The sequence below is a fragment of the Mytilus galloprovincialis genome, chromosome 14, assembly GCF_965363235.1.
Source record: "Mytilus galloprovincialis chromosome 14, xbMytGall1.hap1.1, whole genome shotgun sequence".
Classification (NCBI taxonomy): domain Eukaryota; kingdom Metazoa; phylum Mollusca; class Bivalvia; order Mytilida; family Mytilidae; genus Mytilus; species Mytilus galloprovincialis.
The window spans coordinates 34,632,931-34,703,380 of record NC_134851.1 but is presented as its reverse complement, the minus strand read 5'-3'; the positions used below and the strand labels follow the sequence as shown (position 1 = coordinate 34,703,380).

Genomic DNA, 70,450 nt, shown 5'->3' with positions numbered 1-70,450 from the left:
TATAAAAATTATAATCAATTTTCAACAAAGAGTAATCATTCATATTTTACCTATTCTTAGCCTCTCAACTATCAAAACATGAAATCTACATTAAATTTCTTGTAAAATCACTATGACATGTTTCTTTGGATTCATTACTATTTGTGGGATACTACATATAAATATTTGTGGATTTTGTGGGTAAAGGTGAACCATGATTTGAAATGTTTTTTTTTACTGTGCTTATCCAGGACCTTTGTGGGATCAAAATAGCAATGGATAAAACAGTTTACCAAATTGAATCTTCTCCAATAAACTGATCAACTGGTAAAACCTTTTAACAAATTGCTCAGGTGAAAGGTTGTCAGTATGAAGTGAGTGCTGTGAAATAAAAAAAATATGCTTACCATCCAGCTCTAGTTAGTTGATGTCCTTATCATAATTTTAAAACAAAATAATGACTTACTGTAATATGAGTCACTAATTTAGTAGGTCTAACTTTCACATGAAAACTTCTATCATAAAAATATTAAGTAAATAGTTCAAAACATTGTTTTAGAAGTCTATAATTTATAGCTCTGTTTTCCAACAGCAAATTAGTGTGTAGTTGTAATGTGGTATTTTTCATAAATCAATAGTTAATCTGCTACTGTTAAAGGAGAAGCACAGTAAAGTACAAATTTTCTATAGTTTGGTACCACAACTTAAGCAAAACCAACAAATCAAATTTACACCAATCTTATCTACAAAAACTGGTACCCACAAAAATAACTATGATTAATGAATCCACAGTATCAGAAATAAAAAGTCTAACTAAATTTTATGCCATTATTAGTCCTGTAAACTACCCTATATACATGAATGTGATAAAAATTATAAAATGAGTAAATAATTATGACAAACTTGCAAGTGTGAACAAAAAATTCAAAAGTATTATTTCACATAGATTCGTATAAAATGTTGAGATCAAATCTTTTACAAACATATCACATGAATCATTTTCCCAATATATACATTTTATATGTATTAAATATGTACATGTACATGTTCATGTTCATAGTCGTCATTCATCAAAAAGTATATTTTATGCAAACAAAAATAGATAAGAAAAAAAAGAAAACACAAGCACTTTCTGAACTAAATTTCATGTGAAATTGTTCTGAAATGAAAAGTTGAACTAAACATTCTATTTGCACCTGTAAAAGTTTTAACCAACATTGAGTATCTCATAGTACAATAAATAAACTCATCATATACACCAGGACCAAATCCTGCACATACGTCAGACATAATCAAGTAATAATTTGTACAAAATAACAACATGTACACAACATATATATATGTCGTGTACAAGTTCCGATTTTGTACAGGTTATAACATGTACACAAATATTGTACATGTTATAACTTGTATAATGCAAAAATATAAATTAAAATGGAGTCATTTTCTACAATTTTCCAATGCTTTCGAACAATGGGAGACACATTTTAAAAGTCTGGATGGTAAGTGAGAACACTATGTGTTCAGTTGACTCATTTATTTGTATCCTTGTACTCCAGACGTTCATGGCGACTTCAGTTGTAGCTCTTTCGAAATCTGTATTGACGATGTTGTTATTATATCCTCGAACAACTAGATGATTACGTGGTTGTCCAGGTCTAGCATTTTGCTTATTTTCGTTTGAGCATATTCTCTTGATTCGCAATGTTTGGCTGAACGGGATACTGCGGGAGAAGGAGTTAGTATGTCAACTTTTAGGAGAAAGAAATTGCTGTTTGTCCGTTTTTTTCGTATGAAAGTCCGTTATAATTGTGCCGTTCTGGATGTTACTCGTAGTATCAAGGAAGTTTATTTTCTCCATAGATTTGTCCATTTTAAATCAATATTGCAATGAAACGAAACCGTGATAATGGCTGGTAAGGAGCACTGGCCAAGAGGCGTTTTTTTGTTGGCCCATAAATATGCTTATAGTTTCAGAAGTGTATTAACATGTTACACTTTAATGTGACATTCAGTATTTGGGAGAAACAAGGGATGAATTTAATATTCGGCTTGATAACCATCGTTCATGGTACAAAACCAACAAAAACTGTCCTCTCACAAGACATCCTCACTACAATAAACATGCTTTTGATACTGTCACTTTCCAAATCAAAGAAGTCAACACCAAATGTGACATCACGGCGAGAAGGAGAACATAATCATGGTTTCGTTGACAAGACGACAACACCATCTGAATGATTTTTTTTAGCACTGTAACTCTGTCCATCATTCAATTAAATTTACACACGAATTATTTAATGAGAAAATAAACTTCATTGATATTACGAGTTACATCTAGGAAGGAATCATTATAACGGACCTTCATCCGAAAAAAAACCGGACAAACATCAAATTCTTTCTCCTAAAAGTCACCACCCTAAACACTGCTCCCATTGTATCCCATTTAGCCAGGCATTGCGTATCAAGAGAATATGGTCAACCGAAAAAAAAGCAAAATACTAGACTTTTGATAATGTTTATTTCCAAATCATAGAAGTAAACACCGAGTGGGACACCTCTGCGAGAAGGAGAAGAGAAAACTTTTGGATCCACCAGCTTCACACTTTTGAACCTAAATGTCTTAATGAAAAAGAAGTGAAAAGATACAGGAAAGATAAAGAATACTTAAGAACACAGCATCGTCCTTTTTATCATGTAATATTGGCCAACGGACATTGCAAAATTCAAACACCAACTTTGTAAATAATTTTGAAAGTTATCAAAATTTTGAATTCTTTACAAGGCAGCTAAATTCATGTACAATGAGCTGCAAAAGTTTCTTTTCTACATCTAACTTTACCTGGATCAATGCACGCTTGGTGAAGCTATATATATCGTATAGTATTTCTGTAAATAATAAGAATATTGCCCTTGACGTAAACGACTGCAAAGACCAGTGCAGGTTCATACATGTATTTGTCCTTTCTACATGTTGGTCAAACTGTAGTAAAATTGCTTTTATCTGTATATCACATGTTTCAACGGTTACATTACCTAATTACGTCGTACAAATTATTAATAATTTAAAAGAACTTTTGGTTTTGTTGCTGAATTATCCGAGATTCTTGGTTAGTATTATTACCATATGATTAATGTCACGAATATTACATTTCAGCAAACAATGTTTCATTATTATTATTGGAATCATATTATACCAGATGAGAATATGGGAATGCCAAAATCAGATAATATAGTTCAATGGTTCAATGTTTAGTCAGATAGCGCACGTGGTAACTTGTGTGTAATAAACGCTTACCCGTACAACTGTCATTAATATACTTAACCGTAAAAGAAATGTCACAGTAATTTGAGACAAAAATGATTCAAGAATGAATGCCATATCCTTATTGAATAGGCGTATTAAATCATTTTTATTTTACACATTTACATTTTAATTTTTTTTTACGGATTTTCTTCAGTTGTTTAAACTAAGTTCGCAAAATTCGATGAATCAAAAAGTCAGGTATTATGTCAGTAGTGAACTTAATACTTGATACTTAATATTAGGAGCTTGTAAATGCATGTCTCAATAGAGGACGTAATTTTGATCCAAACCAAAGGTATTTATGTTTTCTTCCTAAACAAATAGTTATGGGTCAATATCTATACTGATCCTAAATATAGGAATTCCTGTGGGAAACTGAAGTTTTAATCTTACGTTTTCCTAATTCAGTGATTACAAAAAAGCAAACTGACAACGTATATGCAATATTGTTTTTTTGAATTAATTTAGAATAAAAGGGTTTTCGAATATATTTAATTGTATTACATATATCGAAATATAGTGACGTAGCAATAAAGCAATGTAACCTAATACATTTCTAAGTTTTTATTATTAAGTCTGTCCTCCATCCTTTGTTCTGTAGACATACGGTACATGTGTCAGATATAAGTTGAAAATATAAGAGACATCAATTTCGAATTTTCCACGCAAAATTTTATCTAAGTAAAAATCCTTCTTAACTTATATTTGTGTCCAACCTATTATACATCCATATACTAAACTGGAATGAACAAAACTAAACCTCATTATAGCATAGACAAGACGACACACATCAATACATTGTTGTGATCACAGGTAGCCATGTTTGAATAAAAGAAAAAAAAAAGATAAGTTTAGTGTTTTTAGATGTTGATGCTTAGTTGTTAATGGAATAATAAAAAGTAAAGACGACACGGGTAAATATACAAAGTAGAAAAATAAATCACTATAACTCTTTTGAACAAACTGCATATTCTATAGAACTATAAAATGCTGTGTATGATTGCACTTTATTGTTTTTCATCAATCTATACACTAAACTGTATAGAATTATCAGTTTAACTCATTTATACATGATTAATATACTAAAGTGACAAGCAAGACCTGTGCAAATCTTGAGAGTAAAAAAAGTCCAAACAATTATGATAGAAAAATTCACTAACGTTTCAAATGTCACGCTTACAAATAACAGCTGCCTTATTAAAAGTACAATTTCTTTTTTTATAAAGTAATATGACCTTTTTTGGTATACCTTGATAATTATAGGATATTTAACTACATTTAATGATAGCATAATGTAAGTAAGTCAATACTCTGCTGATTGTATTTCATTTGTCAAAGTAATAAATAGTTCACCTGTAACCATCATTCAAATTCAATACCCCGTCATGAACGTTTATGATACATATAATCTTTTTATTTAAATTCTAATCATTGCCAACATGAGGTACTATAAAAGGGGCTCGAGGGTAAAAACAAAATCAGCAAAAATTTGATTTTTTTTTCATTACAAATTTTATTTATTACACGTCTATTAGTTGTTAATTTATGATTTGGTACAAAAATCAACCAAAAACATCAATTCGTTTTGGCCCCAGATGACTTTTATAATGTTTATATCATTGAAAAAACTTCAATTTAACTCCCTTTGGTGATAAAATGCCATTTTTTGCATTAAAATTGAAATATCTTTTTTAACTCACCGGTGACCTATATCTTTTTTATTATTATTTTCAAATAAGCTGTACTTAAACTTAACCATTGTAAAATTTCAGCGATTTCTGTAATTAAGTACTTTTTTATTTCGATATTACCGTTTTTTCCTATAAGTTCAACGGAAAAAAGTAAATTAACAAAAATGCATGCTTTTTTTCGAAGGCAGATTGTGAGCTGAAATGAACGGTGACCCCATATTTTTATTTTATTTTTCTATTAAGTATAGGAATAAGTTTATTTATACAAAACAATAGCGAAATCCTTATTTGAAAAAAAAAATTTATACCCGCGACTACCTTAAAAAAAATATTTGGATATCAATAACATTAATTCATCCCAGAAAATTAATCCTGCAGTTCATTTCTAAAGAACAATATACTATGTTGTTTATGAATGGACATACTCATATTCTTTAGAATTCATAACCCAAATTGTACAGTTTCTTCCATCTCCCTTTCCACAGCCCTTTTTTGCTTCGGCTTTGTACATTGAGTATGAAGATATTGATTTGGACGGTAAATTATATAAAAATAGAAGACAAATTCGAACGCATGATATTGGGATATCGAGACAGCATCGTCTGCACTGTGTCAATTCCTGTAGACCACTCGGTCACCTAGACTGAAAAAATAATTCACCTGTCGGTGGCCTAGTCAGAATCAAAGAATATATTCCAATAGTTTTGTGCTTAGAGATATAGTGTTAACTTTTTGTATTAAACTGCACATTAACCCTTATCACTGTCATTTATATACTGAATTGCAAAAGAAACGTCGCAGTAATTTGAGACAAAAAATGCTACAAAAATAATGCCATATTCTTTTTGAATCGGCGTATACAAATCATTGTTATTACACATAGTCACATCATTGTAGTTCATTCACTGATCCATTGGTAGAGTTCAAAACCACTATCTTACAGGATCAAGTAATACAGGTCACCAGTCCAGAGCGTGTATGTCCTATCCTCCATTAGCAATGATTTTGGTCCGGCATCTCCTGTACATGAAATGAATCAGACGGTTGATAAAGTTCATGGGAATCCTAGCCCACACATGCAGAAAAGATGAACAAAATACCACAGCAGTTGTCGGTCTTGGTCTGAACTTCTTCAATTCATTTTCCATGGGGATTAAGGCCGGACTAAGGATCATCATCGTAATGTTGTTCAGCTGTAGAAAGTCCGAGATAAACACATTTAATCGAGATACCTAGTCTTGTTGAAGAAAATATATTTGCTTTACCTGAAAACCACACCTGTACTGATGGTATAAACACTTTGTTAAGATGCACGTGCTTGTTGTTTGGCTTGTGTACTATTATTTCAAACAAATTAAACTTGGACTACCTTGATTCTTAAATAAAAATAACATACTATGTTTCATGATTGTACATACTATAGTTATAATTATCGCTATTTTGTGCATTTTTTCTTTGATCTGTTTTTATGATAATTTTTCATATCATACTACTCGCTTGAGATGGAAAATTATCGCTAGAAACTAAGGAGGTATGTGACGTTGCTTAGGAAATTGACATGAAATTGACATCGTCGTCATAGGTAAAATAGCGATAAACAGATTGTCATTCGTCATCTCAACTCGATTGCTTTTCTCGTTAAAAAGTGTTACACGGATAAAAATACATAGTAGAAAAACAAATTTATATAACTATTCGGAGCACAAACTGCATATTCTCTTAATCTGAACAATTTTAACACATTGTGCATGATTGCACATCACTGGTTTTCCATCAATTTATCAGCTAAACTGTTCAGTTTTATATATGAGTTTTTACTAATGTAACCAGCAAGACTTTGACAGTAAAAAAGGTCCAAACAATTATAATAGGAATATTTTTTCAAGTGTGACGCTGTAACATTTTAATTTCTTACAAAAATGCCAAATTTAAACACCAATCCTTTTTCGTTCAGCAATCTGGCCTTATTTGTGGCATAACATGCTAAAGAATACTTTTAATGACAGCATGATTTAAGTAGGTCAATACTTTGTTGATTTTAATTCATGTGTCAAAACAAAAAAAAAATAATTGACCAATCGCCACCATTCAAATTATCTTCTTATGATACATATAATTCATTGTTAATATCAACAAATAATACAATCAGAGACATGTATGCTATTTAATATATATGTGTTTTCTCGTTTAAAAACGCAACTGGAAATATATGAATAATGATTTCATCCTTAATATACATAAAAATGATTGATGTGTAACGAAAAGGTATGAGGTTGACAATGTAGACTTTTAACGAAGGTTCTTTGTAAACATATTTATTAGTAATTTAAACCGGTACAAATTTAATCTAGTGCATGACAAAAACAGGTATCTGACACATTTCTTTGTTAATTCAAAATTTAGATCTAACTAGCATAAAGTTTGACTTTTTAAATTTTGATATTGTGTCTTCATTCATTCAGGATTGTGGCTTTCATCAACATGCAATATTTACAAATAAAAAAACTTAATATTCGATTTTTCAAGTGTCACCTTTTGGTTTTTGAATAGTAAAAATTCTATAATAAAAATCGAAATTGATTTTTGGATGTTCGGCGGGTGGGCTTTGGGGATGGTGGGCGGGAAGACGGCTGCCAAAGGGTGTCTCCACAATTACATAAAAAACCTTTGACGACATTTTTTTATGTAAATTTAGATATGTTTTGTCCTGCGACTATATGAAGGTGACGACAATTTTCACGATTTTAGCTCTTCTCATTGTTGATTTATCACCCACCCTTTTTGATATCCAAAAGTGGTATTCATAATGTGAATGAGTTATTTTTCTTTTTTCAGAAATGGTTAATTGTATACATAAAGTTTGATTACAGTTAGCCATATTGTTTATGTCTGACAATTATGATTAAAGTGACAGATGTATTTGATAAAGATGTTTTCTAAGTGTTGATAATTAAAAGCTATAAGGGAGTTGTATAAATATAGTCCAAAACATTTACTGTTCATTATTAGATATTTTAAAAATAATAACAGGTTTTATTTTTCTCTTCTTTGGTAAATTGTCTAAAGAATTTTGTGTTAGGTGTGTTTTTTTTTGTGTATAGATTAATTTTCTTTAGTGCTTTATATAACATTTTTGTTGTTGTGTGTGTTAATATTAATTTTTACTTTATCCTGTTTGGAGTTAAACATGTTAAAAATTGCAAATTTATTAGATAATAAGCTATTTTCACTAGTTAAAAAGTTAAATTTCAGATACGTTTCATATCTATATTAGTTTGCTACAAACGATTTTTTTTTTATCGGGAACTATGAACTATATGAAGAAAGTTTGATTACACTGAGTGTTTTAGAATGATTTTCAACTTTTATCTAGATAACACACCCAATCTGGTACTTGTCAATCATTGGATTGACAGATTTATTTGAAAACCATTTATTGTATTTGATTATAATTTAAAAATAAATATAACATCATATCTAATTACACCATATCTACATTAGTAGTGTAGGGCAAAATCATATCTAATTTTAGATTTACATTATTTTCCTTTGAACAGAAAAGGTTTAAAAAAGAAGTATTTCATTATTAGACTATAACAAATAGGTAAGTGTCTAATTTCAAATTTTCAGTTCTTTGACCACATTTGTTTTGTGTCATAAACCCATGCTGTATCAAATATTCAATCACAATCCAATTTAATAGCTGTTTAAAGCTTAAATGTTGTGTCCATACTTGATCAACTGTTCAGGGTTTGACCTCTGCAGGAGAATTCGGTTTGCTGTATCTCTGAAAGCAGCTTGTTCAGTATTGAAATGTTTCCGATGGTCTCACAGTCAAAACTTACAGCATGAAGGAAGAAATACATAATGAACTTAATGAACATTTGCTTAAACTTTAACTATTTAGCAAAAAGAAAAGTTTCCAAAAGAAATATAATACATATATACAAAAATAGATCAAAATAGATTGGTTTAGACTTGGTCGAGTATGGTTCAGACTAGGTCGAGTATGGTAACCACTTTGCCCATAATGGTTAAGTATGGTGCAGACACGTAACAAATGGTTAAATACTTATCTAGTAAAGGGTGAGTACAAGGCGAAAGTGTAAATTATAGTTCATCCGACAACAGAGTAATAACAAGCAAATTTCAGACCCATTCAGACTTGTCTAGTAAAAATCAATACAGTCAAATACATATATAGGCCATTTCAGACTCTTACTGGTTTGTGGTAATATATCAGTAGAGCACTTAATTTCGATTCAAGTATATTGGATGAAGCATGTCTTAATCAAAAGTTTTTTTTTCTTCTTTCTATATGAATATCAACGTGTCAATATTTATACTGATCTAAAAAATATGAAATTCTGTGGTGAAACTGAAGTTTTCATTTTATTGTCTAATAATTCAATGATTACACAGCAAACTTTACAACATATATTCAATATTCATTTATTGAATTAACTCAAAATATAAATCTTTTCTGTATTATATACATTGAAATGTATTTACGTAGCAATAGCGCCATGTAATCTAAAACATTTAAAAAAAAATGTTTCTTCCTCCATCCCTTTTCTGTTATTCTTTTAATGACTGATTGTTTTTTCTAACGCAGTGAGTATATTTTCGGTTTGTGACCCATTTAAAAATAAAATTGAGAATGGAAATGGGGAATGTGTCAAAGAGACAACAACCCGACCAAATAAAAACAACAGCAGAAGGTCACCAACAGGTCTTCAATGTAGCGAGACATTCCCGCACCCTGAGGCGTCCTTCAGCTGGCCCCTAAACAAATATATACTAGTCCAGTGATAATGAACGCCATACTAATTTCCAAATTGTACACAAGAAACTAAAATTAAAATAATACAAGACTTACAAAGGCCAGAGGCTCCTGACTTGGGACAGGCGCAAAAATGCGGCGGGGTTAAACATGTTTGTGAGATCTCAACCCTCCCCCTATACCTCTAACCAATGTAGAAAAGTAAACGCATAACAATACGCACATTAAAATTCAGTTCAAGAGAAGTCCGAGTCTGATGTCAGAAGATGTAACCAAAGAAAATAAATAAAATGACAATAATACATAAATAACAACAGACTACTATAATAAAAAGAATGTATCATTGGTACTGCATTCATGATGTCACAAATCTTTATTTATCTGATTTGACGAAAGACCGGAGTAGAAAAAAAAAATAAAAAAAGATATATAAAAAGTTAAATCACAAAAATACTGAACTCCGCGGAAAATTCAAAACGGAAAGTTTTTAATCTAATGGCAAAATCCAAAGCTCAAACACATAAAACGAATGGATAACAACTGGCATACCCTGACTTGGAACATGCATTTTCTGATGTAGAAAATGGTAGATTCAACCTGGTTTTATAGCTAGCTAAACCTATCACTTGTATGACAGTCGCATCGAATTCCATAACATTGACAACAATGCATAAACAAAACAAAAGACATATAATTAAAAATGTCAATAATACAGCAGTTAACATAATCCTAATCACTAAAAAAACAAAACAAAAAACCCTACAAACATGTAACAAAGAAGCACCAAATGGCATACAGGCCAAACATATTAGTTAAAGTTAAGGACAAGAATACACAAATTTACTATAGTACAATAACACAATGACGGGATTTAAAAGTACAGAGCCACGTCATATATGTAACAAAGACACATAAAAAGGCATATAGACAAAGCACATAGCAAAAATGAAAGACGAGCAACAAACAAGTTTTCGAAGTAACACCAAAAGGCATATATACAAAGCACATTAGCAAAATGGAAGACAAGAATACGAGATTATCATAAACAATAATATAATGATAGAATGTACAAGTACCAAAAGTATTTCAAAACTAATAAAAAAAACAAACAAATATTTCAGAAAAATGCACAAAAAGGCATATATCAAATGTAACAACTTTCATCATTGATTTCTTATTTTTGAATTTTATTAAATACAATAAAAGGAGAACATTAAGGACAAAAAAATGTAAAATTGAAATATCCAGATGAATATGAAGTAAAGCAGGTGTCTTATTTTCACCACTGTAAAATTGGTAGAAATATAATTGGTAGAAATGGAGGCTTAACCTTTAAAAAGCCCTTAAACACATGAGTCGGAAAATATCACGGACCGGTTCATTAGACCTGTTTGAGCAATATCTGGTTATACATAGCTCGAGGGCTATACATATATCTTCTAAAGCTTCCAATGAGTATTAGATAATCACAATAGTACAACATACTATGCCTAAAATAAAATTGTCCCAAATTTAATTATTTGTCAAAAGCTGTATTGAATAGATTATCTTCCTTTGGTGTCGGTATGTTCCTTATATACACACCGAAATAGGTTGAATCTCTAGTTCTTAAAGTTATTCTTATAATTTTTATTTATAATTGACATTTCCACATAGATCTAAACTATTTCAAGCTTGTTATCCATCAATTCTAATGTCTAATGCTGCTTATGTCTATTTCATATATAGGTACTTCTTGATCTCTGGAAAATGCCTATATTATTATGGGTTTGACTGTCCCTTTTGTATCTTTTGTCCCTCTTTTATTAGTAACATTTGATTAAGTTCCAAACAGTATATCTTTAAATTGTTTTGAGAAACATTTAAGAACCATTTGAATTTTTTTCGTCATTTAAGGTGGAGTTTTGCATGTTTTTATAACTATGATATAAAAAAGCCTCTGATAAAGTTTATTTTCTATGCTCAAATATGAATGCGTCATATAACTTATTTTTTCAATGTATTGTAAATCCATAGATAAACCTCCACTAGACCGTAACAGCTGTAAATAAACTTCATTAGGGCATAGATAAGGCGACACAATCCAGTAATATTTTGTTGGGGATTTTCACAGGTAGCCATGTTTGATTAATCGAAAGATTTATATATTTAGTGTGTGTAGCGATTTATGTTAATAAGCTAATAATGGAATACAAGAAAGTGTAGAAGACACGTCTGGTAAATATACATAGTAGAAACAAAATCAATGTAACCGTTTTGAGCAAACTGCATATTCTCTCGAACTGCACAATTATAACACATTTTGCATGATTGCACTACGATATTTTCCATCATTATTCATTGTATACACTAAACTGTTTAGAATTACCAGTTAAACTCATTTATATATGAGTTAAATACTTATGTGACCAGCAAGACCTGTAAATATCTTGAGAGTAATTAGGGTCCAACAATATTGATTGAAAAAGTAATCAACGTTTCAAGTGTTAAGCCTGGCTGTAAAATTATAATTTTCTAACTAAAAAATGCATTATTTAAATTACTTTTCATATTTGTTCAGTAATATTGCCTTTTTTGTCAATTTTTATTGCAATACATGCTAAATATAGGATATCTAACTACATTTATTGACAGCATGATGTACGTACGTAGGTCATTACTCTCTTGGTTTTATATCATGTGTCAAAGTAAAATATTATTGACTAGTAATCATCATTCGAATTCTCTTCTTATGACACATTTAATATAAAAAAGAAGATGTGGTATGATTGCCAATGAGACAACTATCCACAAAAGACCAAAATGACACAGACATTAACAACTATAGGTCACTGTACGGCCTTCAACAATGAGCAAAGCCCATACCGCATAGTCAGCTATAATAGGCCCCGATAAGACAATGTAAAACAATTCAAACGAGAAAACTAACGGCCTTATTTATGTAAAAAAATGAACGAAAAAAAATATGTAACACATAAACAAACGACAACCACTGAATTACAGGCTCCTGACTTGGGACAGGCACATACATAAATAATGTGGCGGGGTTAAACATGTTAGCGGGATCCCAACCCTCCCCCTAACCTGGGAAAACCTTGATTAATAACAACCAACAATGGAAACAGAGACATATGATATATAGTATACGCGTCTCTGTCTCTCGTGTAACATACACAACTGGAAACATATGAATATTTATTTCAACTTAAACTACATAACACTATTCTCTTTTTTATTCTTTCAAGGATGCGTTACGAAACGGTACACGGGTTGAAAATGTAGCATCTCCTTTGTAACAAAAAAAAAAAAGATAGACAACATTTTTTTTCTGAAATGTTCGTTACATCCTCAGGAATTTTTTGCTAATTTGGACAGAAGCAATTTAGCAAAATTTCATAGGAGTCATCTACCTTTTTCAAATTAACTTGTCGTTATGATTTTGTTACTCCTAAACCGTTAGCCGTATACCCCATGAATATTTTTATTTGAAGTCTGTGGTTCCTTACTTAGAATATTAAGTCAAGGTCAGTTTTTGAATTTGGTCTTTTGCTTGCTTTTGCATTTTCTCTGACACTTTTTAAGATATATATAAAATAACTAGTGCAAAGTGTTTGCATCATCAGTGTATATAAAGTGCGAATCCAGCTAGTTCATTTTTACTGTTATATGCGGGTATGTCTATTGAGGAATAAAGGATCATGGGAAAACTGTATTTGTTTACGTTTTGAAAATATCAAGTTAAAGGATTTTAAGTAAAGTTTTAACATATTTTCATTGTGATATGTCTTTATAATATACAAACATAGCATTAAAGTTCAAATAAGTGTTATAAAAGCATCATAATATAGCATACCGATTATTGAAAGCGATCCATTTTAACTATAGATGCGATGAATTATCACTGTTAGTGCAGTCATTATTAATGTAGAATTTTCAAAGATGCGAGGAATTTTTATTGTAGAATTATGTGATGAATGCACTTGCAACAAATGAAAAAAAACTTAGTTGATGACTTTAGGATTTATGATACATGTATTTTCAAATTGAAATACAAACTCCTCATTCATTCCTCATCAAATATATAGCTTTTCAAACTTGTAACAAAAGCGATTCTCAAAATGTCATATTGTATTCTTACGATTACGTTTCTCCTTGATTTTAACTTATATAGGGAATCACTGGAGCGTGACAGCAGGGGCCCTCTTAGGCAGTCAGTGGGCCCCTACTTATGAAAAATTCTAGATCCGCGAATGGATACTACCGCAGAGGTAAAACCATGCACATTTGGGTTATTGTACACGAAATGCATGCTACAATTCATTTTTGTTGATTTTAGACCCTTCGGAACTCTATGTGGGCTATTTCAGCAACTAGGCAAACTATCCCCAAACTAGATACACGGTTAGATTCAGCATGTCAACGAATTCCAAATATCCATATTAAAGGACTTTTGTCTATAAATTTGGACCCCACAAAATTGAAAAAGGGACCAAAAATATAAAAAAATGCATGCACTGGATACATTTGTTATTGAAGGCATGACTGTAACAATAGGATGAATATACAAAAATATCTTATTCTGGGGTCTCATTGGGGGGTTCTGATCCCGGATCCCGCTTACTGTTTTAGCAGATTCCCGTATTCCGCTTACTAGTATTGTTTTGTCAGATTCCCGCATCCCGCTTATACTATGCAGTTCTAATTTTTTGTAATTATCCGTGTCCCGCTAGACTTCATTTCCCGTTTTTCACTACACAATCATTTGACTTTCACCTGTCACGCTTGCAAAAAATCGGCAATCCGGCGTGACGCTTATACCCAAATACGACCCACTATTTTACTCTATTTTGACTCATATTAAGCCCATTATAAATATATTAAAAAAGTAGCGTAGATTTTTTTATCCCTTTTTTTCCCATCTCGTTTCGTTTTTGAGCCATATATAGATGTCGTATGTGACAATGAGACAACTCTCCATCCGAGTCACAATTTATAAAAGTAGACCATTATACGTCAACATACGGTCTTCAACATGGAGTCTTGGCTCACACCGAACAGCAAGTTATAAAGGGATCCAGTGTAAAACCTTTTAAACGGGAAAACAAAGGTGCAATTTATATCAAGATGTAGTACGTAATTAGTGGTGAAGTGTCATGAAATGGATAAAAAAATAAGGATAAAGATCCCTATACGCTTTATAAGAAACTAAATGGAATGCATTTGAAGTAAATGTTATTTCTATTGAATTTATTAGAGTGTTTTAAAACCAAACTTTCCTCCGTAAGTTAAATTTTATCAAATCTTTCTCTTACTTTATCTATTGTTTGAGCAAGTCGGCTAAATTAAGGCTTTACAGCTAATTTCCTAATGCATGTAAAGCAAAACTTTGGTTGGCTTGCTTGCTTTGTTTGTATAATTGTGTATACAAACTTTGTAAATAAGATTGACATTTTTAAACAATATGACTAGGCATAGTTTAAACTGTATTTTTAATATTTGAATTAAATTGGGTGTTATCATAATGATTATCCAATAAAAAAAAGCAAGCAAATCAACTAAAGTCTTGCTCTACATGCTTAAATAATTACATTAGATGTAACTTTCATTATAATACGTTATTCTGATTGGCTAACATGTTATTCCGTAAACAATTGCATCAGACAATAACATTTATCATGCATGATAACACGAGGTCCCACAAAAAAGTGCACAGGTGATTTAAATAAAACTGGATAAAAATCGTGTTTTCATGATTTTAGCTAAAAAAATGTAATCATAAGTATTGAATACTTCTTTTTGAAACTTTATAGGGTTGTAAAAGCGTTGACCGTGCGTACATTTTTAGAATGAAGCGCTTCCGCGCTTCATACAAAATGTACTTCGGTCAACGCTTTTACCACCCAATAAATTTACAAAAAGAAGCATTCAATTCTTAAAGAAATGAGCTGTAATAGATAAAAAAAAATAAATTATACAGTGAAAATGCACCGCATATACAATACTAATGATTCGCTCCACAGTGAAAATGAAAGAATAGTATCATTATTCGACAGTAAACATGACTACAATTCCGAAATCATCATAGTGGAATTTAGTTAAATATGAAGAAACTGAAAGACAAAACATATTCTACGTTATACAACTTTAATAATTGTATTTAGATGAATATTTTTTACTGCAACAACATCTCACCTTTTAGTTATAAAGCACCTGCACGATCTGTTCGTGAAATGTCCTAAATATTCACCTATTTTGGTATATATTTCACAGCTGGATGGCTTTAGGCGCGATAAAACCCCGCTCGCATCTCTAACTTTGTTTTATTAGTATTATGTATTTCTGAACATATACATTTTAACTAATTTTCTTCATTTTCTTCAAAAATTAAAAAAAGTTCGTCTGTTTATTTATCATTCTACATTAGGCATTTATGGCTTGTACAGTAAAAATGATATTTTAGGATCCGCACTTTACATACACTGATCATTGTGATGAAGATATTATACAGTTGGTCTGAAACAATCAAATGAGATCTTAAAGGAGTAATAGTCCCTGAAATGGTTAAAGTTAAGGTAAATTGATTATTTATACGACTTGTTCCTTGATAAATCCATAGAGTCTTTTGCAAAATATTTGGTAACATATGACTTAAACAAATATCTACCGGAAGTGACCTCGAGTAAACCGGAAGTACCTATTTTTGCACTTATTTCATGAAAAAGATCCAAGACATTTTATATTTTTCAAATACGAATACATATTCCTATAATTTAAGATCGGAAGTGACTTTCAATGAACCGGAAGTACCTAATATCTCCTTTCTTACAAACAAAAGTATAAAGATACCATATATTTTTGGAATCAGTATGAATTAAGCTATCATGTGATACTGGAAGTGTGACATTTTTTAAACCGGAAGTTGACAATTATCTCCCTTAATTCAGGCAAAAAAATATAGGAATTTGTATGGAGAACCTATATGCTTGGAGGTCAATAGTAAATTTTAGTAAACCGGAAGTAGCTTCTCGGCAATAATTTAGGAAATTGATGTGGAAAGACCGTCAATTGGTCTCTGAAACTACTGGTTTTTAATTTTCTATATTTTTGTTTAATTGTAAAAACTTTTTCTTCAATTCTCATTGAAGTATACTCTTACATGCGATCGCATCAATGCAATTTAACATTATAAATGCTAACTTTGAGTATTAAGGAAATTTATCATATCATATTAACCATGAAATTCAATGTAAAAGTCTATTATCGTCGACATGTAATCGACTGATACTTTGCCAGTTCTCGACCTATTTTTCAATCTGAACCAAAGGTTTGAACAGTACTCGACTAGTCTGAACCAGCTACAATAAAGCAAAGACGTACAAAAAACAGTTTTTTGTCATTCTAGCATGATAATCAGATTTGTCAAATCGAGATACTTAGTCTTGTTGAAGGAAAAAATAGTTTTATCTAGCGTCGAAACACACTAAATAATATATAAGGCATGAAGATGGAATATTACAATCGTAGATGATCTTACAAATTGATGTAGGATGTAGTCACATAAATATTTATATTATAAGTACGTCTGAACCAATGACAACTCATCGAAGGATTTTATCAATTGGATCACCAGTGCTGTGGATACAAGGACTTGGTATATATATATATATATATATATACATTTAAAAAAGTATCATACAGTATATGTTTCGATTCTTTTGAGAAACATTAAAAAATCATCAAATTTTTTACGTCAAATTATTTGAAGTTTTAATAACTATGATAAAACAACTCCGATAAAGTTTATTTTCTATGGTCACATCTGAAGGCGTCAAATTTCCTGTTTTTCAATGTATTGTTCATCCATATATAAAGCTGCTCTGGACCGTAACAACTGTTACCTAACATCATAAATGCATAACTGTGACGACACAAGCCAGTAACGTTTTGTTGGGGATTTTCACAGGTAGCCATGTTTGATTAATCGAAAGACTTATATATTTAGTGTTTGTAGCGATTTATGTTAATAAGCTAATAATGGAATACAAGAAAGTGTAGAAGACACGTCTGGTAAATATACATAGTAAAACAAAATCAATATAACTGTTTTGAACAAACTGCATATTCTCTCGAACTGCACAATTATAACACATTTTGCATGATTGCACTACGATATTTTTCATCAACATACATTGTATACACTAAACTGTTCAGAATTACCAGTTTAACTCATTTATATATGAGTTATATACTTATGTGACCAGCAAGACCTGTAAATAACTGAGAGTAAATAGGGTCCAAACAATTATGATAGAAAAATCAAACAACGTTTCAAGTGGTACGTCTGGCTGTAAAATTTAAATTTTCTTACTAAAAAAATGTATTATTCAAAGTACGTTTTCTTTTTTGATCAGCACTATGGCCTTATTTATGGCATTATATGCTAAATATATGATATATAACTACATTTATTGACAGCATGATGTAAGTAGGTCATTACTCTATAGGTTTTATATCATGTGTCGAATTCTCTTCTTATGATACATATAATCCTTGATTAATAACGACAAACAATGGAATCAGAGACATATGATAAATACTATACACGTCTATCGTGATATATACACAACTGGAAATATATGAATATTTATTTCATCTTAAAATATATAACAATATGCGATTTTTAATTCTTTCAAGGATGAGTAACGAAACATTAAACGGGTTGAAAAAATAGACTTTAAACGAAGGTTGTTTTTCAACAGATTTTTAGTAATTTAAACCAGAAATAAAAATATAATCCAGCGCATGACGAAAATAAAATTGAGAATGGAAATGGGGAATATGCCAAAGAGACAACAACCCGACCATAGAAAAAAAACAACAGCAGAAGGTCACCAACAGGTCGTCAATGTAGCGAGAAATTCCTGCACCCGGAAGCGTCCTTCAGCTGGCCCCTAAACAAATATATGCTATTTCAGTGATAATGAACGCCATACTAATTTCCAAATTGTACACAAGAAACTAAAATTAAAAATAATACAAGACTAACAAAGGCCAGAGGCTCCTGACTTGGGCCAGCGCAAAAATGCGGCGGGGTTAAACATGTTTGTGAGATCTCAACCCAACAGGTATCTGACACAATTTTTTGTTAATTCAAAATATATCAAAGATTTCGTCAAGAAATTCGATGTTGCTTAACCATAGTTTACGTAAGTGACATATGACATTTTATTTTCATTAAACTATTTCAAAATGATTTTGCTATATATCTGTGTTCTTAAAAAGTCTAACATATGTTTTAAAAGTCTTGATATTTCGCATTCATTCAGTCTGGATTATGGCTTTCATCAACGTGCAATATCCAATGGTATCTACCTTTCAAAAAAGTCAATATTCGACTTTTCAAATGTCATTGTTTTGGCTTTTGAATAGTAAAAAATATAGTCCTGTATCAAAAATTCTAATTTTCATGTTTTCTTCGGTATTGAAATGTTTCTGATAGTCTAACAGTCAAAACTTACAGCATTAAGGAATAAATACATTACAAAATTAATGAACATTTGCTTATTCTACTTTGACTATTCACCCTCTTTAGTGTACCCTGTTAGTTGGGAAATGCACAATTAACGCGCGTGACCGATAAACTAAAATTACTTTGTAATGAAAAAACATAAACAGAGGCCATTTTATACCGTTTCAAAAGAGTATCTAGAAATTAAAAAAAACCCACTTGAATGTCGTTGAACATAAATATTTACTGTACTTAACCATTTATACTTGAACATCATTCTGACTGATTTAAAGTGTAAGAAATTGCGTTCATTACTTATTATTTTTAGCAGGATAAGATTCGTGGATGGTCATCATTTCCGTCTAATTATTAATGTCTGTTTTTGTACCTCTTGATTGTACATTTCATTTATGGTTTATGAATGCAATTAATCAATTGTCGGAGTCAACTGTATCTTTTTCATACACAATATTGACGTAAATATGCATCATAGAAGGATATAATAGTTCAGTATTTAAGTAAATCAATATTTGGAATTCAATGAAGTGTGTATGTGTCTCTGTTTCTTGGTCAACAAATTTTGCAGAATAGCTAACTCTTAAATGCTAAAATCCTTTTGAACCTAAACAGTCATACGTTTTCCAAAAGTCTTTAATAATTGTTGTGTCTTAACACGATTTTCAATAACTTCGAACACCCACTGTCTTCTAACTGACGCTTTTTGTGATAATTTCTTTTTCTGATTTCACTTTCGTCTATTCTACTATTACACTACGAACACCTACTATTTTGACAATATTTACCAACATTTTGATACATACTATCGGCAATGAGTGTATCAATCTACGTACGATTATTTGATTATACATTGCATGTTAATGCTTTACCAAATCTTTTTTTAAATACAAAAATGCGTTATAAATAGTACGTTTTCAACAATAACATAATGTCCTTTAAACCAGGATCCCTGTTTTATCGAAACTTTTTTATTGAAATTGTTATTACTGCATTTTTAACAGATATTATGTTATGGAGGGGTATTTGCGAAAATACCAGTCAAGGGACTGTGAAATTTCCCGAGCCGCCAGGCAAAGGAAATTCTGTCCCAAAACTGGTATTTTTCGCAAATACCCCTCCATAACATGATATATCTGTTTAATTACACCGAATAGATTTGGATTGAAACTCTCTGTAAAGGTGCAGATATTTTTGTACTTGTAAGCTGTAATTATGTTTATGCATAATTTTGAGGATAGTTGGATATCATCATAGAACCGCGGGAATTATAAATGTACTACATGTAATAGGCGTTAGCTCGTTTTCTTTACTGTAATGTCATATCCGAAAAATTTTGGCGGGAAAATGCGTGATGTTAAAAAAGGAATATCTAAAATGGGAAATACCATGGTATTTGAGAGATATTCACCGGCAGTGTTAAAAAATTAAAAAAAAAAATCGTTTGAAATGAAGAAAAAATGTTAGAATATGCGTAAATTACACTGGCTACAAACCAATCAAAATCTGGCATTCTTATATAAGGTGTAATTGCCAATACAAAATGCCTTTGGAAATGACAACTCTTTGCCCAATTCATAATTTCTATGGCTAGCTGTTTTACTTACCTCATCAGATGAATCTAGACTTAATCCCAAAGAAATACTCAATGTTTATTTCTGATCTATAGTATTACAAATATTAAACAAAACTCCATCGAATTTCCTTACATTACTATTTAGACAGGCGTGAGTTAAATGAAAATTCAACTCATAAGTCGATAATGAACTGACAATGCCATTACTAAAACAGAGAAAGAGTCTAACAGAAAAAACAACAGTTAAAAAAACACAACACAGAAAACTAAAGAAATGAGCATCACTAACCCTCTCAAATAATAGGGCAATGTTCATGACGAAGATATCACAGATAACGGAATTTAGGCGAGTGAGTTATTATAAAAAGACGCTTAGTTAGTGACTTTAATGCACCCACCTAACACACGGCTGTATTATATATCATTCGAAAGCTAATAATCTGTACTTTCTGTTTTCCACGGTCATAAAAAAAATTCGTGCGGTGCATTTTCTGTTAAATCAAGGTCAAAGGACATGTATAATCATTCCAATTGTTTATGATTAATAAACAAAAACCTATTTTCAAATTCTTGTACCATAAAATTTTCCAAAAGATATGAACTTTACATAACATAATACATTATTTTCAAATCAAACCAAAAATAAGAGGTTAAATGCGCAATATTCCCGAAAATTGAAATTCATCCCAAATCCTAAAAAAATGAAAAATTGTTCCAAAAGCAAAATATATCTTGGGGGATCGTTATTTGTATGCTAAAAAAATAGATAAATGAATATGTCTTAGATCAAAGAATATTTGTTTTGTAATTTTAAGATGTAATTTTAAGTATTGTTCATAGAACAGCCTGTTATTGAAGTGTTTGCAGTTGCCCAAAAAATCTGCCATCTGCAAATAGCGATCATTTTGTTATTCTATGTTAAGATAGCACATCGCTAATTGTCAATATCAGGGAGGAGAATTATTTTCCATAATAAAAAAATGGGTATTCAAAGTTCGAAAATTGTATATACTAGCTAATTGAGGTAAAAATATTTAATTTTTGTAATCATGATTAAATGCAAACATGACTTTGCGACTAAATCGTCTAAATAGGCAGCATTGAAATAAGAACCCTTGTTGAAAAACACTAGGTTGTCTAGAGCGGGATGTAAACGAGCTATATATAATGCTGCTGCTTCTTATCTAGTTTAAAATCGTGTTAGACATAATAAATGTGTATAGAAGTTTAATCTATATAGCTTGCACTTTGTAAATACAACTGTTTCACAAACCACGCCTCTTTTTATTTGGGGAGATTTTAATTTTGTTTACATACTGGTTCCCAGTTATGCTCTCTGTGGTCCATCTCATAGAGACATAACGTGGGAATGTTACCAGTAAATATACATGTGCATATTGTGTACATTGAAATTTGTGGTAACCCTTCATTCGAGGTAGGGGTAGTTAAGAAAATTAGTGTTAGTTTAAACTCTGAAAAGTTCAGGGCATATACACATTGAAAATATGCCGCACAGCCCTATATTTGGACCTTTGAAAAAAAAATTGTAGTGAATATGAATTTCAATTCAAGGATAAGATTTTTTTCAAAACTTCATACAAAAAAGTGGTACAGTTTTAGCCGTAAAAGGAGTTCCTATGGACAATTGCATTGTCAATATTTACAGAAATGCAACCTTTAATTATTTGAATAAAAGATTCTTTGGGTATTTTCAACATAAGCTTTTAAAATACAAATGCAGGTCATTGAGTATGTAAAACACTATAAGCAGTTGTGAAATAAAAAAGAAAAAGTTTATTACCCTTCCTGACCTCATAAGATCATTCGCTGTTTTTGGCAGTGATCGTTTTCATGCTGTCCTGTGTTTTGTGGACTGTTGTTCGTCTCTTGGACTTTAATTTTATTACGTTTATGGTTTTAATTAAGTTTATTTGATTCATGGTTCGAGATGTTGATTGCCCCTTTTGTTATTATGTTACTTTAAAGACAATAACTTGCAGTAATGAAACTCGCCTCAAAGTAAAGTGAAGAAGATTAACGCAATTTAGACAAATATCCGCGAAAATAACCTAATTTGCTCACGACGATATATTTATAGAACCAAATCGATTTCATGATACATTTAACTACATAGATCTACAATTTTGAAACATGTTACTACTTAAAGAGTGATAAAATATATCAAAGGGACATTCAAACTCATAATTTGAAAACGAACTGACAAAGCCGGGCAAAAAATGAACAAGATAAGCAACAGTATACAAAACACAACATATAAAACTTCAGGTGGAGTAACACAAACCCCCAAAAAATAATTGGGGTGAACTCAGGGGCTAGGGTAGGCAGATTATGTTCCGTATGTGACACCCGTCTTGTGACTGTAATTCCGAACTCGGTGCCAAGCCTTATTCGGTAGCTGATATTCAAGGCAGAGAGGACGGTTTTTTTGGTTACGTCGATTGGAACTTATCAGTCGTCATCTGGCGAAACATATAATTCATAATTGTCAACCAACTCGTAGTGGCGTCCATAAAATTTTCAAAGGGATGGTTTCAATCTTGCATTTGAACTATGTTCAAACCACCATTTTTCTTCAAATGTCCTGTACCTAGTCAGGCATATTGCAGTTGGTATCGAATAATCTAATTTCTTTGTATGTTGGTGTTTGTTTATGTAGCAGTTGACTAGTGTTTCTGTATTCTGTTGTGTTCCTCTTATATAGTTGATACGTTTCCCTCGGTTTTGGTTTATGACCCGGATTTGTTTCAGTTAAATCGATAGATGAATATTTAATAGCGATATGCTATAGTTGCCTTTATTTGATATCTTCATTGTGAGCAGTAACGCACTATCAAGAAAATTGTGAAAGTAAATGCAATCTCTGGAATATTGTATCAACTGGGAAATATATACTCCACAAGAAGATGCCGCAAAATCGCGTTACAATTGGGCAAGAGTTTTATTCAATTTCGCGGGCAGCACGTCGACTGAGCATGTAAAGGAAAATTTAGGAAATATAGAACCCTACATTTATACGTCATATAATAAATATTTCCAACTTATTATTGTTTCAGAGGAGTTGAGGCTCAATGACATCGGTTTCATCATTTAATAGCATAGATATATAGGCGTTGCTATAATGTTGTTACATAGAAATGAAAAGTTTATAATTGGGCAGCTGAAATCATCTCTTTTGTCGTAAAACATGTTCTTAACCAACCCTCATCGTCGATTTAAATATGTGTGATATAGAGTAAAAAAAATATATCTGTTTATTTTTTTCTTTTCAATTTCAATGGAAAATACGAGTCCAACATTGTCACAAATTTGGCACTATTCAGTGAGATGACATCATCTTTATCGTGGAAAGTGAAGTTTTAAGATAATGGTAGCTTTTTTCAGTCGCCATCAGAAGCTCTTGCATGAAGTCATCCTCGTATGAAAAAAACCCAAGTCATTCAAGCTAGGAAATCTAGCTGTAACTAGAATCATTGCGTATAATGGATTTTCTTCTTCAAAATTATTCTTGATTGATGAATTAATGCATTTAAACAATGAAAAACGAAATATAAGCAACCAGGAAGACAACATTTATGTGTTTACTGTTTTTTTGATTCTTTGAAATTTCAATTTTCCTAATTTTTTTTAAACTTTATTTTGGTCTAGATTTTCAATTTCTTTTTTTTTTATGGTTCACATTAAATAAATAAAAGTTCTTTTTACTACATTAATATTTATAATGAAGCTACAAATCAAACAATTAGAAAAGTTGAAAGATGTTTATTTCAGTCGGATAGTAACAATGCAAATTGCAATCTTTTAGTTTCGCCCCCTTAATTTCAAGCAACAGTATGATTCGCGCAAATAATTTTTTACTTTAAATTTTTCAGATTCTGAAGAAGTGGTTTATTAGATCTTATATTAACCACATACAATGTTTAAATAGGAAGAAATGCTTGAAAGCTGTTTTTTCGTAGATGGCGGTATTTTGGGCAAGTGCATGAGTTGTTATGATTTGCTGTTTGATTTGAAGTGAGCATAATTTTAGGACATTTATTATGTCAAAAACTTCTTCGATAGTTATTACAGGGTTTTACTTACTTTAAAAAGATTAGCGGTTGTATCAGGAAGAAAATGTTGGGTTTTCACACATTTTGTTAACTTTTACTCGAATTTCAGGAAACATGTGCTGTCTATCAAAACACGCTTTAAATATTTAAAAAAAATGCGTTTGATAAATGACTGTTAATCTCTCTTCTATAAGTTTAAATTGTTTGCATATGTGAATTTAGTATAGAAAAGTCAAATTATGCAATCAAGCTGAAATCTTAGGAAATATGCACTTATTCATCCTTGGCCTTTGATCCTGATTTGACGGAAATTGCACCGTACGATTTTTTTACGACCGGGCAAAACAGATAGAACAGATGTGTAGCTTTAAAATGATATAGGATTTAGCCGTGTGGTAGGAGGGTGAATTAAAAATTTATGGTTAAAGTCACTCGCCTAATTTGTATCACGTAATATGCCTTCATGGGTAACGGATGATGGACATATTGTACGCTTATTAAAACAAGACTTATTTCGGATAGATTTTGTATTTCTTTTTTTCTTAATCTGCATTAAGATTGACCAGATCTTCTTACAAATTTAACTATATTTTCAACTTTTGAAATAAATGACTTTCTACGAAAGCCGAGAAGGCTCACCTATAATTCAGAATTCAACATTCAGAATTCAGCATTCAGAATTCAGAATTCAGAATTCGGAATTCAGAATTGGGAAAAACTATTCTTTTTAATGTTATAAACTTAGTTATTATTGTAATAATTACTATTTGTTTTCTTTGTGATATGTAAATTTAATAACTGTCTCCATATCATCTTCTCCTTCTTAAACAAAGAAATCTATTTTTTTGTCCATGGCATAAGCTATACAGGAGGGTTTGCTTTTCTTTTCATTTTTGTGCTTTTATTGGTTTGAAACCGACTCTGGTTAGTCTATGGTTCTAACTTCCACCCTGAGCTCATAACCTTCCCGTCATACACCCCTACGCTGTTTCTATTACCTGTCTTTATTTACTCTCTAAAAACATGTTAATCAAACCAAGAAAATACGTTATTTCAAACAAAAAGCGAATATACTCGTTTGGCGTTAAAATCAAATATAGAATTACATAAAACTTAAGTAGAAGCTTTTTCATGATCGAAAGATAGTAGAGTCTTGCTCTCTCCACACTGTATTACATGCCTCTGATTCCAAATGCAGCCCCATTTCCTTTCATTTTCCCTCGTTTAAACGCATGCTTCTGAAGAGTTTACGAGTTCCGTGAAAGATTTTCTCGGAAAGCTGTTAGATCGTTAAAAAAAAATTTCCCGCGATTTTTAGGGAGGTGCTAGTAGTCAGCATGTCAAGTGGAATAGCCGTAAGTAATAGTAACAGGTAGTCTTTAAATAAATACAAACGATTATTATAATAAAAGCAAATTCCTTTTTTTTCATTTCTTTTTTCAATTTTCCTGTTCATTAATTCCCATTACTTTTTTTGAAAATATTTGACATGAATTTTTCTTATTTGATTTTTAAATTGTATCTTTTTAACGTTACACTGGTCTGACAAATTGATAATTTGTTTATTGTTACATGTAAACTAAGATTTATTTGAAATTAATTATTATATATGTTGACTGATATAAATGAGAAACTATTCTTTCACATTTTGAACGTATTATGTACTTGCACAAACAATTATACTGAGTACAAACAAAAACGCAACACGACAAGTTTGAAATTTTTATAACAGTTACTTCATTATCTACTTATAATAAAAGCAACAACAAATATTTTGTACATATTTCGTAATTCATTTGGATCTGTCATATTAGATTAATGAGTTAGTGAATGGATCCTGCTAAACGTACAGAAGCAAATATATATATATATATATATATATATATATATATATATATATATATATATAACAAGTCTAAAAGAATACAACATCACCAAAAACACAATAAAACGAACAATATGTTAGATATTTCGGATAACAGATATCCTTCTTCGGTAATTGCACGATGAAAAATGAATCATGTCAATTCAAATTAAGACTCTATCAAAATCTTGATTTATACAATTTAAGCGAACGCTGGAACAATTTTAAAATTTTCAAACACACCGCAAAGACTACAAAAATATGCCAAAAATAAAAAAAAGTTATTTACAATGTGAACTGGCACAACTCTAAATTCCCAAAGGTGTTGACAGTTGAGATGTTAAACAACTGCGTGGAAATACAGTCCCAATAAACAGTCCTGACCGATCTAAACTGGTATGATATTTAAAATATGACAACGGTAGGGCAGTTGCATCAGAGACTGCGTATTTAAACATCTAAAAAATAAAGTAATTTGATGATAAGAAAATTGAGTAATAAATGTTTACTAAGGTTAAGTAATAGAACGTGGCTGCGTACTTACACATCCTTGCCAACTGTAATCAAAACTTATATAATTCAAAAATTCCGGAAAAGTGTAAGGGTCCAGTACGGAAGCCGTAGTAACTGGCCACAAGTGATGACAGGAAATTAGTGATGGTAGGAAAAATGAGTGACTCTTCTATGTTTTTTCATTAATGCCCTCTGGGGAAACTGTCCTCAGCTTTCTTATCCAAAAACTTTCCCGAGCAAGTCTGTCGGCCTTTGACCAATCCTCGTTGTGATCTATGATAGTGATGGTAAGTTTTTTAAGATCAGCTTGGGCGTGCCCATGTGATCTTAAATGACGACTTACGGGGAGGTCGGGCTTGCATGTGTAGTCGCTACGATGACCATTCATGCGTTTGTTGAATGGCTGTTCTGTCTCGCCAACATACTGCATGCCACATCGACACTGAAGAATGTATACAACGTTCTGGGTTTTGCAAGTTACATTACAAAATATTGTGTACACAGACCCAGTGGAGTGGCAAGTAAATGTTTGAGTATTCACTATTTGTTGGCAAGTCAGACATCGTTTGTTACCACACGACTTGCACCATCCTGTAGTTGAACAGCTTTTATTAGAGGAGACGGCAGCTTTTACAAATAAGTCTTTTAGACTTGCTGGTCTCCGAAAAGCTAAGACAGGAGGATCGGGAAAGATTTTGGATAATTTTGGGTGATTGGCAATACTTTGCCAATTGGCACGGATCAAACGTGAAAGGTTTGAAAAAGCGGGATTGTATGTTAACACAAATGGAACTATTTTGCTGCGCCTCTTCTTTTTGTACTGTAACAGGTCTTTGCGGCTGTTATTGTTAGCACGCGCAAACCCCTTATCTATGTCCCATTTCTTATAACCTCGTTTGATCAGAAATCCGCGAAGTTCCTGTAACCGCTGAGTGACAGCCTCCTCAGAGGAGCAAATCCGCTTTACTCTGAGAGCTTGACTGTACGGGATACTTTTTGTACAGTGTTTGGGGTGACAGCTTTGGGGAGAAAGGTACTGATGTTTATCTGTAGGTTTACAGTAGAGGTCTGTTGATATGACACCGTCCTTTATAGATGTAGTTGTGTCCAAGAAAGATATCTTAGAGTCGGATATTTCATATGTAAATTTAATTGACTGGTGGGCGTTGTTTGCATGTCTGATAAAAGCATCCAATTTTTGTTGGGATTCGATCCATTTCATGTCAACATCATCGATGAAACGGAACCAAGACAGAGGTTTGGATAAAGATGATGAAATAATATGTTTCTCTAATTTGCCCATGAAAATATTGGCGTAAGACGGTGCCATTTTCGTCCCCATCGCTGTCCCGTTTATTTGAAGGTAATTATCACCATTAAAGGTAAAATTGTTGCATTTAAGGACCAGAGTAAGCAGCTGGACTAAACATTCGGTTGGTGGTTCTAAAGTGTTGCGAGAGTCCCATATTTCCCTACACGATTGTATTCCGTCATCATGAGGTATGTTGGTATACAAGGAGGTGACATCTAAAGTGACGAGGAGGGTTTCCGGAGGAAGAGGGTTCATGGATTCCATTTTGCGAAGATAATCTGTAGTATCTTGAATGTGAGAAGGAAGATTTTCTACATGACATCTTAAATGAAAGTCTACAAATTCGGAGATTTTTTCAGTCGGGTGGCCGTTAGCGGATACAATGGGTCGACCAGGATTGTTAACCTTGTGTATTTTAGGAAGAAGATACAATCGACCAGGCTTGGCGTTCACTGGTTTTAAATATCCAATTGTATCCTCATCTATGTGACCGTCATTGTGCATGGTTTGTAACGCATCCGACTCTAAGATATCTTTCTTGGACACAACTACATCTATAAAGGACGGTGTCATATCAACAGACCTCTACTGTAAACCTACAATTATTGCGTTACAAACCATGCACAATGACGGTCACATAGATGAGGATACAATTGGATATTTAAAACCAGTGAACGCCAAGCCTGGTCGATTGTATCTTCTTCCTAAAATACACAAGGTTAACAATCCTGGTCGACCCATTGTATCCGCTAACGGCCACCCGACTGAAAAAATCTCCGAATTTGTAGACTTTCATTTAAGATGTCATGTAGAAAATCTTCCTTCTCACATTCAAGATACTACAGATTATCTTCGCAAAATGGAATCCATGAACCCTCTTCCTCCGGAAACCCTCCTCGTCACTTTAGATGTCACCTCCTTGTATACCAACATACCTCATGATGACGGAATACAATCGTGTAGGGAAATATGGGACTCTCGCAACACTTTAGAACCACCAACCGAATGTTTAGTCCAGCTGCTTACTCTGGTCCTTAAATGCAACAATTTTACCTTTAATGGTGATAATTACCTTCAAATAAACGGGACAGCGATGGGGACGAAAATGGCACCGTCTTACGCCAATATTTTCATGGGCAAATTAGAGAAACATATTATTTCATCATCTTTATCCAAACCTCTGTCTTGGTTCCGTTTCATCGATGATGTTGACATGAAATGGATCGAATCCCAACAAAAATTGGATGCTTTTATCAGACATGCAAACAACGCCCACCAGTCAATTAAATTTACATATGAAATATCCGACTCTAAGATATCTTTCTTGGACACAACTACATCTATAAAGGACGGTGTCATATCAACAGACCTCTACTGTAAACCTACAGATAAACATCAGTACCTTTCTCTCCAAAGCTGTCACCCCAAACACTGTACAAAAAGTATCCCGTACAGTCAAGCTCTCAGAGTAAAGCGGATTTGCTCCTCTGAGGAGGCTGTCACTCAGCGGTTACAGGAACTTCGCGGATTTCTGATCAAACGAGGTTATAAGAAATGGGACATAGATAAGGGGTTTGCGCGTGCTAACAATAACAGCCGCAAAGACCTGTTACAGTACAAAAAGAAGAGGCGCAGCAAAATAGTTCCATTTGTGTTAACATACAATCCCGCTTTTTCAAACCTTTCACGTTTGATCCGTGCCAATTGGCAAAGTATTGCCAATCACCCAAAATTATCCAAAATCTTTCCCGATCCTCCTGTCTTAGCTTTTCGGAGACCAGCAAGTCTAAAAGACTTATTTGTAAAAGCTGCCGTCTCCTCTAATAAAAGCTGTTCAACTACAGGATGGTGCAAGTCGTGTGGTAACAAACGATGTCTGACTTGCCAACAAATAGTGAATACTCAAACATTTACTTGCCACTCCACTGGGTCTGTGTACACAATATTTTGTAATGTAACTTGCAAAACCCAGAATGTTGTATACATTCTTCAGTGTCGATGTGGCATGCAGTATGTTGGCGAGACAGAACAGCCATTCAACAAACGCATGAATGGTCATCGTAGCGACTACACATGCAAGCCCGACCTCCCCGTAAGTCGTCATTTAAGATCACATGGGCACGCCCAAGCTGATCTTAAAAAACTTACCATCACTATCATAGATCACAACGAGGATTGGTCAAAGGCCGACAGACTTGCTCGGGAAAGTTTTTGGATAAGAAAGCTGAGGACAGTTTCCCCAGAGGGCATTAATGAAAAAACATAGAAGAGTCACTCATTTTTCCTACCATCACTAATTTCCTGTCATCACTTGTGGCCAGTTACTACGGCTTCCGTACTGGACCCTTACACTTTTCCGGAATTTTTGAATTATATAAGTTTTGATTACAGTTGGCAAGGATGTGTAAGTACGCAGCCACGTTCTATTACTTAACCTTAGTAAACATTTATTACTCAATTTTCTTATCATCAAATTACTTTATTTTTTAGATGTTTAAATACGCAGTCTCTGATGCAACTGCCCTACCGTTGTCATATTTTAAATATCATACCAGTTTAGATCGGTCAGGACTGTTTATTGGGACTGTATTTCCACGCAGTTGTTTAACATCTCAACTGTCAACACCTTTGGGAATTTAGAGTTGTGCCAGTTCACATTGTAAATAACTTTTTTTTATTTTTGGCATATTTTTGTAGTCTTTGCGGTGTGTTTGAAAATTTTAAAATTGTTCCAGCGTTCGCTTAAATTGTATAAATCAAGATTTTGATAGAGTCTTAATTTGAATTGACATGATTCATTTTTCATCGTGCAATTACCGAAGAAGGATATCTGTTATCCGAAATATCTAACATATTGTTCGTTTTATTGTGTTTTTGGTGATGTTGTATTCTTTTAGACTTGTTATATATTATATTATGTAGTGTACTGCATCATGTTTATATGATCCATCGCCCCGTAAGATTTATCGTTGACTATTTATTCAGTCATTTTATATATATATATATATGCATATTCATGATGTGGACATGTGAATGAATGATGAATAAACTCTGCTTTGTGCTATAGTTCGACATGTTGAGCAGGATACTAATAACAAAGTATTTTTTGTTTTTGTTTGATTTAGCTGTCAAAGGTTCGAACTTACGACGTTATGTATACCGTGTTATGTACTCAGACAAGCACGCTAACCACGAGACCTTCTAGTTTGTTTAGTAAAATATATTCTTCCCTTCAAACAACTATTCATCATAAATATCTTTAAAATCCTTTAAATTACATAGCTATTGGTATATTTCATGGGAGATAATTGGGTTTAATTTTTAGACAAAATAATGTTTCATTTGTTGTTGCGTTTTAATTGAAACTCACTATATACTATAACGGAAATCAATGACCGATCATCACAGGCTATCAATAACAGAACTATTAAACTCATTATGTATGTTTATCTTAGCCAGCAAATCTCAAGGTTTTTTATACTAATCTGACAATTTAACCACCTGTTTTTGATCATGTGTAACTGAAGTCGGTCGCAGTTGAATGATAGCTCTTATAATAATAACAATAACATTATTTAAGAAGAGGGTGGTAAAGGGTTATTTTCGTGCAACGTGTTTTGCCATTTTTATTTCACGTGCAGCCGTGAAAAAGGTTCGTTATTCACCGTTTTTCGTATGATCGGTAAAAAGATCAACGTGCAAGACATTTTTAATTGGTCGTTCATCGTGGCAATTTTATTTCACATTCTTTCGTTCAGATACCCCCACCCCTTTATCCCCTCAAAGAAGGTGACTGAATTAGCATTCACTGATCTACTCGAGACCCTCACAAATATAATACAGAAAACATATTGCAGATATTACAATTTTTATGCCCCACCTACGATAGTAGAGGGGCATTATGTTTTCTGGCCTGTGCCTCCGTTCGTTCGTCCGTTCGTTCGTTCGTCCGACTTCAGGTTAAAGTTTTTGGTCAAGGTAGTTTTTGATGAAGTTGAAGTCCAATCCACTTGAAACTTAGTACACATGTTCCCCATGATATGATCTTTCTAATTTTAATGCCAAATTATAGTTTTGACCCGAATTTTATGGTCAACTGAACATAGAAAATGAAAGTGCGAAGTTCAGGTTAAAGTTTTTGGTCAAGGTAGTTTTTGATGAAGTTAAAGTCACAACTACTTGAAACTTAGTACACATGTTCCCTATGATATGATCTTTCTAATTTTAATTCCAAATTAAAGTTTTGACCCCAATTTCACGGTCCACTGAACATGGAAAATTATAGTGCGAGTGGGGCATCCGTGTACTATGGACACATTCTTGTTGAACATATAATTGAAATTTCATGATATAGGATTGTCTGTAGAAAAGAAAAAAGATAATCAAATAATACATTATTGCTCAGACTTGTACATATATATAAAGATGTCTATATTTTGGAACTCATGATTGATAATGACCGAAATATATTTTTTAATATATATAACCAATAATAAAAATTTGTTCTAGATCTTGAAGTTTTGATACTGCAGTTAATGACGTGTGTGAAATGTTAACTTGTTGATTGGCATATATAGTGAAACATGCGATTATAATTTTCATTTCACACATCACGTATCTTGAATTTTGTCTTGACAGTATTTAATTTAATAAAAAAGTGATTTATAGAAATAGTTGTCTATTTATAAGTTGTGTAATAAAGTCTGTTTTTATCGTATAAAATATTCCCCTTAAAAAAATAGACGTATCATGATTTTTAAACGTATGTACCCGTCCGTCGTAAATAGGCTAGATATGGCGTGTAGTTGACTTCAAACTTATTATAACACAGTTGTTTATATATACGCTTTGGTCACACCTTACCGGATAGCACGAACGAAAGACAAACGGATGAAAAAAGGTTGTCTGCTGACAATATTTTCTCCAGTGAGACTCAAATTTCTCTCCGTCGGTATACTGACTGATATATGACACATGAATACCGGATATGAAGGCTACATGATACGAAACGTATGTGTAACGGATAGAATAAACGTCGAACTTATATGCAACGGACGAATACCGAATAAAACGAACATGTAAATTAACGGATAAATACCGGATATAACGGAAATGTAACGGACTTGTACCGGATAAAACGGACGAAAGAAGTTTGCATAGCGCAAAACAAAACAAAAATAATATAGATAACACATAAATAATTTTGAAGAACCTGAGTTTGTGAACATATTTAATTCATTCTCTTAAAATGCCACCAAACGTTAAGATGGGGGTAAATCTGGTACAACGACTTCGTTCATCTCTTATTCCAAAATCCATCTTAAAATCTATCAAATGCATTCAAAGCTAAAACCGGGTATTCTTGTTAATTGATAATTCGTTCGTGATATTTTATTATGCCTCTAAACCGTTTACAAACGGTACGCATCAGTTTCATCCGTTATTTCGTTTGATCCGTTTTAAGTGGTAGTAGTCTGTTCGTAAATTCGGTACAACGGACAAGTAACGAATAAGAAACAAAAAAGGAACGGACGAGTACCGTAAAATACGGACACCTACCGGACACTGCAGGCAATGGACAACCCATCCGTTATACGACCGTTCAAAGTTTTGGCACAACTTTTTGGAATTTTGGAACCTCAATGCTCTTCAACTTTGTACGTGTTTGGCTTTATAAATATTTTGATATGAGCGTCACTGATGAGTCTTATGCAGACGAAACGCGCGTCTGGCGTACTAAATTATAATCCTGGTACTTTTGATAACTATTGGAACATGCTCCAAATTTTCATTGTGACAGAACGGACTTCACCGGGCGCAACGGACAAGTAACGGGTACACCAGACGAGGAACGGAGTTTAACGGGTATGAACAGACACGAAAAAATTGTTTAGACTACCAAATTGGGATGATATCCGTTTCTCATCCGTGCGCGTTATGCGGTAAGCAGTAATCAGGCACGGTCAAACGATATGTAGTTAAAACAAAGGAAGGTATTTTTTCACAAATTTTTAGAATGCCTCATCTGATTTGCTTTTAACTTTACAAAATTCTTTGTTATTATAGTCTTAAGGTCTGTTTAATTTTTTGTGACGTTTTTATCTGGTATAGTTAGGTTCAAGAGATATGGTTTTCTCTAAATAAAAATATTTAAAGGGATATTTTTTTTCTAGCATGTCTTGCTGTATTTTAAGAATGATTTTTTTAAATTTCACAAATTTTTAGAATGCCTTATCTGATTGGCTTTTAACTTTACAACATTCTTTGTTATTGTAGTCTTAAGGTCTGTATATTTTTTTGTGACGTTTTTATCTGGTATAGTTAGGTTCAAGAGATATGGTCTTCTTTAAATAAAAATATTTAAAGGGATATTTTTTTTTTTCATTTTTATAATTGGCTTAACACTTTACACAGTTGTTTGTTATGGTTATTTTAAGGTCATAAAAAAGAGGGTCTTTTATTTCACATGTCGCAATACGTCTTGAGAATGCATTGTTGTATTTACTTCAAACTTTACACAGCTGTTTGTTGTCGTAGTCTGTTGGTGTACTTTTTTACGTCTGGGCTATTCACGTATGGTACCGTAGGACATTTACCAGCTGAACCATATGAGTATCAACACAATATAGTTATCTTATACATGTATCATAATATCTTCAAAAATATCTTCAAAATGTTAATTTTATAAATCACAAAAACGATGATAGATTTCAATAGTTGAAATGGTATTATAGCTGAAGAAATTCAATTTGAAGGATCAAATATTTGTATAATTATGTCTTTTTAAAAATATATCACGGTATTGTTGTAAAACCGTTGTCCATCCGTCCGTCGTCCACACTTCGTACAATAACTCAAAAACGATTTTTGTTATTTTAAAATATCCATACAACCTCGCATCATATTTTGCCTGATAGGACACGGTAAGGTGACATCGCGTTTGTCCTACAACCACTTACTCCGATATCCCATTATTCCGACATCCCATTATTCCCACAGCTCATTATTCCGACAGCTCATTATTCCGACAGCTCATTATTCCGAAAATGCATCTGTCTTAACTTTATGGGTTAATTTTCTCTTAAATGACCAACTTCACTCTCGATATTATTTGTGCTTGTCCGTTTTTATTCCCATTATTCTTCTAATGTTGGATATTTGCTGGATATTTGTATCAGTTCCTTGAAGATACACATGCTTATTTCAAACAGGTTAGTCCTTATCCTAGTCCCCTTTTTCTTATAACGGCCCGGGTATTGTATTTGTCTTAAATTTTCGACGTTTGTGTGTCCATTGTCATTCTACGCAGTTCTAATCCCCGTGTTTTTTTTGTCTCGATATACGTTCGTTTTACTAATCTTCTGTTCCCCTTTTTCGTATCAAGGGAGTGAGATTCCACCACTGTTAACTACAAATATAAATATACCCGAGTTTGATAACTCTTCCCACACTCTTTGGTCGTAACACAGTTATCCTCAGTCTTGTATCACTCAACTAAGTGTTATTTAATTTTGCCGCAAAAACTGGCAAAAAATGAAGCGTCATTAAAAAATGAGGAAAATCACGAGACACAAACAAACCAAAAACCAAGAATAAAAGATAAAAAATACGAAAAACTAAGTGCTTCGTTAACAGGCATAATTTTATAATGTTCATATCACAATTGCAACATATATCAATTATTACAATATGTATGTTATAACATTTGATAATAATTTCCGAATTCTGAATTCCGAATTCTGAATGCCGAATTCTGAATGCTGAATTCTGAATTTTAGGTGAGCCTTCTCGGCTTTCGTAACTTTCGATATTTGTTAATACTTCTAGACATTTTTTATACTACACAAAAATGCAAAACACATGAAAATAGATTCAAAATTGAAAAATACATGTTGTCCTTAGTTAAGTTATGTACTACATTAAAGTATTTAGGATAATTGTAATAAAAATCCTTAAAGCTTAATTTTCAATAAGAGTCACAATTTATCTTAGAATAGATAACCATTGATTCGTAATAATGGTATGACATCTAGATAAGGAAAGAATACACTTATTATTTTAATAATGATTCAGTGCATTGAAATTTTTGTTCAGTAAAAGATACATGTATTCAAATTTTGACTCTAAAATGTATATTGTTTATGATTTGAAATCCCAACAACCTTCTTGTTTTCACTAATCAGATGATCAAAGACTTCTTATCATTAAGACATCGACTTTGTTTTGATTTCAATTAGGTCTAATTACTTATAAGTGTAAGATTTATTACATTATATATGCCCTAAGGTTATAAATTGTTCTCCATTGACAATTTATAAGGTAATTAGGGGGATTATCCAAACAAAAGGATAAATTCATTCAAAAGACATGTAATTATAAATTATAAACTTCATTTTTTTTAAAATTATATCATCTTTTTTTTTAAATTTTTGATAATGATTATTTTCAGAGAAAACCTTTCACAATGCAAAAAAAATAAAGCTTGAAATATATACGATACAAATAAGTTAATATCAAACTTAAGTCAGTATGACAGCAAAACATTGCAAACTATTGAGAAAATTACCTGCAATATAAAGAAGCAATTGATGCAATGGTCAATGTCATTTCAAGCATATGTATGTTCTCATGAATATCATCACTCCCTTAAGAAATATTTTAAACCCTCGGTAAGAGCTTCCTTCTAAAAAATAAATGTCAACATATTTGAAACAATGTTTTAAAACTGTTTTTAAATGTTCTAAATCTGCACTCTAAATAAGCTGAGCAGCATGACTGTGCTACAAATTTCTTCATCATTTTATAGCTTGTAATTGACAGTAATCGAAAAGTAATGTAATTACATTTGATAAAGTAATTATTAATCGATTACACAAAAATCCTTCATGTAATCGATTATTAATCGATTACATTTGTCAGTAATCGTGCCCATCCCTGGTCTCCAATACAATGAACCTGGGAACAGTATATCTATCATATGAACGAAAAAACAAATAAGTAACACTGCAACACAAGACAAACACTGAAAGAAAGGCTCCTGATTAGGGACAGGCACATACATACCCACGTAACTGACGGATGGACGGATGGATGAACGGACAGACAGAGGTAAAACAATATATCCCGACTTTTTTTTTTAATGTGGGAGTATAAAATTACAGAGTGGATATGAACGGACACTTGTACATTCCAAAAACAAAAAGACACTAAGTACAGATCTGGTAGTACTCAAAATTACTGACAGCTAGTTAAAAGTCAATAATAACTAATACAAAAAAAAATTCATGCATCTAAGAATAAATTATCAATCACACACATCCAACATACAATGGATTTAGTGTAAAGACGTAATAAACAGTCGGAGAAAAATATGTCCTTGTGCAATGCCAAAATACAGTAATCGACAGTATGTAAATCCACGAAAGTGCATATGCATATAACAATATGTATTTAGAGTTATCTAGAATTGGTACATGCCAGGGCCCTTTATAGCCGACTATAGAGTATGGGGTTTTGTCATTGTTAAAGGATGTACAGTTGCCTTTAATTACTTACATCCACTTCATTTCAATTTTGGTGGATAGTTGTCTTATCAACAATCATAACACATATCTTTATTTCTACGTACTCAATGTAAGTTACTGTCAATGTTTCTTTGGTTTTTTTTTTGAAACTATTTTTACTGGGTTTATCTTTGGAAATATTTTTTTAACGTCAAAAATGTTACCAAAAGTTATGTCAAATACCACATACTCAGACTCTAAATCATCTTGTAAACAATGAAAAGACAGTGGCGGATCCATAACTTTTGATAAGAAGGGGGCCGCTCCCGTCACGCTTATGTGATTCTCTATATAATCAGTCAGATATTTTTCATAAAAGGTGATATTTTTGTTCTTAACTGTTTTGGAATCCTGTCTAATTTGGACAGAAGTGACATTTCATAGGAGTTATATACCTTTTTCAAATTAAATTGTTATGTTTTTTTTACTCACAAACCGTTATCCGTATACCATTATGAACCTTTTTATTTGGAGTTTGTGGATCCTTACATAGAAAATTAGGTCAAGGTCAAAGGTCAATGTCATGTTCTTACTTTGGTCTTTTGCTTGTTTTTGCATTTTCTCTGACACTTTTTAAGATAGATATAAAATAACTAGTGCAAAGTGTTTGCATCATTGTGATGAAGATATGATACAGTTGGTCTGAAACAATCAAATGAGATCTTAAAGGAGTAATTGTCCCTGAAATGGTTAAATTTAAAGTAAATTGATTATTTCTCCAACTTGTTACAGGTCTGATAAGGCCATAAGGTCTTTTGCAAAATATTTGGTAACATATGACTTAAAAAAGTATGTACCGGAAGTGACTTCGAGAAAACCGGAAAATGCTATTGTTTGGCTTTATGAATATTTTAATATGAGCGTCACCGATGAGTCTTATGTAGACGAAATGCGCGTCTGGCGTACTTAATTATAATCCTAATACCTTTGGTAATTATTTGTTTTTATTTCATGAAAAAGAACATAGACACTTTATATTTTTTTAAATACGAAATCATATTTCAATCATTCAAGATCGGAAGTGACTTTCAATGAAATAGAAGTACCTTATATCTCCCTTGTTACAGGCAAAAGTATATAGAAACCATATACTTTTAGAATCAGTGTAAGTTAAGCAATCATGTGATACTGATAGTATGACACTTTTTAAACCGGAAGTTGACAATTATCTTCCTTAATTTTGGCAAAAAACACATTTTTGAAATCAGTAAAGAGAAGGCGATATGCTAGTACGTCAATACTAAATTTTAGTAAACGGGAGGTAGCTTCTCAGCAATAATTTAGGAAAATGATGTGGAAAGACCTTCAATTGTTCTCTAAACAATTGGTTTTAAATTTTCTATATTTTTGTTTAAATGTGCACCCTTTTCTACAAATTGTCAATGAAACATACTCTTATATAAAGCTCATCAATGAAATATACGAACATTGCAAATGCTCACTTTAAATATTTAGGAAATTTGAAATATCATATTAACAATGAATATAAAAGTGACTGCCAAAGTAAAAGCCACTGAGTCTAACTGTTTCCATCTTATTTCCAATGAAAAAAAAATCATATTCATACTTATACATTTACTCAAATTTGTTTGTTACTCCTTTCTATAGACTTTTGATTACACATATATCTTATTCAGTCCTGATTTTGACTTTCATTTTATTTCCAATGTGGCAATGAAGTAATAGAAAATCGGTTTTTACAAAGTGATTAGATTGTCTTGAGTACTAGTTATATTGTTATTGAAGTCAGTAGAAAACTGATCAGAGATCTTTCACAACATTGCTCAAAAATGTTTTTCATTTATTGTTGTCACACTGCCTTGAAACTGCACTCTTTTAACTTTTAATATCTACATAGATATAGGAAGATGTGGTGAAGTGCCAATGAGACAACTCTCCATACAAATAACAATTTAAAAAGTAAACCATTATAGGTAAAGTACGGCCTTCAACACGGAGCCTTGGCTCACACCGAACAACAAGCTATAAAGGGCCCCAAAATTACTAGTGTAAAACCATTCAAACGGGAAAACCAACGGTCTAATCTATATAAACAAAACGAGAAACGAGAAACACGTATATATTACATAAACAAACGACAACTACTGTACATCAGATTCCTGACTTAGGACAGGTGCAAACATTTGCAGCGGGATTAAACGTTTTAATGGATCCAAACCTTCTCCCTTTTTCTGAAACAATAGCATAACATCACAACAAAGAAAAACATACGATAAAATATCAATTGGCAGACTTAACTCAATCAAAAAACGTATGATTAAACAATGAACGAATAAATTTGATCTGCGATATCTGAATACAAATGCACAGTTAATTAAATATTAGAGACTATCTATACATCTATTTTTATGAAAGAAAAAAATAATCATTCAAAGGTTCTTTTTGGGTTACTTCTTTTTTTCCCAGTTAATTGCTGTATTTTGTCTTTGAAAGTTTACATCTATATTATCGGCTTCCTTTTTTGCTTATTTTTTGCTTATTCCAGTTGATCAATATTAGTTTGCATGACCAGCAAATAAACTGTGGCATGTCATGTTCTATATTAGCTTTTAAGGTAAGTTTAATATCCTTTAAAATATTGACTTTTCATATGGAAAATGATGATTAGTATGGGGCATAGAAGAACATGTACTACATAAACGACAAAATTCCTCAATATCAGTTTAAAAGATTTCCGAATATTCCTGTTAAATTAAGTTGTAGTCAAATAGTAGATTTTAGCTTTCCTAATTTAATTTGGACATTGCTATATAAACGAATAGATTTAGTTTAAGCTTATTTTATTTGCATAAGTAGCAAAAGGGATTGGACACAAGTTATAACAACATTAGAGACGTCCTCTCCCATGAATGAATATATATAATTGTTATATTATGAACGATACTGCGTATGATTATTTTGATATTGGCTTAAATTATATACATTTGTATGTCAAATGGAATGAACAATATTATATATTTATAAAAGGAACAATAGTATACCGCTGTTCAATAGTCATAAATCGATTAAGCCAAAATAAATCCCTATACTAAAACAAAAGAAAGCACTTAAATTATAAGAGGAAAACAACGGAACAATAGAAACAACGAACTGCAACAAAATCAATGGTCAACATGCATAAAAACGTGCTATTTGATATAGCTGCCATGTTCCCGACTTGGTTTTCGAAAAACTAAGGATTTTCTTATTCCAGGCAAGGGATAGATTACCTTAGCCGTATTTGGCACAACTTTTTGGAATTTTGGATCCTCAATGTTCTTCAACTTTGTACATGTTTGGCTTTATCAATATTTCGATTTGAGCGTCACTGATGAGTCTTATGTAGACGAAACGCGCGTCTGGCGTACTAAGTTATAATCCTGGTACTTTTGATAACTATTGGTACACGATACTTCAAAAATAAATGGTTGGTTGAACCTGGTTTTATGGCTAGTAAAACGAAACGATTATATGACACGGTAACAAACTTCTAAAATGAAAACATTACGTGACATGAATGCAGTACAAACACTCAGTAATGAGAAATACAAAAAAATAATGTAAAAGTACATATAAACCACGAATAACAACGGACACTTCAAAAGAAATTACGACAGCACACAAGTACACCAAACCGAAGCAACAACTTCACAATACCTGCAACTAAAATTGAAGATTACAGCTTATTTTGACATATATTTTATTTACTTTTTCTTGAAAGTCTGATTCCACACATTTTATGAATTTCAACAAGAAACAAACACATATATTGTATAAACAAATATGAATTCAAATGTTGGTCCCACGAAAAAAAATATGGAGAATAAGAAATTGATTATACTGCTGTGGAACAATTATCCTTGTCATTAAATGAATCCAGAAATAAAAGAGTTAGAAGATAAAGACAGACCTTAAAAAACTGTAAGACTCAGCACAATCTTGAACTAGGTTGAAGGCACAGGGAATCATATGTACTTATAAACCTCTTTTTGTCTTCAAAACATATTCGATGAATATGGTCGATTATATTTTTTTCTTATTTGAGACATTAAAACAAAAATACATATTCGTGTTACACTCGAAAACAAAACCTCGACCATATTACCGTGAGTTATCTTTGACCCTTCTCCACACTACACGCGCATTTCACATTTTTCTGTGAACAATCTACTGATTTTAAATAAATGTGTTTATCATTATTGGAGATATATCGGTTACCAAGTTATAAGAATTAATTTATATTAAACAAAACTAGGAACAATCTTACTTTTTTCCGAATGCAGATATTTTTTCGATTGTCATTCTGATAAACGTAGACCGATATCTTTTGAGTTATAACCTTAACTAATTGAATTGAGACAGCTGTTTTCATTCATATGGCGATCCAGGAATCATCGAGAACGTTTTTGTGTTCGTTTACATTTTTACAAATTGAAAGGTCCTATCAAATGAAAACCACATAGAACGAAAGCAATTGTATTGAACTAATTGGACAGATCAATTTGGAAAAAAATGTTTCTTGAAAAATTATTGTATTACTTGTGTGTGTTAAAAGATGTGTTATAAATATCAGATTGACAGGAACATGGAAAATGATTTTGAAGGTGCTTTAATGTTTGTTTGACCTGTTTGTTCTTTGCTTATTTTCCATCAATGAAAGATCGTAACTCTTGAGAGGCAAATGTGAAGAAAAAAATGTATTATAAAACTATTTGTAGAACTATTTTTGAATTATTTCACGGAAATGACATGAGGTACCATTTCAAGAATCAAAACTCCGGAACTGCTGAATTAAAAATTATCAATATTGAACATGTTGAACGAACTTGTCAGTTTTGTCATCAGTAACAAAATATTAAAATTCAGAAAGTATTGGCGAACAGTTCATAAGTAACTTTTGTAAGTTATTGCACGGAAACAACATAAGGTGCCATTTTCTAAGACATCATGGATCATAACTCATGGACAGTAATAGTCCTTATCTTCAATATCGAACACAAATCTGTTTTGTTATCATCAAAAGCATATTATACTTTGAAAAAACTCGTTTATCACCAAATCTACGCACAACAAATGTGTTCAGGATTATATTAATTATTTCTCTTTTGATCAAGGACTGTTTTAAATTAAATCAAAATAGTTGAAACACATTGGTTGAATGGTTCATGCGTTAGTATACGGAAAGTGTGAGCCCGTCATCCACCCGCCGTACTAAACAATTTGATAACCTAACATTTCCTTCCTGATAGTAAATCTATAAAATGTAAATACAAAATTGTGATTCTCTTTAATGCTTACAATTTAAGAAAACTAGAATTTACATTACTTGAAGGATCACAAAACTTTTTCATACATATATTTTTACTTTTAACAATGAATACCGTAATTTTTTGTTATCGAATATTACATTTTGTATTGCTTAAGATCAAAAACAATTAAATATCAATGGACGTCACGAACTTCATATATATTTTAACAAATGCCCTTTTCGCACTAATATTTGTACGGAATTCATTTAAAAACGGAGAATACATGAATAAAAGACTGGTTTTCTGAACCAATTAAAATCCAGCACATTAATATCAGATGTAATAATGCAGGAAATATTCTCAATGTTTTAGCATCTTTGCAAAACAGGTGGACAAAAACATATGAGTGACAACAGTTAGGCTGAAACTCGTTTATCACCAAATCTACGCACAACAAATGTGTTCAGGATTATATTAATTATTTCTCTTTTGATCAAGGCCTGTCTTAAATTGAATTCCAATAATTTGAATTTATAACAATTTTATTACATCAAAATGTATTGATTGAATGCGCATTGGGAAGTTTATTTTGTTCATGACATACATTTCATAGATCTCCATTTGTCTAAGTGAAAAACTTTGTGACCGAATGTAATTTTTTTTCCTAATATATTTTAGGCCTTTTATATGATGATCATCGTCGCCCTTCTCCTTCATTTATTCTTGGAGCATGTTTTAGCACTGCATGCTCTTGACATGCAGCAGGAAAATGATATGCATGTGAATGATATCATAGAGGGTTTTAATATTTTTCTACTTATCTGCATGATTAGGTAAACCTTAGAAGGATTTTGTCATTAAATTAGATACCCTTTGGTGGTATAGCTTCTTCCGCTATCAATTTATTATATATCATTTTGTTTTATTTTGAAATCCTTGTAGAAACATTCAACTTAGTAATGGGCTGCCATTCCAAGTTTGCAAGATGCAGTGCAGTCGTTGTGAACATATTCTCCAAAATAATGCAAGAGTTACTTGAAAAATCAGGAATTCCCTCATCTACCGTATATGGAATTATACTCAATAACAAAAAGTTTAAAGAAAGACTTAGCAGAACGGATATGATCTCAATACAAACGTTATGCACCCATGGCTTCACACAACTAGACGTCACACTTATCTACAAAATAGCCACATTCTTTAATTTTATCCCATCCCCATCACAAAAGTGGGGAGCAAAGCCACTAGGTGATGAAAAGGAAATTGGTGACGATGTCGAGCGGATCAGGCTAACAAGAAATGCTTTAGTACACAGAATTAAATGCGAAGTGACGGATACAGAATTTAACGCATTTTTTGATGAGTTTATTGAAGTTGGAAGGAGAATAGATGTCTATCTTAGGAAGTCAAGCGATGAAGGCTTTGAAAAAGATATCACGTATCTCAAAACATGCCCAATAGACGAGGATCTACAAGGGAAATACATAGAAGCTCTAGAAAAAATAGCATGTCTTCAGGGTAACATCATGGCCTACAAGTCTTATTTTGATTTTCCTTTGTCAAACTAAACCGATTTTGATATATAATTTTACACTCTATGCATGCCAGTATATAAATCAAGAAAAAAAACCCCACATTTTGGAAAAAAGAGGGAATTGAATTGCGTGTTTAATACTAACCCAATATCTCCTGTCCTCCATATATAATATGAAAACGGACATGAAAAAAAACCCCAACAAGATATAAATTTGACATGATTTTCATCTTCAAGTTTTTGGAATTTAGACATCATGATGAAGAGTCTAAAAACAAAACATATTTTTATTGATGAGCAGGAAATAGATTTTATTTGTCCGTGCAATGCAGTAATATTTGACATTTTAGCAAATGTTTAATAACAAATCTAATCTAGTGTACTCTTTAAACTCAAATACACGCCAACTTTCATCTTTTACTTTAGAGAAAGCCAGATTGGATATCAATGAAAAAGAGGTTCACGTTTATTTCGGAATAGCAATAGAGGAACTCATTAAAGATATGAAAGATGTAACAGGTAAGCTTAACAGAATATATAATATTGAATTGAATTAAAAAATTTAATACAAAATGTTTGATGACGACAAGCTTAAATATTCAGATTTTGACGGTAACTTTTAGCCAATGAAAAAAAAATTGACATAAAAATTGCATTAGAATTTAGTTTGTTTGTTTATACAATTAGATTTTAATAGTGGAAGATATTAGCAAGCAAAAATGAGGGAATTGTACAAATGATGATACAAGCATGAAAATTAGCACGAAGCATTATTATTATATACTTTTTAAGAAAATACTGGCCGTAAAAAAAATCTTTTTTTTTAAGATGGCCACCACCTTTTCTAAAATGGCTGTTTTTTTTCAGGTTTAAAATACCTATTTTTAGCTCACCTGGCCCGAAGGGCCAAGTGAGCTATTCCTATCACTTTGCGTCCGGCGTCCGTCGTCGTCGTCCGTCGTCGTTAACTTTTACAAAAATCTTCTCCTCTGAAACTACTGGGCCAAATCAAACCAAACTTGGCCACAATCATCATTGGGGTATCTAGTTTAAAAAATGTGTGGCGTGACCCGGTCAACCAACCAAGATGGCCGCCACGGCTAAAAATAGAACATAGGGGTAAAATGCAGTTTTTGGCTTATAACTCAAAAACCAAAGCATTTAGAGCAAATCTGACACGGGGGTAAAAATGTTTATCAGGTCAAGATCTATCTGCCCTGAAATTTTCAGATGAATCGGTCAATCGGTTGTTGGGTTGCTGCCCCTGAATTGGTAATTTTGAGGAAATTTTGCTGTTTTTGGTTATTATCTTGAATATTATTATAGATAGCGATAAACTGTAAACAGCAATAATGTTCAGCAAAGTAAGATCTACAAATAAGTCAACATGACCAAAATGGTCAGTTGACCCGTTTAGGAGTTATTGCCCTTTATAGTCAATTTTTAACCATTTTTCGTAAATTAAAGTAATCTTTTACAAAAATCTTCTCCTCTGAAACTACTGGGCCAAATTAATTCAAACTTGGCCACAATCATCTTTGGGGTATCTAGTTTAAAAAATGTGTGGCGTGACCTGGTCAACCAACCAAGATGGCCGCCACCGCTAAAAATAGAACATAGGGGTAAAATGCAGTTTTTGGCTTATAACTCAAAAAACAAAGCATTTTGAGGAAATCTGACGGGATAAAAATGTTTATCAGGTCAAGATCTATCTTCCCTGAAATTTTCAGATGAATCGGTCAATGGGTTGTTGGGTTGCTGCCCCTGAATTGGTAATTTTGAGGAAATTTTGCTGTTTTTGGTTATTATCTTGAATATTATTATAGATAGAGATAAAATGTAAACAGCAATAATGTTCAGCAAAGTAAGATCTACAAATAAGTCAACATGACCAAAATGGTCAGTTGACCCGTTTAGGAGTTATTGCCCTTTATAGTCAATTTTAAACCATTTTTCGTAAATTAAAGTAATCTTTTACAAAAAGCTTCTCCTCTGAAACTACTGGGCCAAATTAATTCAAACTTGGCCACAATCATCTTTGGGGTATCTAGTTTAAAAAATGTGTGGCGTGACCTGGTCAACCAACCAAGATGGCCGCCACCGCTAAAAATAGAACATAGGGGTAAAATGCAGTTTTTGGCTTATAACTCAAAAACCAAAGCATTTTGAGGAAATATGACATGGGGATATAAATGTTTATCAGGTCAAGATCTATCTGCCCTGAAATTTTCAGATGAATCGGTCAATGGGTTGTTGGGTTGCTGCCCCTGAATTGGTAATTTTGAGGAAATTTTGCTGTTTTTTGTTATTATCTTGAATATTATTATAGATAGAGATAAATTGTAAACAGCAATAATGTTCAGCAAAGTAAGATCTACAAATAAGTCAACATGACCAAAATGGTCAGTTGACCCCTTTAGGAGTTATTGCCCTTTATAGTCAATCTTTAACCATTTTTCATAAATCTAAGTAATCTTTTACAAAATCTCCACTGAAACTACTAGGCCACAATCATCTTTGGGGTATCTAGTTTGAAAAATGTGTCCGATGACCTGGCCATTCAACCAAGATGGCCGCCACGGCTAAAAATAGAACATAGGGGTAAAATGCAGTTTCTGGCTTATAACTATGAAACCAAAGCATCTAGAGCAAATCTGACAAGAAGTTAAATTGTTAATCAAGTCAATATCTATCTGCCCTGAATTTTTCAGATGAATTGGACAACTGGTTGTTGGGTTGCTGCCCTCCAATTGGTAATTTTTAAAGAAATTTTGCCGTTTTTGGTTATCTTGAATACTATTATAGATAGCGATAAACTGTAAACAGCAATAATGTTCAGCAAAGTAAGATCTACAAATAAGTCAACATGACCTAAATGGTGAATTGACCCCTTAAGGAGTTATTGCCCTTTATAGTCAATTTTTAACAATTTTCATTAATTTGGTAAATTTATGTAAATTTTTACCAAATATAGTTCTCTGTTACTAATGGGCAAAGTTCATTATAGATATAATTGTAAGAAGCAAAATCGTTCAGTAAAGTAAGAACTTCAAACACATCACCATCACCAAAATACAATTTTGTCATGAATCCATTTGTGTCCTTTGTTTAATATGCACATAGACCAAGGTGAGCGACACAGGCTCTTTAGAGCCTCTAGTTCTGGAAAACAGTTTCTTTGACCTTCGTTTAAAATAAAATATTATTTGGTGGTTACCTTCTTTTCATGTGACATTTATACATATATTACATGTTCAGGGTTTGCGCATGCGCGTAAATGTTTCAAAATTCACACAAAAACATTTGAACTATTCATTATATACCTAGCGCTTTTGGATTTTTAATGACGTTATGAATGTGTACGAAACTATTTTTCAAGGTTATGATACACATGCGTTTAACAATTTCGCGCATGCGCAGACTATTTATAGTAATAAAGAGAGATTTGCACGCACTATAAGGGCATAATAATGTAAATCGTAGATCATCTTACAGATGAGGATTTTGATTTTGTAAACATATCTTTGTTATCATTTCATTCCTCTAAACATCGAGGCTCTTCTGTTCAATTCCTGTAACTTTTATGATGCCACTATTTGAAAACACGTCCTTGCAATGATCAAGCATTCATTGAATAAGGTGAAAAAGGTGGTTAACTTTCTAAATCCCGGGCAACCATAATTATAGCTGCAGATCAACCATTTTGGTATTGGCTAAGCAATATCAGTGGGAATGGCCAGATTTGAACGGAGAAGATAAGTTTATCGTCATGTTTGGTGGATTGTACATTACAAAGACTTGTTAAGTCTGAGTGAAATATTGCGTGATAGTGGATGGACATGTGCCCTCACTGAAGCCGATATTGCAACACCTAGAATGGCAGATTCTTTTAGATATATGTTCAAAGGTAATAATAACTAAACACGTACATCGATGACAGCATGTGTTTTGATTGAATTGATAATGTCAGCTTATAAATGCGTAAACGCAGAACATATAACCCATGACTTTGTGACGTTTATGTATTTGATCAACTGGTGTAAGGAAAGAGAGTCATCTCCACCACAGTTTAATTTCTGGCGTTCAATTATGAATTAAGAACTTCTTGTGCTTTCGGTAGTACGCCCATTTCACAAGTCAGATATCGTACTTGATAAAACAGTCCATACTAAGCAGGATACGTATTTTGTTTGTCTTGATCATGTTAATTATGCTCGACGATTACCGATCGCGATCGATTTCCGAGGTATGGCATCCCTTCACGAACATCACCCAAAGGTGGCAATGCAATTTGCAAGTGGTAATTTTACTTTGCGCAAGACCAGATAGTTGCTTTCTTATATCACAACTGATCATGCACAAAAACAGAATATTGCAATTGTGAAGGGCGATGTTGGTGCCATACGTTTAACCGAATATCCCTTTAGGACGATGGATGGTAGCTGGACCAGAAGTCAGTAGACTGGTATATGAATTTTAAAGATGTAGTGGTTTGAGTCATTCTATAACAGATAAACGACATCATAAAAAGAATCTACGATACACAAAAGTATTTCTTCAAAAAACTTCAAAGCCTTTCCAAAGTGATGAACTAATTTGGAAATTCATTTCTAGAAGAGTCGTCAGATTTGTACACAATTGGCTTATTTATGGAAGTTTTGGATTCGGAACCAGATAAGATATGTATATAAACTCCAAGATATTGGGTCCAAACAATACGGATATATTTTGAAGAAAATGCAAAACGAAAGAGAATATGCTTTTTATAACCAGATAAAAAAGAACAATTCCCTATAAAAGGCGTAAAATGAAACTGGAAACGTCTTTGTCAAAAACAAAGCTGGAGAACCTGAAAAGTAATTGCGATCTCTTTATTTTACTTTAATTTCTTGTCAAAGTAGACAGTTTGAAGATTTCTTTAGCCATGGAAATAAAATGCTCCTCCGTCTTTGTCTCCGAATGTTACTTTAAACAGTGGTATTAAATAGCAGTTAGGAGGTATTCTTGAAAGATTTTGCAATTTCCCATCAACTGATCCAAATTCTGACGCATTTGTCGTTGGTTTATTCCAGGCCACAATGTGGGGCAAAAATATCTTCTGATTATGCAAATGATGTCATACTGCCTTATAGTCTAAAATCGTACAACGATAAGTATCCAAGAGTAGACATTGTGTTTGATGTTTATTAAATGAATGATTTAAAGGCTTAGACGAGAAAAAAGGCAAAGTATTGGTGCTTAACGGAAAGGCAATGGAACTGATGACACGCCAAGGGTTTGGAGTAGTTTTCGCTGTGAAGATGACAACAAAACGGATTTGTTCAAGTTTCTTGCCGACATAATTCTTTAGTGATTTAAAAAAATGCTTATTTTACTCAAGGTGAAAATATTCTTTGCAATTTCAATACGGATAATTCCCTGCTATCCCCTTACCATGAAGAAACAGATACACGGATGATTATCCATGATAAGCATGCTGCTGAAAATGATTGTTAAAAGTAGTACTAACACAGATGTAGTAGCATTACAAATTGCAGAACTCGCAAGATAAGGTGTGGACAAATTGTGAATAAGTTTTTGAAGGAATATAGGCTTTCTATGGCTTCTTCTACATGTCATAGCAAATTCGTTTGGTCCTCGTGTAGCTGCCCTTCTTTTCTGCCATGCATTCAATGGGTGTGACACTGTGTCGGCATTTCATGGTAAAGTGAAGAGGTCAACTTGGCACACATAGAAGTATTCCATGATGAAACGGACTTTTTTACCCCGCTTTTGTATTAAAAAACAGACACAGACATTGACAACATAGAAGCATTCGTTTGCATCATGTATTGCAACATCAACATTTACTGTTAAGGAGGCACGATTTGAATCGTTTGCAAGGAAGCAGCGGCTTTATGATGCTATTCTGCCTACCAGAGGTTCTCATCAAGATCACACCAAAAGAGAAGCATATCAAGTGAACAAGTTTGGGGTCATCCGGATTTATGTATTCGACAGGTTCTTGTACCAAGTCATGAACACTCGAGTTGGATAAAAGAAAATAAAACAATGACAGTTGGAAACCAAAATGAATTTCTTTGGCTGCTGTTGCATCCTCGTGTCAGGACTTTTTTTTTTTAAATGCAAATGCAAGAAAAAAGCTGTGTTGATAACTGTAAATGCTATCGTTCTGGTCTTTCTTGTACATGTGTGTGTGTATTGGTCACTGTCAGATAGTTATAAGATGGTCAATCTGTATTTATGCATTTGAACCGCACAAAGGCCGTGATATCTCTTGTTACGTTGATAGAAATAATAAAATTGACATTTTCCACGTTGTTGCCGTCACTTTGAACCGGAAGTCACTTTTTTCTTCATGTATGTATTGTTTTATCGCACTTTACGAACTTTGATTGAAGTTTTATCAAAACTAACATTGGATTATACATATACAACAGCTGTAAAAGGATTTACGAAATGTAGCCAATTTGATGGCCAGCAGCGATTTTTTTTAAGAATCATTTAGTCAACCTATATACCAAATTTCATGCTTGTATCACGATTTGCACAATTATGTCGATAATATCTCTCATCTGTTCAATCGATCTTGTCTCTGGAAAAAAGGTCTGATCTTCCTACATTTATATAGCAAGCCTAACGTGAGCATTTCAAACTATGTGATATAGATTCTAGCATACTCAAACAACCTATCGTGCAAACTGAACTTTGTATCATACGTTTTTTGTTACAATTTGTTTGAATAAATCGTACATTTTATTTTCTTTTTTCTCGCCATTTTCGTTTTAGATTCAACAACCATACCAATCAGGATAATCATCAAAGGGATTGACAATCCTGCAGAAAAAGCTGAATTTCTCAATTCTCTTGATGACCTGAGAAACGACAGAAAACCCAGCATCCATTTCAAACATGCAAGCGAAGGAAGTCTAATTTTGCACGTGACAATTCAAAAAAGAGTTCTACAAAACCAAAATACATTGGATTTCGAACTTACCAATTTTCTAGAGCGTGTTTTCAGAATGGAAAATAATCTGTCGCTCAATGCTATAGCAGAAGTGAATATAATTCTGACAGTTGATGAAGGTAGTTGACCATCTTGAATTATTAGATAGATTTTTCCAGTAAAACCCTATAAAATTCAAAGTCATGCTTTGAGATAACCCTGCTGCACAGATGTTTATGTTTCATGCAACTTCTATATAATAATATGAAGTTTCGGGTTTAAAAAGAATGCACACAGACAGTGAAAGGAAAAGCCAATGGATTAAAAACGTTTCAACACCAAAGTTGATAATAACACAAAAAGAGAAATGAAGAAAAGCTTTGCATAATAAATTTGCATTTTTTATCGTTTTTGTTTTTGACCTTTGATATTCAGTTAAATTACACAACCTTTGACATCTTTTATATATTCATTATGCTTACTAATTCATAGCTTTAAAAGTCGAAATATATCAAATACATATTCAAACTCAAATAAAAAACATATCAAAACTCCATGACTAAAAGAGAAACAGACAAACAGGCAAACAAACATGACAAAAAATACAACATAGAAAATTAAAGACTGAGCAACACGTACCCCACCAAAGACTAGGGGTGATCTCAGGTGCTCCGAAAGGGTTGTTAAAGGTAAATAATTTCAAAGGTAAAATTTGTGCTCATTGTTATTACTACTGATGTAAATATTACTTATTCTTTCAGGTGGCTATGAGTTTGATGATTTTGAGATAACAGATGAAATATATCCTAGTCAAGCAGGAAAACATTCTCTTTTAATGGATTTAGATGTCAGAAGTGATGTATTAAAAACTGATGACACCTTACAAGATAGTATTGGTGAATTCTTGGAGACCATTTTAACAAAGACAAATGGAACGCATTTATTTCCAGAAAAGGAAGTTACAGCAATAGTATTGCCTGGAGGTAACACATGTTATGATATAGATATAGTCTTTTCTTGGCTTTATTAACTTCAGCAATATAACAAAACAAGAATTTCACTATTTAACATATGGGGCTGAATCGTGGATTAATAAGATGAAAAGTAGAGAAGTTAATATTGCAATGAGATAAAATAAATCAAAGCATTTTGGGTAGTTTTAGACATTTTGCCTTCTAACCAGTTACTTTTGAAATTGTTGACATTCAGAGGTTTTTTGGTAAATTCTGTTTTGGTAGAGGATTGTGGAGGGATTTAATGGTTTTTTTTTGTTAATGGTTTTTTTTTTATTGTTAAACGCCACTTTCAGCTACGTCACTATATCATTGGGTTCCAGTTTATTTTTGGCTGCGGGAATCGCAGTACCCGATGAGGTTCACCGATCTACGGCAGGAGAACTTGTTACCTTTAAAATTAATATTGAAGTCGAAATCTTACTTCCACGAGAGTGGTTTTGATCTCAGAGTTAATAGGCTGGTTGTCACAACAGAAAACGATACACTACTTAGACGCTAGCTCATCGATAACCTCCCATTGCTGTTAGTGTCAATATATTATGAATAATAAAGTCAACCGTATTTTGTATCGCTGCAAATACTACTTGTCCATAGTACAAGGACACCTGACCTCAAAGCTCGAATTAAACTGTTTGTGAAAAGGTAAACTCATTTCAAATGTTTAAATAATAAGTAATAGGGCACATTTTTTTCAACTGCTTTCTTCATAATCACATCACTGCATTTATCAAATTATATTAAGACATGTTACAATAATGGACCAAATTGGCCGAATAAATAATTGGAAATTTCTCCAATTGGTAGAATTAAATGTTGAATTTAAGAACATGAAAAAGCGTGTGATTTTAGTTAAACTCATTTGTTACTCATTGCGGAGGCTGTCAACAGGTATTAAATAAATCAAAATAGCAAAACGAATATTTCACATTTTGACATACATTTGCTTAGAAATAATATAGGGCACAAGCTTTGACCCAAAATAGTTTAACAAAATGTTTTTTTGTATATGTTTATGACCACATTTAATTTTTGGCGATGCTTGTGCTTCTTTTGTATTTAATCTCTATATACATAAAAGTAGCCTAGTTTTTTTCCACTTTGACGTCATTCTAATGATATCACAATCAATTACCATTATCAATAGATATAGGAAGATGTGGTGTGAGTGCCAATGAGACAACTCTCCATCCAAATAACAATTTATAAAAGTTAACCATTATAGGTCAATATACGGCTATCAACACGGAGCCTTGGCTCACACCGAACAAAAAAGCTATAAAGGGCCCCAAAATTATTAGTGTAAAACCATTCAAACGGGAAAAAAACCGGTCTAATCTATATAAAAAACGATATGATATTATTTTTTACATGATATTGTTATTTTCATAACGGTGTACATTTAGGTTAAAAAAGAAACCATATTGTATCATCAAATTATTTTATAAATGACAAATTAACAGTCCCAAATCAACAACAAATCATCCCTATGCATTTAATGAATAAAGATTTCATTGTATGAAAACCGTAGAAAAGCTAATATTGTTCTATAAAGGATAAGCTTGCAGTTGTTAACTGCCTGAAATTGTCCTGTACCAAGTCAGGAATATGGCCATTGTTATATTATAGTTCGTTTCTGTGTGTGTTACAATTTAACGTTGCGTCGTTTGTTTTCTCTTATTTTTTAGTGTAACTTGACATTGCGATAAGACGTGTAACGGTACTTGTCTATCCCAAATTCTTGTATTTGGTTTTGATGTTATATTTGTTATTCTCGTGGGATTTTGTCTGATCCTTGGTCCGTTTCTGTGTGTGTTACATCGTAGTGTTGTGTCGTTGTTCTCCTCTTATATTTATGCGTTTCCCTCAGTTTTAGTTTGTTACCCCGATTTTGTTTTTTGTCCATGTATTTATGAGTTTGAACAGCGGTATACTACTGTTGCCTTTATATATTAATTTATTGCTCGACATGTTGTTGGTATTTAACATTATATATATATGTGTCAGACTGTGAGTCATAATAAAATCGAAGGAAATATATGTACGCACGATTTGAATTTGTTTTAAAATCTATGTTGGGTCGCATATGTACCACTAAAGTCGGTTTAGACAAAAATATTTCATCAGTACTAACGAGTACTGGAATACACTTTAAAAGAAAGGCAACAGAAACCAAATGGACATTCAATATCTTAAGTCGTAAATAAACCGACAACGCTACGCATGGCCATACAAAAATGGACAGACAGACAAACAACACAATTAAAGACTAAGCATCACGATCTCACCAAACACTAGTTGTGATCTTAGGTGCTCCTGCAGAAACAGCTTTACGTCTGTACAAATTACCCAAAGATGATTAAATCTTCAACACTTGGAGCTCTTAATGTGATAGCTTCCTTGTCAGCATTATAAAATTCGTGACAGTAAGGAATCTGAAATCAACTATTTTGTCGTTAAGTTTTGTTTTCAGCCGACCTTATATTTTAGTGTATTTAGTGCGTTTAAGTTTTAAACATAAGTAATGTTAAGTACACTGTGTCAATCATTTTTCTTCTCCCATTACAGCACACAATGTACATTGTCAAAGAAACGGATCTGCAGACTTGTTAAGTACAATCAATGCTTCGATTCAAAATATGGACTTGGGCCAAGATATGGGACACGCACAAGCTCAGACATGTAAATCTTTAGCTGAGATTTTGAGTGAATTAGAATTAGAAAAATATTACCCTGATAAAATAGCTTTATTTGATATTGTAAAGGTACAACTAAGTCATTCTAACATTAAGCTTAGTGATATTCCATGGGTATTTTTACAGAATGTAATTTCCTTGAATTTCAATGCTCGCGACAAAATTTTAGAAGAATGTTTAGAACATTCTGAATGTTTATCTGATAAAAGTGATATGCAGGTTGACTTTTTATATGATTTACTTGGAAGAGATGCATCACAAACTAGAGTGAATCCAATTGATTTGACCGTTGCTTTATTCAATTGTTTCTCTCCAGTAGTCAAACAGATAGTTGCCTCAAAAATGTTCATGTGCCACCTTGCCATTCCATTTGTCTTTCCACATTGTAGAAACGAAGCCATGTTAGTATCTATTTGGCCTATTCGACAAATTGTAATAGAAAGAGAACCATCTAATATTGGTGCTGTTGATTGCCCTTGTAATGTTGTGTCATTTGTTCGATTTGGGTATACGTCAGTTTCGAAGTCCAGAATGATAAATGAGATAATTTCAGACCAGTATCATTGTACATTCTTCAACAAAGACAGCCCTCTTGGTTCAACTACAAGATGGATAAGCAATGGATTGATTGAAATTGCCTGGTATATACCATCGAAACACACCCAACTTTTTCCAAATGTTACTGCATGTCTGAATTTAAGAGGTGATTGTGACTTACATAGACAACAGCTTCAATGTATGTCACATTTATCAGATGCAATTGTCATTATGGTGGATATTCACGAAATGAAAAACGAACGGTTCATGCAGCTGCTCATAGAAATTTACAACACACAGGTGATGGTCATCCTGTCTATTGATGCAATCCGGTGTAATAAAGGGGTGCTGAAAAATGAATTACAAATTTTCTTAGATAGAACAACCAAGTACAAGGACCAAACTAGAATAAATATCACGGCTGTTGGTGGTCATGTCAGAAGTTTTTCTGACTTGAAAAAAGAAATAAGAAATCACATTTCTGAATTGGTATTAAAACGTTTAGCTTTGTCGCTCTGGAAGAGACTGCAAACAGATATATGTAAAAAGATGAATTTAGATGAAAACCGGGCTGTATACAGTGCTACAAAGGAAACGGTTGATAAGATAACAAGGTTCGTTCAAAATATGTGTTCCCGCATTAAAGCACAGCTCCTACCTCTCCAGGGAGAGCCTTGGAAAGAATGGAGTCAGAATTTGAAAACGGTCAACAAATCATCGAAATACAAATCTATGCAAGAAAAAGGCCTGATTAGAAATAAAATGAGTGAGGCCAGACAAAAACAGTTTTATATCTGTGAAAATCTAGGTCCTTTCATGCTCATGTTTATAGAAAAAATACTGCAGATTCTACCATACGAAACAGAAGCTAGAGTTTTTATAGTTTGGTTGAAGATGTTTTTTGATGAAAGGTCGCGGAATATTCTTCCAGAATATCTCGAAAGATACAAGTCTAAATGGGCGGAATTGAAATCTGCACAGGAACAAAAAGACGTTGATGTAACAATTGCTAGATTGCGAAATCAACTCAGTGAACGTGAATATGAATTAGCAGAAGCCTCTTTTGGATTTGAACACTTATGCCGCGAAATGGGTCAAATGTACGAAGCTAGGATGGAATGTAATCTTAAAGCATCCGTTAAATACCAAACAATTCATTCAGAATTGCCGCGTATTAGCGCAAAACTTCTGTTAATGGGACACCCTTTTGAAGTAATGGACGGGGATACAGCAAATGTACCACTTCTTTGGGTAAAAGCAGTTTTAAAGGAGTTAAAAGACACCATAGGAGATAAAAAGCTACTAGCATTATCTGTGTTAGGGGTACAGAGTTCTGGAAAGTCAACGTTGCTGAACGCAATTTTTGGTATGCAGTTTGCTGTAGGCGCAGGACGTTGCACACGAGGTGTGTTTATGCAACTTGTACCAGTTTTAGACAAAAGAAAAGCCTATGATTATGTACTTGTCATAGATACTGAAGGTCTTCGAGCGCCGGAACTAGCACATGAAAAGTACAGTCATGATAACGAGTTAGCTACATTTGTGATTGGATTAGGTGATGTTACGATTGTCAACGTGAAGGGAGAGAATACAACCGAAGTACAAAACGTTTTACAGATTGTTGTTCATGCCTTTCTTAGACTAAAACTTGCAAATGAACGACTAAACCTGAAGCAGAAGTGTGTTTTTGTTCACCAAAATGTATCAGCTCCGGATGCCAATGATAGGATGGTACAACAAAGAAAGAAATTTGTAGAAAATTTGGATAAAATGACAGAAGATTCAGCAAAGAATGAAAATATTGCAGATATCAATGCTTTCAGTCAAGTCATCGATTTTGATAGCGAGACAAATGTTTGGTATTTTTCCGATCTATGGTATGGTGATCCGCCAATGGCCCCGGTAAATCCGGGTTACAGTAAATGTGTGAATAGAGTCAAAGACGCATTATTCTCTGATTCGCCAATGACGCAAAGAGAAACATATTTTACAATTACTGATACCATTTCACGAATTGAAGATTTATGGATTGGGATTTTAAAAGATGACTTCGTTTTCAGTTTTAGAAACAGCTTGGAAGTAAAAGCGTACAACAGTATGGAGCGACAATGTCAGGGTCTAACCTGGTCAATGGAAAAGTACATTCTGGAGTTTGTCAGGTCCGAGGCAAAAAGCATGCTTGTAAACTGTGTGAATGATAATGATTTAGAAAAAGTTTATACAAACATTGTTGCTCGAGTTACCATTGAAACATACCAACAAGTGACAAGTTTATATAACGATCTAGATTCATTTGTTGAACGAAGTACACTGAAAGATGTCATGGTTCAGTGGACCCAAGGTAAGAAAGCAAGATTTAGAACTCTCGCAGACGATCTTGTTTTCAAAGCAAAAACTGACATCAGCAACACTAAAGAAGAAATTAAAATCCAGAGATTGAACAAAAGGGAGAAAACGAATCATGAAATGGTAATCAACGAACTTGCGAGAAATCTAGCTGTCAAAATGCAAGGGAAAACTCCCGACAGAGACAAATTAGAAGGAGAATTTAACCATTTCTGGAGTTCATGGATTAATCAGCTGGGACTAAAAGATGACAGAGAGTTTGTTTCTATTGACGAGCAGATTGAAAATCTGTTATATAACAAATTCCCAGCTGATGCAGCATTCTTTAAACATACGAGGTTCAAGGCAGACCTATTACATGAACATTTGAGAAAACTCGAAGGAAGTATAAGCGCGCATACAATACCAGCTGAACATTTCAGTCGACTTACTAATTGGGTGGTATATGGAAAAGAGAAGACCGATAATTGTAGGAATCAAACTGTGGACATTATAAATCAAACCTTCAGAAAAATTGATTCAAGGCTTTTGGAACTTGATTCACAAGATATTAAGTTCGACATTTCATATGTCACAGAAATAATGAATATAATCGTGAATGACATCGATGACCATAATAATCACACTATAAATGACTATAGATTTAATCTCCTACCACCGTTTAGGGCTATGATTGTTAAACATGTTGCTATGCATGTTTCCAAATTTTTTACGATATTGAATGACAGGTACAATAAAAAGCACAGCCCTAAAGGTCAGATGGAAATGTACAAAGGAACAGCTCTGGCCTTTTTTATAAATTCAGTAGAACAAAAGACGGAAGATGTAATAGCTGCTGGGTTCTTTAAAGAAGCAATGATAAAAACTGTAGTTGAACACGTGACCGAACTTTTGCCAATAGATGTCCAAGAAAATATTTTGGTCTTGTTCAGCAATGGAAAACTTAGTTTAATGAAGGATATCATGGTGAACCTAGCAAATGCCGAAAACTTTGATGAGTACAAAGCATTTATTCCAGATCCAACAACGTTCGCGAATTCATGGATAACGAAGTTTACCAATGACGTTATGTTCGAACGTAATGGAAATGAAGAAACAAAATATGCGAATTTGGCAAACACTAGAGTACATCCGATATTTTGTCAGTTGTCGGAAAGTATAGAAGAAGCAAAAGAAAACTGCTCTAAACTTGGGCAGCCGAATATTAAACACTGGATCGAAAACTTTCTGAATCATGTTGGGGAATCTAATTATCTACCATTGTCAAATGACATTCTGATACATGTCCAAAGCAGAAAAGTTTCAGATATCGGAAATTTCTCGAAAATGTTAATCGATGACTTGAAAGATACAGAAAGTATAGTCTTAAAGACTTTCCAAACAACAAGTGCAAGTACAGTGCAGTGGAATGAGAGTCCTATACCCAAAATTATGAACCGGTTGTGGGGATGTGAGGCTAAATGTATGTTTTGCTACGAACCATGTAAACATGATAGAGACCATCTCGAACATAAGTTACCACACCAGTGTATACAACACCGACCTAAGGGTATCCGGGGTTTCTCCTGGCATCGATCAAAGAAACTTGTAGTCGATTTTTGCAATCACAGCGTATCAACAAAAGATATGTACAAGTGGCATAAGGATGATGAAAAAGAGAAATGGAAATACTACAAAGAATACAAGAAATATCATCCTGACTGGGATATTTTACCATCGTCTGATGTTTCAACATACTGGATGTGGGTTGTTTGTAAATATCAGCACGAACTTGTGAAAATGTATAGCATTAAACTTCCAGATATACCAGCACATTGGTGGAAAATTACTAAGGAAAAGGCAATAGAAAGCATATTAAGTACGTCTTAGACAAGGAACAGCTTTTACCAATTTAATTGCCTCATATGGAATATCATGAATTTAGCTTTGACGAATCAAATACAGAGACTTTGCGTTTTGATAACAGTTGAAGTTAAGGAACAGGAAATGAGCTATGTCGCAGATTTTGAAAAAAGTTTGAATACAACCTTGGCTCGTCGAACTAAAACTGTAAATGAAAAAATTCTAAATTTATCCCCCTTATTATCTGCTAAACTACAGGTTGATTTTTTCAAAATTTGTCACCAGCTTCGTCTTTTGTCTTTTATCAATTCGTTACCTTGTTAGTACTACAAAAACGTTAAAAAAATAGTTTTGGTCTGCAACGCGATGATGATACGATTATTTCGACGTTTTGTTGGAATGTCACAAAGAACTTTAAATGATATATACCGTAAAAACGAAGTCGGTAATTCTAACTTTATTTTGTATCATTAAAACGGAAATGCATGGATCAAAAACATTTAGTTTTTTAAGAAAAATGTATGGAGTAAAAATGATGATTTTAAGACAAATGTTAGACGTTTTTTCGCCGACTTTATGTGCTTTCTTTTTTTTTATATAAGGCATGAAGATGTTATTGTTACAGATCAGCTAAATTATCTACATGCCTTATATATCATGTACTGTAGTACGCCGCTAGATTAAAACTGACGTGGAAAGGTAACACACGGCCAGCGAAAGCTCTTTTTTTGAGAGCCCAGGTGGTCGTGTGGTCTAGCGGGACGGCTGCAGTGCAGGCGATTTGGTGTCACGATATCACAGTAGCATGGGTTCGAATCCCGGCGAGGGAAGAACCAAAAATTTGCGAAAGCAAATTTACAGATCTAACATTGTTGGGTTGATGTTTAGACGAGTTGTATATATATATATATAGACATAACCAATTTTTTTGTATATAGTAGTTGTATTTACTAAATGGAACGTTTTGTTATTCTGTTATTTTGTCAAAATTGAAACAAACATTACAACCATACACAAAATTGGTAACATATTTTTTGTGTGTGTAGTTTTATAGCATGAGTATTATAACAGGCATGCACGGAACCTATTGCAACCTTTATATTGGGCCCTTCCAGTTAATTTCTGACAGGTGGGGATGGATAGGGAGAATTTGGTTTATACGTATCAGAAAAAAAAAACATCATGAAAAACTACCTATCAGATCTAAAAATTAAGACCAATCAGATGTAGAGTTTCTGTTCATATTTGGTGGATGGGCTGTCATGGGATTAAATGAACAGAATTTTTTACTGCAAGGATTGTACACATCAGAATTTTAAATACAATACCAGATAATGCATGATACGTAACTGTCTACATTCAAAAGCACCCCTAAGATCTGACATAGGCATTTTTGTAACCCCTAAAATGTAATTATTTTAAATTATTTACTGATGCAAGACCCTCAGAAGTTTTTTGCGTATAAGTGTACGTGTCAGATGAAAAAAAGCCCACAATTTTTACCCCTGAATAGTATTAATTTTACACCCCTCAGAAAGGACCATCCAACCCCCTTTAGCAGATATTAACTCGAATGGCCCATTTAATGTGCCTACATTTAGTATAGATTTTTATTATAGATCTTCACAAGGCTAATATTCCACGTCATATTTTATATAAAAATATTTCCAACAAATATGAAGCATGAACTTTATCCGAACTATCAAATAGACTAACTTGAACTTGTTGTGTTTAATGTTAAACGAAACAAAATGGTAGAAGGTGGATTTCACATATGTTGTGCAGGTACTTTCTTAATTGTAACAAACTAGTTTTTGTAGAGGATATTAAATGAAATTATTTTGTTACATGGTATTGAGACAAAACCATCTTTATAAGTGAAGCATCAATAGCTGAAAGAATATATTCTTTTACAGAATTTAATAGACTTGAAGAAGTATTGAAACAATGTTTATTTTATATACTATAGTAACTGCAAAGTTCTTTACAGTAATAGTCGTCCAATATAATTCTTGAATATTTGGCTGATGAAAGTTAACACAGAAAAGTGGTTCAGACGCATGATATGGATCACATTTTATTTTCAAGTTGTATCATACGTGTTTCATTTATTTGATGTCTTGTAACAACTTGTACCTTTTTAGAATATATTTTTTAACATTTAAACTTGTGCTTTTTGTCATTTAACTGGTAGAAGAACCAGGCAATCATTTTGTTATAAATTAACATTTATATTAGCACTTTTGGTAAAAATGTGTCACTTATTACAACTGTATTGTATTATTTTTTTTAAGCTCACTTGGCCAAAAAGGCCGATTGGGGTTTTTCTTCTTACTTGGCGTCCGTCGTCGTCGGCCGTTAAAATTTTCAAAATTAAGATATACTAAGTCAACATGATCAATTGACTCCATAAAGATTTAGTGCCCTTTAAAGTATTTTTTCACAATTTTGCGTAAATTTGTTTAATCTTTTACAAAAATCTTCTTTTTTCGCTTACTGGGGCAAATTTTACCATACTTGGCCTAAATCACCTTTAGGGCAATTTGTTTAAAAAAATGTATCCGATGACACAAGCAATCAACCAAGATGTTTGCCAGGTTTAAAAATAGAACAAGGGGTAAAACGCAGTTTTTAGCGTTTATCTCTGAAACTAAAACTTTTGGAGCAAATCTGAGAAAGAATTAAATTGTGCATCAGGTCAAGATCTAACTGCACTTAAATTTTCAGACGCACCAAACAACCCATCATTTGGTGGCTGCCCCTGATTGGTAATCTGTATGACATTTTGTAGTTTTTGGTTATTATCTTGAATATTATAATAGATAGAGTTAAACTGTAAACAGCAGAACTGTTCAGCAAAGTAAGCTCTACAAATAAGTCAAATGATTAAAATTGTCACTTGACCCCTTACGGAGTAATCGCCTTTTAAATATATTTTTTCACGATTTTTCGTATATTTTTGTTATCTTTTACCAAAATATTTTCCTCTGAAACTACTGGTCCAAGTTCATTATGGATAATTGTAAACAGCAAGAATGCTGAGTAAAGTAAAATCTACAAACTAGTCACTTTCACCAAAACAGAAAATTTGATCATGAAATCTATTATTGTCTATTGGCCTTTGTTTAATTTGCACACAGGCCAAGGTTAGCGATACATGCTCGTAAGAGCCTTTAGTTTATGTTTAAGATAAAAGGTTTGTGATTTTGAACTTGACGTTTATAAACAAATCTTAGAAGCTTCTGTATATGCAAATAACATCTGTACACACACCTTTAAAATATTATTCATGATGTTCTCCATTCAAATCTTGACCAATGTAGTTTAGTTTATGTTCTTTTTTAAATGTTGCAGCTATTAAAAATTTCCTCGACTAATTTGTTTGTTCGATGATTTTACTCTGTATTCAAATGTCTGTATGATGAGTTATCTTTGTAGACCTTTTATTTTTATAAGGTTTTTTACTGTATAAAAATATCCAATATGAATTCCACATCTGATTGCCAATTATACAACTAAAAAAAGGAAAGAAGACGAGAAAAAAAAACTACAGCACAGCATACGGTATTCAATAATAATTCAATAAATGCATGACATCGTATAGAAACTATAAAAGTCCCCAACTTGACAATGACAAGTTATATGGAAGAATCATTTCATGCAGAAAAGAATAAAACACGTAAGAAAAATATAGGTTGGACTCCAAAGCATAGTGAATATATCAGAAAACACGTCAAAAATATTTGATTAGAGACAACTGCCTCACAAACGAAAGTTAATATAACGAAAAGAAGTCGGGTTATGATTGATAATGAGACAACTATCCACCAAAGTTCAAATTAAGAACATATAAGCAATTATAGGTTACTATAAGTATGATATTACAAAAAGGCAAACAGCAATGAAGTCAATGCTTGTAAATAAAAAGAAGAACGCACATTCAAGCAAAGTTTGTATAGTTTTTGAATTCTTACCTTAGTAGGAGCCGACCAAACAGGTACATATAGTATGTGAAAATGAAGCAACGTAAAACAAAACAGTAAGGTAAAAAGACCGTTTACTGATGTTAGACAATTAAACAATGTGTACATGTCTAACTTTCATGTAGCACAGCCTCCCTATATCATTCGTTCGAATAGTCTTCTATATTGCAATTTATTTATATAAGAACATTCTACGTTTCTTTTCTGTAATTGTTTTCTAAAATTTTGACCTCGATCATGAAAGAAGGGACGGGACATTAAATGTCATAATGCACATCTGGTTCAGTAGAATTGGTTTCATTTATGAATAACTACACACTACTTGGTCGATATCTCTGCTAGTATATTTTAATCCCGGAGGTATAAGAAGTCATGTCACTCAGTAATTATGTACTTGCATGAACATATGGAATTTATTTTCACCCAATTTTGCTGTTATCCAACCTCACGTTTTGACAGTGTTAGCTTTCTCTGTGTTTTTTTTTAAGTCTTTAGTTATTCGTTTGCATATTTTTCGTTTTTGTGTTGTAAGTTTCTCATCGACTTATACGTTTCGTATGTCCCTTTGATATATTCGATCTGTTAAAAATCAGTTCATTTAAAGAAATGTATCTCCCTCGAGCATACATTGTAGCAGTTATTCCTCTACCGTGTTGGACAGTTCTTCAACATTTCTATTAGGTTTATTTTTAAATATTTTGTCCACGTTCACTTACGCTGCCAAATGCACATCTGATGCATAATAAACGAAACTGTTTAGTAAGACTATACTTTTTGTCAAACAGGACACTGTAATACTAGTCAACAGATATACTTTATTGTAATCAATATTGATATGCAACGATAAATGGTGAACTATGTTTTTTGTTTATTTATTTAAAGTACAATTTGTGTTAATTTCCCATGTATTAACACGATTAAAAAGACAAAAGACAAAAATCGAACAACATAACAACCTCACACATGCACAAACCAAATCAATATTGGCAACGAAGTGCTCTTTATCATATCAATGGAAAGGCGCCTTAAAATATCTCAAATTGTCCAGAATTAGAAGAAGCTGTAAATGAATAAAAAGTAGATATGCAAATTTTTAGTATTTCAAATAATTATGAAGTGTTCAGGCCGTAAGTTGAACAAGAATGCGTACCATTGTTACTGCATGGCTTGAGTTGGATGTGTACTACTGGGTTGGTGAAATTAAAATCGAAACGAAACGTCAAACGTTTGTGCCATCGACTGAGTGTTTGTTTACACTCGGTAAATATTCTTGTTCTTATTTAAGAACTGAATGCTTCTTTTTGCAAATTCATTCAAGTATAAAAGCGTTGACTGAAGTATATTTTGTATGAAGCGCGAAAGTGCTTTATTCTAAATATGTGTGCACGGTCAACGCTTTTACAACCTTGTGAAACTAACTAAAGACGCATTCAATACTTAAAATTACATGCTATGATCATGAAAAATCGATTACCTTCAAGGTTTTCCTTTTATTTACATATGCACTTTTTTGTTGAAGCGTGTGTCATCGTGAACATAACAATTCATTTTGAAATTAAGGTTAATTTCAGAATTACACGAGGTTGCTGTTAGCCAATCAAAATACTGTATCAAAACGAATCATACATCTAATTTCATTTTCACTAAACAGTTCCGCGAATGCGTGTTTGTTCGCGAAATTGTGGACGTTTGCATTATGACGCTACAAGCCGTTTGAACATACATTTAAAACTGATGTAGTTTCTGTTCAAATACACAGTATATAAGATTACAGACTTTTAATTTTCATTTGTTTCATGCAATATGCATATTGGAACCACGTGTTTGCATACTAATACTAACACAAAAACAATATTTATCAACATTTATATCTTTAATAATTCTGTCCGTTCAGAAACATAAACTTTATTATTGTACTTCCGATGTGTCATTGTTTTCTCTCTTGTGTTCGCAACCTTATTATATGTTTTGTTGTTTTCCCTCTGGTGTAACATTGCTAATTTTATTTACACTCTACTCCTTGGGTATACCAATATGAAATGTTCTTATTTGAATTAAGAAACGGATTAATATAAGTTAACAGCTTGTTTCTGAATTCTATTAATTATTCACTTGTATATTATGTAAATACCAATTAATGCACATTACTTGGATATAGGAAGATACAGTATGAGTGCCAATGAGACAACTCTCAATCCAAGTCCCAATTTATAAAAGTAAACCATTATAGGTCAAGGTACGGTCTTCAAAACGGAGCCTAGACTCACACCAAACAGACAGTTATAAAGGGCCCCAAAAATTACTAGTGTAAAACCATTCAAACGGGAAAAACAACGGCATAATCTATATAAAAAAAAACGAGAAACGAGAAACACTTATGAACCACACAAACAAACGACAACCACTGAACATCAGATTCCTGACTAAGAACAGGTGCAAACAATTGCAGTGGTATTAACCTGAATTTAACTAATCGTTGAAAATATGTTTGCACTACCAACGGCGACTTCACAATAGGTAACTGTGATTGGCTAGTTGTCCCGTTTTAGTTCTCTTGGTTCGACTTGTCATGTTTTTTTGGAAAAGGAAGTGAAGTGGTAACACGTCCGCATTTGCATCGAACGTGTTACATTCGAATCTCACGCTTTAAATCTTTATTTGTTTTCCTGGTTTTAATTTAGCACACTTCAAAGGGAAAGAATAGCAGAATTATTTACTGGTTAATCACAGACAGCTGTTTAGTCAGATGTCTATACGCATATACTTTTTAGTCTTTCGACAGGGATTTTAAATGATTTTCTTCGAGTTTCATCCATATTTTATTCCTGTTATTTGTTTTCCATATCTCATTTAAAAAAAACAGTAGTATAGTACCCATTTGAATTAATAATGTTTAAGAAAGAACCTTTCGATATGTATGGTATATGTATACATGTAAACAGTTACAGACGCACGGTAATTTGTGGAAAGCGTAACTTATGAAAATGGATAGCAAAAACATGTATTTAAAAATTACCATGTTTAAAAAAAATTTACGACCGCATTATGGTAAGATGTTGTCGTCAGCGTGGTTGTCCGAAGACACTTAAGGTTCAATGTTAAGAAGACTAGAGGTAACTTTTATGTATATATCTGCACGGTTACCTTTATTATTGTCAGAACTTCATACATTTGTTATTATTTAATAATTTTGGATGTTTTAACTAAAAACCTTACAGAATTCGAGATTATAATTTGTCCATTTGCTTAAACCAAGTTCAAGTGTTGAAAAAAAATCCCAATTAATCAAAAGCATAATTTGCTCTCAGTAGTTAGTTGATATATTATGAAAATGCATGTTTCCGTTGAGGACGTCATTTGGTTTCAGGTATATCGGATTGGGGCATATCCACACGGAAGTTATTCATTTTATCTTCCTTTATAAATATCAATAAATCAATACTTATACCTCTCTCCTATACTGATCTTTGATAATACATTCATGTGTTGTAACTGAAGTTTTAATCTTATTATTTCCTAATTCAATGATTACAATTTTATAGCAAACTAGACAACGTAAATGCGACGTGTATTATTGAATTTATTAATTTTAAAAAGGATTTTCAAATGTATTTTAATTTATTTCATACATCGAAATGTATTGACCTAACAATAACGCAATGTAACCTAAAACATGTATAAGGTTCTCTGATCTGCTATTTTTGAAATGACAGTTGATATGTACCGTTGTTAATGTGTCAAATGTCTATAATACTAAAATAACGAGGTCCAATTTGATAGCCGTCATGGGGTAAAAACGACATAGCTAATATAGGACAATGGTGTTGATTACAGCCGATTTCTTTGAGTGTGTAGGGAAAGGTAGAATCGTTGGTTAGCTTGCTTGTTAGCTGAACCGTGAAGTCATTATTAGGTTAGATAAACTATCCTTCTTTAAGAGTAGACTGGTCCGACAGATAACAAATCTATCTGTCTGTAAGACTAGACTACTTTGAAAGGAGGGTAGTATACCTTATCTAATTATAAATTCACGGTTCAGCTAACAAGCAAGCTAACCAAGGATTCTACCTTTCCTACACACCCAATTAAATCGGTTGTAAAAAATACAACATTTCAGACCCTTTTGTTTTCCACATAATTAATATTGCCAATAATAAACAAGTTCCGGATCGAATCCGATACCGGTACCAATATTATATGCATCTGTTACTATTACCGTATCTGGTTGTTCCTCATCTGACAGCCGCACCACCAAACAGTGTATTTAGGAGTTGCTATATACATGGGTCATACTCACAGGGTTGACATTTCTTAATTCAATCATTGTCAAATTGTTTCCTATTGTAGTATTTTAATCAGCATGACTTTATAAGATGACTATACGAATACTAAAAATCTAGATTGAAAATAAGGTGGGTACAGTTTCCAATTTGTTAGCCGGCATGACGTAAAAACGGCGAATCAAAGAATTCAACTTTATTTATAACTAATATAGGACAATGTTCTATTAAAAAATACTCCATTCCATGCTCTTTTGTTTTCCAAATAACTAATATTACCAATAATTGATAAGTTCCAGGTCGACGGGTTCAAAAAGAAAGATTTTGAAAGGAGAGAAAACTGCATCTTATAATAAGCATGACTTTATCAGATAACAATACCAAAATTAAAAATGCAGGTTAAAATAAGGCGTACACATAGTTATATATATACTTTAATTCAGTCACGGACCCGCGATATCACGGGTGTGTTCTAGTAAGTTTTAAAACATCAGACACATTAATTTCGAATTTGCCACCCTAAGTTTTATCTGGGCAAAAATCATTCTAAACATATTGTAACGTTCCGGGGTTTTCTTGTCAGGATATACACCCGTAGTTACTTTTGTGGGCCTCTGTTGAAGGAAGTAATAATAAAGATCATAATGGAAGTTCATTAATTGTATTATTTCTATTTAAACAATACAGCAGTTCAAGAAACAAAATACGTTAATAATTATATATACAATAAGTAATACGGCAAGGTGCTTTACTTGCACTAAGATTAATAAAACAATTGCTCGGCGCAAGAAGATCTACTTGGTGCACGGCATTCAAATACTCAGCGTACTCGGTGCAGCAAATCTACTTGGTGCACTGCATTCAACTTCCATACTCAGCGTACTCAGTGCATGCAATTCTACTTGGTGCAATGCTTCTAAAAACTCTCATACTTGGTGCTGGAAAATCTACTTGGTGCACTGCATTACTTGGTGCAAGAATCTACTTGGTGCACTGCATTTAAGAGAGACTGCTAATTACATGGAGTTTGTTGGAGAGAATCTCAACGTAGGAACATGCGTTCGGTATTTTATACTACATGTGACGTAATACACAAGTTCTTCATAATAAGAACACGTAACGTTACATTTAGCGCGTTATATTGAAACTAAGTATAAAAAAATACAAAAAGAACAATTACACATATAAATAAAGTTGATATATAGATTTAAAGAAGTTAGTATATAATATAAGGTCAAAAGTAAGCTATTTCTTCTGTAAAATACGAATTCGAACACAACAACGGACATCTGCGTGTATCAGTCAAGTGTGGAACGGAGACCACAGTAAAAATATCAGCTTTCAAATCACCGGGGCGTAACAATATATTGTGCTATAGATAATGCATATTTTAAGGTTTTTCTTGTCGTAAAACACACCGAGGGGTGTCAGGATTGATCAAATGAAAGACCGACCGAAGGGAGGTCTTTCTTTGTGCAATCCTGACACCCCGAGGTGTGTTCTACGCATTATCTGACTTATATACCGTAAAAAAACTATTAATTCTTATAAAGATTTGCAAAATTTATCGTCCTAATTTAGCACATAGAATTAACTGCAATGTGTCGGATACAGAATTTAATGAGTTTTTTGATGAATTTATTGAACTTGGAAGGAGAATAGATGTCTATCTTGGAAAGCCACGGGATACAGGCTTTGCAAAAGACATCATGTACTTTAAAACATTCCCAATGGACGAGTATCTACCATGGAAATACATAAGGGCCATAAAGGAAATAGCATGTCTTAAAGGTAACGTCATGTCTTACATCACTTATTTAATTTTCCGTTGTTAAAGTAAGTC

General features: G+C 32.7%; 1 long non-coding RNA gene across 1 annotated transcript; it reads left to right on the top strand.

Moving 5' to 3' along the window:
- The first annotated feature begins 17,742 nt into the window (after positions 1-17,742).
- Positions 17,743-63,715, top strand: LOC143058720 (uncharacterized). Its single transcript, XR_012973210.1, has 6 exons — positions 17,743-17,827; positions 44,373-44,948; positions 45,391-45,483; positions 51,754-52,050; positions 52,672-52,893; positions 55,492-63,715. It is a non-coding gene; the product is annotated as an uncharacterized LOC143058720 (long non-coding RNA).
- The last annotated feature ends 6,735 nt before the right edge of the window (positions 63,716-70,450 follow it).